The 72,089-nt window shown below is 34.5% G+C and overlaps 2 protein-coding genes across 2 annotated transcripts; one reads left to right on the top strand and one right to left on the bottom strand.

Moving 5' to 3' along the window:
- Positions 1–25,571: 25,571 nt before the first annotated feature.
- Positions 25,572–29,486, top strand: LOC141720966 (uncharacterized). The gene is made up of 4 exons (XM_074523683.1): positions 25,572–26,638; positions 26,733–26,882; positions 28,070–28,255; positions 29,075–29,486. The coding sequence occupies exons 1-4, from the start codon at positions 25,652–25,654 to the stop codon at positions 29,153–29,155; spliced, it is 1,404 nt and encodes a 467-aa protein (XP_074379784.1). The 5' UTR covers positions 25,572–25,651; the 3' UTR covers positions 29,156–29,486.
- Positions 29,487–29,626: 140 nt separating this feature from the next.
- On the bottom strand, positions 29,627–33,429 carry LOC141720965 (organic cation/carnitine transporter 3-like). The gene has a single exon (XM_074523682.1). It carries the CDS (start codon positions 33,008–33,010, stop codon positions 31,463–31,465), a length of 1,548 nt encoding a protein of 515 aa, XP_074379783.1. The 5' UTR covers positions 33,011–33,429; the 3' UTR covers positions 29,627–31,462.
- Between the last annotated feature and the right edge of the window lie 38,660 nt (positions 33,430–72,089).

A 72,089-nucleotide genomic window follows, 5' to 3' on the forward strand; every position in this document is an offset into this window, starting at 1 on the left:
CAGCTTCAGCTGTTGATATAGAAACAGAATTTTGCTTCTTGCTGAACCATGACACAAGCTTGTTCCCTAGAAATTGACAGGTGCCAGTTGTGCTTTTCCTGTCTATTTTACAGCCTACATAATCTGCATCTGAGTAGCCAATTAGATCAAAACCAGACTCTCTAGGGTACCAAATTCCTAGATTTGGAGTCCCTTTGAGATATCTGAAGATTCTTTTAATAGCCACTAAGTGAGATTCTTTAGGGCCAGCTTGAAATCTAGCACAGAGACATGTAGAAAACATTATATCAGGTCTACTAGCAGTTAAATATAAAAGTGAGCCAACCATGCCTCTATAACTTGAAATATCCACAGACTTTTCAGCCTTGTTTAATTCAAGCTTGGTGGCAGTGGTCATGGGAGTTTTTGCAGATGAACAATCCATTAAGTCAAACTTCTTTAAAAGATCATAAATGTATTTAGTTTGACTAATGAAAATTCCACCACTAACTTGTCTAACTTGTAAACCAAGAAAATAAGTTAGCTCTCCCATCATGCTCATTTCATATTTACTTTGCATTAACTTAGCAAACTTTTTACAAAGCTTATCATCTGTAGATCCAAATATAATATCATCTACATAAATTTGAACAAGTATTTTAGAGCCATCAACATTTCTAAAGAAGAGAGTTTTGTCAACAGTACCTCTTGTGAAGTGATTATCTAGAAGGAATTTTGACAAAGTCTCATACCAGGCTCTAGGTGCTTGCTTTAGTCCATAGAGTGCTTTCAACAGATAATACACATAGTCTGGAAAGTTTGGATCTTCAAATCCTAGAGGTTGGCTTACATAAACTTCTTCCTCCAATTCCTCATTTAGAAATGCACTCTTGACATCCATTTGATAGACTTTGAAATTGGCATGGGCTGCATAGGCTAGAAAGATTCTGATGGCCTCAAGTCTGGCAACTGGAGCAAATGTTTCATCAAAATCTATTCCTTCTTGTTGAGAATAGCCTTTAGCAACCAATCTGGCTTTATTTCTTATGACAATGCCATTTTCATCCATCTTGTTTCTGAATACCCATTTTGTGTCAATAGAACTCTTGTTATTTGGCTTGGGTACCAGCTTCCATACTTTGTTCCTTTCAAATTGGTTTAGCTCCTCTTGCATTGCTAAAATCCAATCTGGATCCAATAGAGCTTCTTCCACTCTCTTAGGTTCAACCTGTGATAGAAAGCTACTATACAGACATTCATCTTGAGTAGCCCTTCTAGTTTGCACTTTAGATATAGCATCACCAATGATCAGTTCAAAAGGGTGATTCTTGGTCCATTTCCTTTGAGGTGGTAGATTAGCTCTAGACGAGGTTGCCTCAGTATTGTCATGATGTGAGATAGAATGTTGATTGGTTGAAACTCCCCCTGAGTTGTTGATCCTTTGAAAGGAATTGGGAGCTCTATCAACTGATGAAGTGAATTGATTATCCGTTGACAGACTGTAATCAACGGATGCTTCATTATGAACTTCAACGGATGATGCACTTTTTCTTTCAACGGATGTTGTATTGCTTCTTTCAACAGAAGCTGAATTATGACTTTCAACGGATGCAGCATTCTGTGCATTATCCAAAGGCAGATTCTGAATTCTTCTTGAGATGCCTTCTTCATCATTCTCATCTTCACTATCATCATAATATATCTCAATGTTGTCAAATTTGAGTCCTTCATGATGTCCCTCATCTGTTAGTCCATCAATCTTTTTATCATCAAACACAACATGCACAGATTCCATGACAATGTTGGTTCTTAGATTATAGACCCTATATGATTTTCCAACAGAATAACCAACAAATATTCCTTCATCAGCCTTTGCATCAAACTTTCCTTTATGATCAGATTGATTCCTTAAGATGTAACATTTGCAACCAAAGACATGCAGAAAGTTTAAAGTTGGTTTTCTTCTCTTGAATAATTGATAGGGAGTCATGCCTTTTGCCTGATTGATTAGAGAAATATTCTGAGTGTAACATGCACAGTTAACAGCCTCAACCCAAAAGTAAGTTGGGAGTTTTGACTCTTCAAGCATTGTCCTTGCAGCTTCAATTAGTGATCTGTTCTTCCTTTCCACCACACCATTTTGTTATGGGGTCCTTGGAGCTGAGAACTCATGCATGATCCCATTTTCTTCACAGAACAACTTCATGGTTGAATTTTTAAACTCAGCTCCATTGTCACTCATAATATTCCTTACTTTGAAATCAGGATGATTGTTGACTTGCTTGATATGATTGATAATGATTTCACTGGCTTCATCCTTTGATCCAAGAAAATAAACCCAAGAAAACTTTGAGAAATCATCTACAATCACTAGGCAATATCTTTTTCTTGAAATTGACAATACATTGACTAGTCCAAAGAGATCCATGTGTAGCGGTTGTAATGGTTCATCAATTGCAGATTCAAGCTTCTTACTGAATGATACTTTCTTTTGCTTTCCTTTCTGACAAGCATCACACAGTCCATCCCTTGTGAATTCAACTAGAGGCATTCCTCTAACTAAGTCCTTTTTGACAAGATCATTTATCGTCTTGAAATTCAAATGGGACAGCTTGTTGTGCCATAGCCAACTTTCAACTGCACTTGCTTTGCTGAAAAGACAAGTAATGGATTCTGCATCTGTAGAGTTGAAGTCAGCTAAGTACACATTCCCTTTTCTAACTCCAGTTAGAACCACTTTATTGTCCTTTTTACTTGTGACAATACAGGCTTCAGAATTAAAGGAAACAGTATTCCCTCTGTCACATAGTTGACTGATGCTCAATAAGTTGTGTTTGAGACCATCAACCAATGCAACTTCATCAATGATGACATTTTCTTTTGAAATCAAGCCATATCCCATAGTGAATCCTTTGTTGTCATCTCCAAAGGTTATGCTAGGGCCAGCTCTCTCCTTAAACTCTGTGAGCAGGGTGAAATCTCCTGTCATGTGTCTTGAACAGCCACTGTCCAAGTACCATAGATTCCTTCTTTTTCCCTGCACACAACAAAATCAATCAAGTTGATTTTGGTACCCAAGTTTCCTTGGGTCCAGCCTTGTTTGTCTTTTTCCTAGACTTCATTCCTCCTGCATCTTTTGACTTAGGTAACTTTGCGTCAACCTTGATCTCAGATGTGGTTGGTTGAAGTGTAGGGTTAGTCACAGAATCATTTAGCACATTTGATTGAATTTGATAAGGCATAGATTGTGCAAACATGTTATTCCACATAGGCATATTGTATGGCATTTGAGGCATACTAAATGTAGTAAAATAAGGATTATTAATATATGGCATGTTTGCAAAATGTGCATGGGGATTCTGATGAGACATAACAGGCATGGCATGCAGATGTGACATAGACATGTTAGGCATGGAGGGATTTGAAGGCATGGGAGTATTTTTAACAGATTTGCAATTATCAGATAGGTGATTAACACTTTTACAATGCACACAGCTTTTTCTAGGAGCATACCTATCAGGTATGTAATTGTTATGTTTATTAATCCCTACCTTCCCATTTCTTTTAGATTTTCTTTTAGTTTCCTTCTTATCCTCAACCAACTTAAGCCTATTTTTCAGCTGATCTAAAGTCATGTGTCCTATATTCACCTTACTGGCATCTTTGGATGTGCTGGCTCCTTCTTTGACAAAGTTCTTGAAAGTTGAATCATCCTTCTTATTGAGATTTTTATTTTTAAAATTACTTGCCTGTTTTAATTGATGAGCCTTCAACGGATGCTCTTTTTCTTCCTTCAACGGATAACTTTCATCATCCGTTGATTCCACATCCGTTGACAATCCATCAATTAATTCTAACTCCTTTTTGTTTTTCTTCCAGGCATTCTCACAGAATGATTCAATTCCCCGAACCTTGGCAATCTGAACACTAACATCCCTAGATGTTTTCCAGGCCTTGATTACCTCTTGCTCACTTTCTAACTGTTTAGAAAGAATTTCTACTTTCTTAACAGCTTCTTCTAGTTCACTCTCAACAGTCAAACATTTAAGCTTTATCTTTTCAAGCTCAATTACCTGATCCTCTAACATAGCATTCCTATCACTTAAAAACACATTATTCTCTTTGATCCTAGTGTTTTCTTTAGCTAGTGATTTCAGGGAAACACGCAAATGATATAATTCATTGGACATATCATTTATGGCTTCATTGCATTCATGTTTAGAAAGCTGAGAGAGATTAGTAGTAATTACCAGGTTGCTTGATGAACTAGTTTCATTTTCATCAGAATTAGCCATCAGGGCTAGGTTGACATATTCCATATCATCATCTTCATTTATCCCATCTGCTGCCCAATCATCTTGAGTGAGAAAAGCTCTTTCCTTTTGTTTGAGCAAATCAAAATACTTCTTTTTGTAATCAACTTGCTCAAATTTCTTTTTATCAGAGGTTGGCTTCCTACACTCACTTGCAAAGTGTCCACTCATGCCACAGTTATAACATTTGAACTTGGATTTGTCCACCATGTTTTTGTTTGGCTTAGTGAATTTTGTATTTTTCCTGAACTTCATCTTTGCAAACCTCCTGGACTAGAAAAGCCAGATGTTCATCAATATCATCAGAGTCATCCTGACTGGAATTGTCTTCATCCTCAGCTACTTGCTCTTTACCCTTGCTTGATTCTGATTTGCTTGTGCCAATTTTGAGACTTGGCATTGTCTTTTCCTCATTCCTGGCTTCAACCTTCTCACTGTCAGCTACAAGTGCAACTGATCCTCCTTTTCTCTTTCCCTTTTCCAACAGCTCATCTTGCTCCATCTCAAGTTCATATGTCTTCAAAATTCCATATAATCTTTCAAGTGTGAAGTCCTTATAATCTTGAGAATTTCTTATAGACACAGTCATAGGCTTCCATTCCTTTGGTAGAGACCTTAGAAATTTTAAATTGGAGTCCTTGACTTGGTACACTCTCCCATACAGCTTCAATCCATTCAATAGTTTCTGAAATCTGTTGAAGGTATCATTCAATGATTCTCCTTCTTCAAAGTGAAAATATTCATATTATTGAATGAGAAGCTGCATTTTGTTTTCTCTAACTTGCTCAGTGCCTTCACAGATAAGCTGCACAGTATCCCAAATTTTCTTAGCAGTTTGGCTGTTGATGACATTGTCAAACATATCTTGATCCAGGCCATTAAACAGAATGTTCATGGCTTTCTTGTCCTTGTGGACCTCTTCAATATCTTCAACAGTCCATTCTGCCTTTGGCTTGGGAATAGACTGTCCAACAGCAACTGTTGCAGTAGCAGCTGTGGCCACCTTGTGTGGGATGTGAGGACCATTTTCAATGCAGTTGATGTAGCTTTCATGTTGAGAGAGAAGATGTAAATGCATCTTCACCTTCCAGTGATGATAGTTATCTCTTTCCAGGATTGGAATCTTTACACCAATATCCTTCTTACTCATGATGTTAGCAGAATAGATCTTTAAACTCTTTGTATGTTAAGATCAAGCTCTGATACCAATTGTTATTCCCAGTAGACTAACAATGAGATTTACAGAAGGGGGGTTGAATGTAAATCTCAAAACTTTTTCAAGTTTTGAGCAGTTTCTAAGGCTAAGCGTTTCTGAGAACAAGTGTGTGTGAATTGCTTGAAGCCAATGCAGACAGATATATATTCAAACACAAATGTAAAGAACACAGAAAACTTAAAAACTTTTCTGGTGGATTTGTTGTTCCACCAGAGATGTGTTATTTCAGAAAATCCGTGATTTAAAGAATTAAATCACAGCTGCTTCCTAGTACAAACTAGATGATTTTCTCTCTGAATTTTTCTAAACAGCTCTGGAAAATTCATTTCTAATTACTAGCTGCTACTTGGTTTATATATATCACCAAGTTTACAAGTGAAGACAAAACTGTAAAATACAATTAAAAAGGCTCTTCACATGTTTCTTCTTCATTTCTCTATCCAATGCAATCTAGGATAATCTGTGAATCTTTGAATACTTTCTTGTTTGCACCAGAATGGAAATGCTGCATTTTCTTGATTTCTCCAAGAGGCTTCCACATTCCAGTTTGTCTCTGTCAACCCATGTGCCTCTGTCAGCTTATGAATTGTCACTATCAACTGCTAATGAACTAAGCATCCGTTGAAGCTTTCATCCGTTGATGCCTTATCCGTTGAGGCTTTATCCATTGAAGCTTTATCCGTTGATGCATTATCAGTTAAAGTCTTTATTCGTTGAAGCACTTATCCGTTGATGGATATTATCCGTTGAAGCATTAGAGATATCCGTTGAAGCTTTGTTTCTTATCCGTTGAAGGTCTTCAATATCAGTTGATACTTCTTCACTTATACAAAATTACAAGGCATGAAATATTTACAATTAGCCCTCCTATTTGCATATCCACTAGTAGTCAACATGACTTACTTTCCTACAACATCTAAGAATTACAACTTGAATCCAGAGAATCAAATGTGCTACAATACTAAACTTATTGCTAGGTAAAGCTACTCCTTCAACAGATAGCCAAGATTCCTACTTAAGTGTTTTGTTTAACTTATCATCAAACTAATACACATATTCCTAACAAATAATTCAAGAATTGAACTGAGATATGAATAAAGGAATTAAAGTAATGCAAATATAATAAGAATCTGAAGAGAATATCACTATTCTGGAAAATAGAATAGGGGAGAAACTTGCCTTCTGTGCGACTTACTGCAATTAAATCACTTCCGTCTATCCCCTACTTGACCTACCTTGCTGGCTTAGTTTCTGTTAGCAAAATAGATTGGTTAAGTCATTTTGTACTTCGGTTACACCTTAAATCGACTTCATTTTGTTCCTACTATTTACCCATACGTTTATAACCAACTCGAATATTACATATAAGCAAGTAAGACTCGATTAACCACATAATACACATAAGCACATAAGCACATAATCATTTTTATAGTTAAAATAATTTTTAGAATCGAAATCGACTCGCTGATTGCTCCGTTGATCACCTTCTGCTTCATTTCCCATTTCTCCGGAATTTTTCGAACTCGTCTCGGCATGCATTTCTATTGATAATTAAGCAATCAATAAAATCAACTAATTTCGAGAAGAAATTAGGTCTTCATATTATTTTTAGTGAAAAGAATTCATTTTTCTGAGTCAGCAGTCTTCGTTTCGCTCAATTCGGACTAACGGTTGAATTATTATCAATTAAACACTGATAATTCAATTTATTATTCAATATAAATAATTATTGCTAATTTTTAAATCCCAAAATAATTTTAAATAATTATTTAAGAAAAATCAAAGTCAAAAATAATTTCTCTATAATTTTTGGAGTTAAAATGAAGAAGTTATGATTTATCGAAAATTATGTGATTAATTATCGAAATAATTAATCACTTTTAAAATATTTAATAAATAAATAACTAATAAATAATTAATAGATAATTATTTACTAATTTAAAATAATTAATCCCTAACTATTAGGATTAATCACAATTTATTACAAATATTTACAACTCATCATTATTTATTTGATTAGATTGATTATTTACAAATAATCAATCGATTTAATTAACTGATACGCTATTTATCGAATAACTACGAATTACTCGAATTATAAACCAACTCAACGATTAATCACTCGTATAAATACGAGTTACGCACTATTCTCGAATACTACCGAACTAATATATTATTATTGGAATTTAAATGATTCGCTAATCAATTAATTATCGGTATTTAATTATACGGTACGAAAAATTACTGCAATATTATTCGAATAACTAACGGTCGAATAATAATTCTCATTATCGAATCACTATTCGTAATATTAACTAATTATCGAATTATTAATCATATTATTTAATCCTTATCTATTAATTAATTACCTAATTATTAATTAATTAGATAATTAATAAATAATTAGATAAATAATTTAATAATTAATTAAATAATTACATTCGAATTTATAATTTAATAAAATAATTCAGAAGTTAATAATATTATTTTTCAGAATTTAAATCTAATTTTTAGCTAATTATTAGAATTATTAAAACTAATTTCTAATTTTCAGAAAATAAAATAAATAAATAAAAATCCAGAAACACAAAATAGCAGTCAGGGTTTGGGTTTTTAGGATTAAACCCGGGTCGTTTCCGGGTTGTAAACCGGGTCGAACCCGAGTCGCGAAGAACACTGCTGCCCAGAAGAACTCCGACGCCGGCAGCCCAATTCCGGCGAAATAACGGCGAGCAACACAGTCAAATCGGCCCGTCTTTTCCTTCGTTTTCTATCAAAATCAATCTTGTAATCACCCTGTGATCGATTCCCAGCCGTCCCCTTCGTTCTCCATCGTCCCCGACGCCACAATCACGAAGAACAGCCGCCATCGACGGCGGTTTTCCGGCGAGCACAAACCCGGAACCAACCTCGACAAAACCGGTGCCAATCGACTCACAAAACGACGATCTATACATCTATACTAACAGAATCATCAAACAAACAATCAAAAATGAAACCCGAATTCAAGAAATTAGACCCGAAAAATGAAATTAAAATCCAGAAATCAAACACTAAAATTAATTGCATAATCAGAAACTATGATTCTTGGGCTTCAAAACGAATACTTACATGAACAATTTGGGTTCCGGAATCACCTTCAAATTGGCTTTGATCCGCAAGAACACTCAAGAACCCTAATTACTCTTTCTGAATTTTCTGTTGATTTTGTTGATTTTTAATTAAAATTAATAATTAATTACTGAAAAATCAGCTATTTATACTATATAAAATAATACCCCTAAATAAAATTAAGGGTCTAATTACACCCCTAATAAAAATATTTGGCCCCAATTTTTATAATTTTTGGGTATTAATATTGAATTTTTAAATATTTAATAAATACAAAATAAATACTAAAAAATTCCCAAAAATTGTGAATATTACAAAAATGCTAAGAAAAGTGATATATGATAATTCCATGATCATATAAAAATAAAAATGTGATTTTTGTGGGGTTTTTGGTACCCGAAGGGGCCCGAAAAAGTCATTTTTCGCGAAAAAAGGTCAATTTGTAAAACGTCTAGGGGTTCAGAATAGCGATATGGTATAGGGCATTTTTGGAAAAATAGGGCCAATGATTTTGTTTGAAATACGGGCTTTTAAAACATGGTTTTGAGCTTGGACTCCTAAGGAATGGACCGTCTTAGCGGAACTTCCAGGCCATTTGGGATAATATAATAAGGCTGGGCCGGCGCCACTCGACCACCTACGCCACTCCTAGTTCAGATGAAATCCATGACTCTGAAACGTAAAGCTCGTCCCCCCTTTCCCCAAGTAGAAACTTGTTGATACGGCTCCACCAAAAAGTCGTATCTAGTTGGAAAGGAAAACTCACCGATATTTCCCAGGCGGTGCCTGTTAATGGATTAACTTGTTCCAAGAATTTTACTTCCCGAGTGTTGGGTAAGTAATCAAAAACTCTTTTATCCAAACAGCAACCTTGTTGCAAATATAAAATACACCACAGAGCCGGATCCCTCAGGTTTTGAGCGAGTATTTAAATCCCCTTCGAAAGGTGGATCTTATATATAAAAATGAGTTTTGGGATCCGCCCTAACTTTTAAAATCATTTTGAAGACTCGAAAACATTTTTAAGAATGTCTGGAGTAATGCTGATTTAATGAAATAAATCAGTCCCGATATATTTAGAAAATATCTTAATATTATTATTTAAATAATATTCCCATAAAGGATAATCTTTATAAAAATAATTGAAGTAAAAGTTATAAAACTCATACTTGAAATGAATAAAAATAACCAAAGATATACTTATACGAAAGTACGATCTTTATTTGAATAATCGAAAATAAGTTTGATTATCGAAATATTATTCTTTAATAAAATAAAGAATATTATTTAATAAAATAAGCGGAGTCATAAGTCCTCGAATGAATATTCAAAATAATATTCATTAAGTAAAATAAGCGGAGTCATAAGTCCTCGAATGAATATTCAAAATAATATTCATTTAGTAAAATATAGTTATCGAATAAACCTTATTCGATTAATAGTTTTGAAAACTATTCATATATATATAAATATATATATATATATATATATTATACTCGGGAACATCGACTCCCGGTTTAGAAAATGTTCACCTTTGGGTCCCCTATACTAAGGGTATAGGCAACTACTGCTTATCTCTAGCATAGGTATTATGCAACTTATAAGCATTTGAATCAACAATTAGATATCAAGATTATGAAACAGACATGCATATATACCATATCAGCATGCTCCAATATATCGCAAGATTTGCTAACAACCATCATGCATCTATCACAAAATAATGCATATACATAATCCGGGGTCGGGGATCCGGGTTGTCACGAGTTCTATTTCCCTTAATAACACCCAATCTTAATAAACAATCAACTACTCTGTATTGTGACCCCACAATATACACACACACGCCACAAGTTATAGTCTCAGAGATGAATACCAAAAATAACACAAGTCATTTTATTCCACATTATAAGCCATTACACCTCAAGAGGGTTTCTGAATAAATTTACATTTCTTTACCATTATTACAATTCATATAGATACATAAGTCTGGTACAACAAAAGTTGAAAGCCTAGCCTACTAATAGTTCCTACCTCAGCTACAACGGCATCAACGCCTACAGGAAACTGCGGAACGTTTCCTAATCGCTCACGAATTGGGAGCTTGATCCTGTCCTAAAGAAAATAGAGGAGCTAAGGAGCAATAGAGCCAAAGATGCACTTCCAAAAACTCTGTCTATTCCCTTCACAGGAAAGAGAGTGCATTTGAGGCCTTATTGGCTGATGGAATTCATGGATGATAAGGGAGTTAGAAGATTCTTCAGACTGGATGACCAACTGAGTATCTCTAGCAATGAAACTCTTTTAAAAATGCAAGAAATGTTGGATTTATCTGAAGCTGATGAACTTGAATTCCACAGACAACTCCAGAGTCAAATAGAGGAAAACAACAGGAGGCTTGGGAAGAAATTCAGACAATCAAGGAAATAGATTTATCTGCTCAGACTAGAGGAGCACCTTGAAAATTGATTGTGAGATTTCTTTATATACTTTGTTTTGTTCAATTTTCAGTAAATATTGTAGCACTTATCAGTTTTATCTTCTACTTTTCGATCTGTATCATTAGGGTGTTTTGTTATCATCAAGTTTCTCTTAATTTATGGCTAAATTTTCAGTAGACATAAATTGGGGGAGATTGTTAGGAATATGTTATGAACTTGATGATAAATTAAACAAAACACCTTAGTAGATTTAACTTAGTGAATTTTGTAGCACTCGATGGATGATCAAATATAGTCCCGACGGATGATTTAATATAGTCCTGACGGATGACAACTTGACATCCACCGGGTGAGTAGCTTATGTAACAAATAAGTATTGTAGCACATTTCTGCAAACAACTTTGTGTAGATTCTGTAGGAGTATATGAGTCATGTTGACTACTAGTGGATATGCAGAATAGGTTGATTAATTGTAAATATGAGATGTCTTGTAATTTTGTATAAGTGAAATGGAGTCAAGTAAAAAATAGCTACCCGATATATGATCAACAAAGCTACCCGATGGATGATCAACAAAGCTACCCGACGGATGATAAACATGTACCCGACGGATGATCAAATTCAAATATCTATTGACAGTGACAACACAGTCACATGCGTTGGGTGTTTGCAAAAAAAATGTGGCAGCCTGTTAAGCAGGAATTTGAGAACAAAGAAGCATTACCATTTTCATGTAATTATGAAGATATTCAAAGATGCTGGAATAGAGTAGTGAAGAAGCATGGAGTTAGACTAGATGTGTTTTTTATTATCTTATCTTATTGTCATGTAAACTTGGTGATATATAAACCAAGTATAGCTAGTAGAAGATTCAACTAAGCAAACACATTTTAAAGAGAGATAGAAAAAGTTGTACTTGTCAAGAATTTCTCTGTAGTTTGTTTGTTCTACTTGTAAAGCAGTTGTGAGCCATTTTAAGCTACACAGAGTTCTCAAACTGATATATATATATATATGGATTCATTGAAATCCACCAGAAAGTTTTAAAAACTTGTGTTTTTATTACTTTGTGTCTTGATTTATATAACTCTTTCATTCCGCACTCTGCAAATCAAACACTTATATATATTCAGTTAGAACAGTTTTTAAAACCTTGAAAAAGTAGCCAAAATTACATTCAACCTCCCTTTTGTAATTCTTGTTGTATTGTTAGGGAATAACGGTGGCAAAGGAAAAACAACAAAAAATGAAGATGTTCCAGTTATGCTGAAAAAGGTTGGTTCACCTATGTTCAAGGCATGTGAAGTAGATTTCAGTGAAAAAGAGTTGATCATAAAGTAAGAAATTGATGATGAAGATAATGAGAAGAATAATGCAGAAACAACTCCAACTTCCACAGCTGAGAAGAAGCCCAGGTCAACCAAGATTCCAAGACACCTGTCAAGGAAATGAAAACTGAAAATGCAAGAAAGAAAAAGAAAAATAGAAATGGGAAGATAAGGATAAACAAAAGCAACAAATTTGCTTATGTTGCAGATGTTCCAAGAAAACAATGTCAAAAATGTGGCTCTGTGAATCATCAAACTCACCTTTGTAAAAAGGTTGTTAGCAAGTCAGTAGAAGGAACATACAAGTACAATGAAGCAAATGCAAATGATCCCTACTCATTTTGTGACAAGTTTGATTGCATCCCTTGCAACATGAAAGTGATGAAAAGTTGTCACAAGTTGAGAGTAGATCTCAAAGAAGTTAGTATTAGATCTACAACTACAAGGAAAAATGCACAAATATCTATGAATGCAACTCTTTCTGAGACTTCTAACTCTACTTATGCTAAATCAGTTAACAAGAAGAAAGTACCCAACATTGCTTGGGTTGCTAAACACACTTAATCCTCATTGTATGCAGGGAAAAATGAAGAAAGTCATATGGATCATAGACAGTGGATGCTCCAGGCATATGAAAGGTGATAAGGCCCTACTATCACAACTGAGAAGAAGGTTGGCCCTTTGGTGACCTTTGGAGACAACAACAAAGGATTCACAATGGGATATGGCAAAATTGTTTTAGTAAATGTTGTCATTGATGATGTAACATTGGTAGCTGGTAAGTAAATCTTCTCAATGTCAGCAAGTTTGCAAACAAAGGTTTTAAAGTTCTTTTTGATAAAGAAGAATGTACACTCATCAACAAGAAAACCAATGAAGTTGCTCTGAAAGGAAGCTTGTTTGTTTCAGACTTGGACTCAACAAATGAGGATGGAATTTGTTGCTTCTACACCAAGTCATCTATAGAGCAAAGCAAGTTATGGCATAAGAAACTCTCACATCTGAACTACAAGGCAATCAACACTCTAGTCAAGAAAGAGCTAGTGAGAGACATGCCAAAATTAGAGTTTGCTCAAATTGAAGTTTGTGAAGCTTGTCATAAAGGAAAAATGAAAAGATCAAGTCACAAGTCAAAATTGTGAATTCCATAAGTGCACCTTTACAACTTATTCACATGGACTTATTTGGGCCAGTAAATGTCTTATCAATTTCAAGAAAGAAATATGCACTTGTGATTGTGGATGATTTCTCAAGGTACACTTGGGTAGAATTTATTCTCTCCAAGGATGAGACTCCACACATCATAATTGAGCACATAAAGAAGATAGAAAAATAGGCTGAAGATCAACACTGTGTGAAGAGATTGATAAGTGATAATGGGACAGAATTCAGAAATGCAACATTGAGTGAATTCTGCAGAAATAAAGGCATTGTTCAAGAATTCTCAGCTGCTAGAACACCTCAACAAAATGGGGTAGTTGATAGAAAGAACAGAACATTAGTAGAGGCCGCTAGGACAATGCTGCAAGATGCCAAGTTTCCAACTAGTTTTTGGGAAGAAGCTATTAACACTGCATGCTACACTCAAAATAGATATCTTATTAACAAGATTCATGGAAAATCACCTTACTCAATCATGTCTAAGAGAAACCCTACTGTAAAGCATCTTCATGTGTTTGGAATCAAGTGTTATATTTTAAAAGACAACTCTGAATATGTGGAAAAATTTGACTCAAAGGTTTTTGAAGCAATTTTTCTGGGATATTCATTGGAGAAAACTTCCTACAAGGACTATGTAATTGATCAAAAGAAAATTATGGAAAGCACATATGTGACTTTTGATGATGACAAGTGTCCAGGCTTGGAATGCCTTAATGATAATGAAGCTGAAGCCCTTGTATTTGAAAATCTCAACATTGACAGTGATTCTAATGAAGAGGCTGAAGTTAATGTACAACAGATGATAAATGAAGAGACTGCTGAACAAGAAAATCATGAAAATGGAAGTTCATCTCATACACCTGAATTTGATAGTACAAACTCAGGGGGAGAAAGAGAAGAAGGTTCTACTAGTCATACCAATAATGAGGGAAATGATGAAGGCAACAGTCAACAAACTCACACCAGAAAATGGGACAAGAGTCATAATCCAAATGCAATAATTGGTGATCCCAATGCTGGTGTAAGGACTAGAAGTGCAACTGCTAATGAGTGTCTACATGCATGTTTTTTGTCGTAGAGCCTAAGAAAATTGAAGAAGCTCTAATGGATCCTGATTGGATATCTGCTATGAAAGAAGAGGTTAATCAGTTTGAAAGAAAAAAAGTTTGGGAGTTAGTTCCTGCACCAAGGAACAGAAGCGTAATTGGAAAAAAATGGGTGTTCAGGAACAAGATGGATGAAAATGGTGTAGTTACCAGAAACAAGGCAAGGTTGGTTACAAAGGCTATTCACAGGAAGAAGGAATTGATTATGATGAAACTTTTGCTCCAATTGTAAGACTTGAAGCAATAAGGATTTTTCTAGCATTTGCTACACATTCAAATTTTAAAGCGTATCAAATGGATGTAAAGAGTGCCTTCCTAAATGGTGACTTAGAAGAAGAAGTTTATGTGCAATAGCCACCTGGCTTTGAAGATCCAGAATTTCCAAATTTTGTGTACAAACTACTCAAGGCTCTATATGGACTAAAGCAGGCACCTAGAGTTTGGTATAATACATTATCAGAATTCTTACTTAAACATGATTTTACTAGAGGTATCATAGACAAGACTGTCTTCTACAAGAAGCATGGTGATGATATGATCCTAGTTCAGATCTATGTGGCTGATATTATTTTTGGTTCTACAAATGAAAAGCTTTGCCAAAGATTCTCTAAGCTTATGCAGAGTGAATATGAAATGAGTATGATGGGGGAATTAAGTTACTTTGTTGGACTTCAAGTCCGTCAAAGAAGTGATGGAATCTTCATCAGCCAAACTAAGTATGTTAAAGACTTATTAAATTTTTTTGGCATGGTTGATTGTTCACCTGTATCTACACCTATGTCTACAGCAACAAAGTTGGATGAAGATAACAAGGGCAGGAGTGTAGATATTTCAAGCTATAGAGGAATGATTGGATCATTACTTTACTTAACTGCAAGTAGACCAGACATCATGTTTGCAACATGTCTATGTGCAAGATTTCAAGCCAATCCAAAAGAATCACATTTGATAGCTGTGAAGAGAATTTTTAGATCCTTGAAGGGGTCTCCAAACTTGGGATTATGGTATCCTAAGGGAACTGGTTTTGAAGCTGTTGGATACACAGATGCAGATTTTGTTAGATGCAGATTTTGCTGGATGCAGAGTTGACAGAAAGAGTACTAGTGGAAGCTGTCAGTTTCTAGGACAAAGACTGGTATCCTGGTATAGCAAGAAATAACAATCTGTGTCAAATTCTACAACAGAGGATGAATACATAGCTGCAGGAAGTTGTTTTGCTCAAGTGCTTTGGATTAGAAATCAGCTAATGGATTATGGCCTAGTGTTACACAAGATTCCAATCATGTGTGACAATACTAGTGCTATATCTATAGTGGTTAATCCAGTTAATCATTCTAGAACAACGCACGTTGATGTAAGGTACCATTTTATTAGAGAACATGCTACAAATGGTACCATTGAGATTATTTTTGTTTCAACAAAAAAACAATTAGCTCACTTTTTTATTAAACCTTTGGATGAAGCAACTTTCACTAGACTTGTAGGTGAAATTGGAATGCTTAATTCTTCATCCTAAGGCAAGAACTCAGCTAATGTTTTGCAGCAGATTAATTTCTATTAAATCAAAATTTATTTGATTAAATGGAAATTAACTGAAATATGAACTATAAATATTTCAGAAATCTCTGCATTTTTATTTTTCAAAATTCAGTATTCAGCTTGGAATTTTTCAAAATTCTAAGTAAACTACCTGATTGTTGATTTACATTTTCAATATGTAAAATTAGCACAAGGTAAAATCAAAGTGATCAAAAGTATATAGAGAACTGAGTTCTCGATAAGTCTAATTGACTTATCGACAGGTCATTTTAAGACTTCTCGAGTGAGTTCTCGATAAGTCAATTTACTGACTTCTCGAGTGACTTCTCGATAAGCTTTATTATGACTTATCGATAAGTCATCGTAGAATTCTCTATAAGTGATAATTCACAGAGTTCTCTACAAGTATAATTTTAGACTTATAATTCAGAACTGAAATAATTTAATCCAATAAATTATTTTGGTAAAATACTTTTGGCAAAATTATTCTGATTTTATTTTGATTTATTCAAAAAAATGGAAACAATTCAGTCCATTTTGGACAACTGGGCATTTATTAGACATCTCAATAGGTTTATTTTTAGTTCTCTACAAGAATAAACAAAATAACTTATCGATATGTTTTTAACTTTTTATGACTTCTCGATAGATAAATCCTAAACGTTTGTTTTTGAGTTCTCGACAAGTCATTTTCTTTTACTATAAATACCCAGACATCTCAACATACATATACTTAGGCCTTCGAGAACTCTAATTGACCTAGTTTGTTCAATTCCAAACCGATTTCTCTCTTGTTTCAAACCCTTTCTCACTAATTTCTTTTACCCATTTATCCTCACAATTACAACAATGGCAACAATTATTATTGTACCCTTCATCCCAAAGGAGACCAACTTCCTTGCATTCTTAGATGCAAATCAAGCACCTGAAGCTTTTAAAAGCTTTGTCAAGTTCTTATAGAAACATACTTTATTGGAGCTCTTACAGCTAACCCAGTTCTCTATCTGGATGTATTGGGTGATTTCTGGAACACAGCTGTAGCTAGGACAGTTGTGCATGAAGATCAATCTTCAAGTCTAGTGGTTAATTACCAAATCAAAGGACAACAGGTTAAGATAACTGAAGCTGATATGAACCTGGCCTTGAACATTCCAACTGACATGGTAGTAGGGATTCTAACTCTGGAGGAGCTGTATGAATTCTTGGATTTTATCAACTACTCTAAGAAGATTAACTTGGCTAGCTTGAACAAGAAAAATCTGAGAATGGAGTGGTCCTTTCTGTTTGATTCTGTGATTAGAGCTTTCACTTGCAGGAAATCAGGATTTGACAACATTTCCAGTGTTGTTCACAAGCTGGTCTACTCAGTGGCTCACAACAAACAGATCAATGTAGGACACTACATTCTGGAGGAATTGAGCACCAGGCTCATCATGCCATTCACTTCTAGAGGTAAAGAAATTTTTCTTCCTAGATTTATAATGTCTGCTTTAAATCATAAAGTAAGTGACATACATATGCTTGAGGGTGTAAATAGGTCATTAATAGGCAACTGTAAGTAAGTGTCCAAAATTATATTTGGATCACTTACTACTAAAAATAAGGTACATGCGGGTCTTAAGTTAACACCTTTCGTGATTGAAAGATTTAAGATCTATCCTTATCATATGCCTGACATGAGGGCCAATTTAATTCATTCTAGTGCAACAATGGTTCCTGATCCTGTGAAAGTACAAACACAGGCACACCCACAGGAACCTACCCATGTTGAGCCTACTTCTTCAAAACCAATAGCTGCTAGGAAACCAACCACTTTATCCTCTCAAAAGGGTGAAGTGAGTAAAAAGAAGAGAAAGGAAATAACCCTTACTGTGTTGAATGAGAGTGGTGAGGAACAAACACCAACTGAGTGTCCCTTGGTCAGAAAACCAAAGAAGGCTAAACAAACTGAGTTGACCACTCTAGACACCTCTGGATCCTCTCAAAAGGATGTAGTTATAAACAAGGGACTTGAACAGACTCTAGGTGCATCCTCTCAACAGGGTATCTCTATTAAAAAGAGCATTCTCCCAAATGCACCATGTAAAGAGTCTGCATAACCATCAATTGATCAAATACAAGTGTATGGAAGAAGAAACAATGATGACACACACAAGGAGAGCACATCTCTTGAAACTCCCTCATCCATTCAGGGGGAGCTGCCAACACTCACTACTGACCAATAACTCTTAATCTCTCTCAAATTTCTTCTTCACATACAACACTTGAATCCATTCCTCAAGTGCAAAGTCAATCAAGTGACATGGTTCAAGAAACCTTGCTCACCACCCAGACACCTCATTTAGATGGTGAGAGGCTACTAGCTGGGGTAGACCTTAACGACACCATCAAAACCATGGGGGGGGGGTCATCAGTTTTTACTAAAGACCCCATGGAGGTCACAAATGCACCTTCATGTGCAAATCAGTCTTCACAGACTTCAAGGTTTGAGGGTAGTAATTCTGAGGGGGGGGTTATCTAAATCCTCTCCAATTCAATTGGAGGTTCCCGTTCCAGGAACAACTCCCCTCAAAATCCTAGCTGAAATTGCTCTGACAATTGAAGTTGGGAGTACAATTGCCAATGACCCTGTTATGGGAGAGGCAAGTATAGCACATTTAAGTGACAGTGTGGTGCAAGACACACAAGGGTTTGAGGCTGTTGGAAATGACATTAGCACAGTCAAATCCTCTCCAATTCAATTGGAGGTTCCTACAACTAGTGAGGAACAACACCCTGTCATAAACATAGAGAAATCTGTGAGTCAAACTGTGACTCATGTCACAGGTGGTTCTAATCCTACACATCAACCCTCAAATTCTTAATCTCAACAACCACATCTCATCTCACAATGGCTATATACAACTGACTCTCAACCTACAACTGTGGATGATCTTCTTGTTGAGCAGATTTCAGGATTAGCCAATATCTCACAACATCTACTTACTTCAGATATGAGAAACCAAGACTATCAAGCCATTCTGCTAACATACAATGAAGAAGTTGAAAAATAGAAGGAGAAAATTGTAAATGATGCAGAACAAGACGGGAATGTAGATTCATGGTTGTCTAAAGATTTTTTTGGAAATGGATCAGGTCTTGGCTAGGTTTAAGGATGAATATGTCACTATTCTTGGAAGTAATGCCAAGGTCTTGACTCCACAGGATGTCTATGATGCAGTCACTAGAGTTTACAAAGCTCAACTCAAGGCTTTTCACCTATTTGGTAAAGCTCTAGAACTGAAGCTGACTGGTCATGAAGACAAGATAAGGAAGCCGGTGAAAGAGAAGATGGATGAGATCATACCTTCTCAAGTCAAGATCATCTCAAAGTTTAAACATTTTGCTGACCAAATGTCAAGGCTAAATCTAAATTCTATGGAAAAAGATGTCAAAAATCTCAGAAAATCTTTTATTGCTCTCCATGAAGTGGTTCAACAACAAATCACATGTTCAAATGACACAAAGCTCAAGTTGAACCAGCTTCACCAAAGCATATATGAGCCTTCTGCACTTCTCATGGAGGGTATCAAACAAGTTGTGCAAGACACATTTGGCCCCTCTATTCCTTCAAGCTCTCAACAACCTACCTCTACATCAATTAATCTCCAAATTCAAGCACTTCAAGGTCAAGTCTCTACTCTGCAAACCTCCAATGACCAACTCACAGCTCAAGTACATGCTCTCACTACACTGGTGCAGAGTCAACATGCAGACATTCAAGCATTGGTGGACTCCCACCAGCACTTATAAATGCAAAATTTTGTTGCTTTGGAAGCCATCATGGGCAAGCTCAATATCTTACTACCTGCACTTCCTGAGTCTGCGAGGCCAGAATTACCAACTCCCCGTTCCAAGACTAAGGGGGAGATAAAAGCTAGGATTCAACAATCCAAGGATGCTGGTAAGTCAAAGGAGCCTGGCAAATTAATCACGGGCTCTTCTAAAGCTCAATTCTTAAAAGATGTTGGACAAGACAGACTCCTAAAAGCTGTAGAAGAACCTTGTCAAGATCAGGAACTCAATGAACTTCTGTCAGTTTTAAGGGCATCTCTCCACAACAACTACATCATATACAAGAGGGCTTTGGCCAACAACATTAACTTTGTGAGAGTGGTAATTGTCCAGGTTGATAAATTTCTGGAAAAGAGAATCATAGCTAGTGTGAATGACTGTGGTCTGGACAGATGTCTCCAGGTGTCTCTCTCCAATCTCCAAAGACTGAGAGCATCTGAGTTGGATGTGATAATTGACAAAGTGCATACAATAATTGACAAAGTGATCAACCTCCTTCTGGCTCAAATCCAAGTCAATCCTCAAAAGCAACAGGTGACAAGGGCAAAAAATAAGATGAAAATAAGGGAGATGACAGCAAGAGAGGAGAAGAAGGAAGAAAAAGGAAGATGGATCACAATCACAACAACAACAAACCCTAAAAATCCAAACCAACCAAGCTCAACCTTCAAATCCAACAAACTCAAACACTCAACCATCTCTCACCTCAAAGCCAAAATTTCTATACAATCCAACTGCAAACTCACTTCTCAAAATTCCAATCACTTCCACTCAAACCAGATTGAAGAAAATCACAACTCTACCATCATATAAACCTCCAATAAAGACGCACTTTAAATCTGTTGGAAGAAAAGCAAAGCAACTTCCAGTTACTGAGAGATCATTATGGAATTTCTATGATCAAACTGACTTTCTTCCACTAAATTGGTGCCACACAGATGAAGAATATTTTCAATAACTAGCTGAAGAAATAGTCATAGTATGGGTTATATCATATACAGAAGTCAGAATTTATTATGATGATGGTTCTTTCACTCTACTTGGAAGCAATCTAATGAACACACTTTCAACCACAAAGTTTAAAAAAGTGATCACTCTAATGAAGGATAAAGATACTATTACAAGGTTCTGGAAAGCTGTGTATTGTATATGGGTGAAAGAAAGAGATGAGAAAATTGCAAAAGGAAAAAGCTGAGAAGGAAGAAAGAGATAGTAAATATGCTGAAAAACTGGAAAGAATTGAGAAAATATCAAATGAGCTTAAAGCAAAAGGGTTGAGCAGACTCTCCAAAGATGGACATTTTATGAACATCAAGATTGGCAGATTTTCCAGGTTTATGGATGGTTATTTAAATGGTTATTCATTAGATGAGTGGCTCAAACTTGTGGAAGTTTTAAGAGGAACTGAAATTTTAGAAGAAATGGAAGTGTTAGTGACTCTTATAGATCTCATTAGAAAGGAGTCAGGCTATGAAGATTTCATGTAATGAATGTTCTTGTTAAAATTTCAATGACCATTTAATGTCAAATGTTATATTTCTGTCAATTTGTATGTAAAGTCTAAATTGTTCATTGTAGCTTGGGGTTAGTCTTTTTAACGGGCATGAATTTGTGATAAGCAATCTTCTCACAAATTGGGGGAGATTGTTGTGCAAGACATGCCAGTACCTTAACAAGACTAAGTCAAATTGACAAACCTAAGTAAGTTGTATTGTAATCTAAATTTTTATTTTGTGTTGTAACATTTAAGTCTGTAAAAATATAAAATAGACTAGACTGGAGTATTTTTCTCTAAACAGTCTCATGCCTAATAATAAGCTCTGAAAGAAGATCATAAAGATCATGCCTCAGAGAAAATGTGAAGAAGTTTGGAGTTGAATAAATCTGTTTTGTGAAAAACATTATAAGTCAAGAAGTCTACAAGTCACAGATTAAGTGTTATAGAGAAGTCATTCGAGAACTCCAGAATGACTTATCGAGAAGTCAAGAAAAGCTACTAGAGAACTCTGAGATATCGACAAGTCAAAATATCATTAGAGATATCTGAGATATCGATAAGTCAAAATATCACTAGAGATTTCTGAGATATCGATAAGTCTATTTGTCACTAGAGAACTCAGAGATATCGATAAGCCAAAATGAATACATGAAGATAAGAGATCTCGACAAGCCAAATTCCCTTATAGAGAACTCAAAGACTTCGATAAGTCAAGAATCATTAAAGAACTGTGAGACCTCGGTAAGCCTTTATACTTATCAAGATGTCAGTTCTCTAACAGCTAACTGAAGACCTCTAATGAAACTCAAATGCATAATACAATCAAATTAAATATCCAAGATTATCAATCAACAAATAATCCAATCAGCTGGATTGACAAGTCTACAAAAAACAGCTTGAAGAGTGCAAGATAAAGGGTAAAGATTAACTGACAAAGGAAGATCAAAGTTAACACAATATGGAAAGACATGCTAAGCCAGAAATGGAAAGATTAGTGACATGTTGCTAAAGTGATTAGCACTTCTTATTACATGTTGTGTAAACCAGTGTTTAACTACTCTATAAAGTTAACACTGGTCCTTTGTTAGCAGTAACAATTTCAGATAAGAAAAATATTGTATTCTCTCAAGGAAGAAGCTAAGCTTTTTAACAACAAAGAGCCTAAAAATTTTGTAGCAAAACATTCTTAATTTTAATATAAAATTAAGTGAGTTTTGAAAGATCTGTGTTCATTTTTCTTACTTGTTTAAATTTAGTATTAACACATTTCACCACAAGATTTTAATTTACTTTGTTCACCACCATAAACACTTCAAGAAAAGCATAAAAACACCAAAACATATTCACTTCCCTTCCATGTATGATTCATTACCTAACAATCGCATTAACACATGCGACCATATCATCATGTATTCACATAATTTCACTTGAAAATCAAAGCTCATTTATTTTTCTTAAATCTTCATAAATAATCATTTTTCAGTAAAACGATACACGTACTCATTTACGTGTATTACACGATAACTCGTATCGATCATGTTTTCATTTCGTTGTCATATCTACATCAATACATATACAACTTATAAGCACATCAAATTGAAAAAAAGTAAATCCATGTAATAATTTTTAATCCCACACAAATTCACATTTATTCATAAAATATAATATGCGAATTTCCCGGATATTACATTTGATGTTATCTTCCACTAACAATCATTTCTTCATTTAATTTACTTTCATTCAAATCTCTCTCTCTCTCTCATTCCCATTCTTCCTCATTTTTATATTTTTAAATTAAAAATTTTCAATAATTTCCGTTCCTCCACTAATTTTATCTTATTTAAGATTAATTTTATTTACACAAATATTCCTTATTTTATTTTTTATATTTAATAAAAAGTTAGACTATCAATATTTGTAATTAGGGTAATATTATTTTTTAAGTTTCAATATTTATGATTTTTTATATTCTCATTATTATGTATTAAAAATATTATATTAATATCTATTCAAATTATGCTATTTTAAAATAATTTTTCAGAAATTAATTAAAATATAACTGAGAATCTGCTCGGAAACTAATCTAATTTTTAAATAAGCAAGAATGCATTTGTTTAATGTTTAAAAATGGTCATTTGTTTGACCATTTGAATTAACACACATTGAATACTGTATATCATTTTCAAAAATTATACTCTTATTTCCTACTTATTTTAACAAATTATTAGCATTAAAGGGCTTAAAAAATTTCATTCGAATTCACTTTAATTTATTACGAAATTTTAGTAATTCAATCTGTTCAATTTCTATCTTTTCCTAACATGAAAAAAGGATAATATTTTTAATTTGATTACGGTATGATAACCCACTTAGGTTCAAATAGTAATAAGAGATTGGAATCAAAAATCGGGTTAAAGTGGTATGAGGTTGATGTATTATTTTGATAAATTATGTTTAGTTGAGTGCCGAGATGAATACGTTCATTTTAAAAAATATATATATTTTTAATTATTTTAAATTATTCAATTAATTATAAATTTAATATATTTTTGCTTCATTAATTTATATTTTTATTATATTTTACATGAAATTGTTTAAATATATAATGAAAATAGTGAAAATAAAGTTTGTTACGCCCCTCTTGTACAAATTTTTTCCATTGGGTATGAAAATTTCATACCCTTGGGGTTCGTGGAAAGGGTTTGATATCATATTTTTGTTAACCAAAGACTAGGTATGGAGTTGAAATAAACGAAACTATACCTGATTACAGAATTACCTGATTACAAAATTGCTCGAACTCGAATTAAACGACCCCTGAATTATCATTTAGGGTTGAAAGATCCACTGTATAAGGCTGTAATTGAACAAAACCGTTCGTGAACACAACTCGGAATGGGTTTGTTTAAGTAAACTCGACTCATTTTCTTAAATTAGCTAAGCTTGAACATGAAAATGAGATCAGATGGGTAAACGGGTCGAACTGACCTTTTTGTCTGTTCGGCCCGTTTAGCTCGGACTCAGATCGAACTCGGTAATTCGACTCCGCTCGGATAAAGTTTATATTTATTACAAATAATAAATTATTACTAGACACTTAAATATTTTTATTAGTACATTTTTTTCATCATTTTTAATAATTTAATAATTTTATAATTTTTATTCATTTTTCTAAATATAACACTTAACTTTCGCGTAAAGAAATTGTCAAATATTATTATAATGATATATTTATCTCCAATTCTTCACATTTTCGTAAATACCAGCAAATAACTTGTAATTTACACAAATATAATTTAAAATAAAATATAAAAGGAAAATAAAATTTTAACATCAACTATTTAAAAAGTAATGTATGAATTCTAAAGTTATGAATTTCTTAATAATATAATAATATAAAATTAAACTGAATATCATCCCAACACTCATTATTTTTCTTGCCAATTAATCCCTAATGATATGTTTTCTCTTATAAAAAACTAATTTGTAGTCAAAATTAAGCTTCAAAATTTAATTAGGAGTTACAACTTTTTAAAAAACTATTTTAATGACTTGTACGATGAACTCTATAAACTTAAAGGTCATTGATTTTATTACTATTAAACACCAAATTCACAATAAATAATTATTTTAAAAAAACTGGGTAATATTTTTTTGGGCTTTTTTGAAAAATACCCAAGTTTAAAAATATTTATGCAAAAATACTATCTTATTTTTAAAAAAATTGCAAAAATACCTTTTAATTTACAAAAATACTATTTTTCAATTTTTTTTGCAAAAATACGGTTTTTTGGCACAACCTTTGACGAGTTTTTACAATACAACTACATGCAAACTCAAATTAATCAAAAAAACTTTATTCAACTAGTTGCATATATGGTTGATTCCGTATTTTTGCAAAAAAAATCAGAAGATAGTAAAATCGCAATTTTTTTTAGAAAAGTTAGTATTTTTGGTAAATTCTCTATTTTTTTTGAAGTAAAAAATGTATAATTATATTTAATTAATAATAATATAAATAAATAATACTCAAGTAAAATCAGAGCAGAGACGAGGAAATGAAATGAAATGAAACTCTAAAACCCTACAGATTCAAACGAATACTCTGAGCAACACTGCACAACCATGAGACGCAGCATTACTAGATTCACATCTCCAATCGGCAAAACCGCCGGACTTTTCACTGCTCCTTTCTCCTCCGGCGCCGGCAGAGGTCGTGGCCGCGGTGCCGGCGTCGATCCTCTTTACAATTTCGTCAAATCCGTTCCTGGTAATCCTATTGATGAAAGCCCCGATTTCTCAACTCCCGGACATGGACGCGGCGTCGTAGAATCTAGGGTTCCGGGCGCCGGGGTTGATTATTCGGTTTCGGATCATCCGACCCGACCCGACCCGATAGGGTTTGGGCGGAAAGTGCCGGAGTTTATTCATAGGATAGAGGAGGAAGAGAAGTCTGGTGAGGGAATTGATGAGTTTGTTGTGAATAGAAGGAGAGGAGATCAGGAAGATGTTCGTGTCGGGTTAGTTAATGTATTAGCTGGCACTGGCACGGGGCGGGGGAAGATCGAAGGCGGTGGCGGTGGGAGTAGAATTGGTGTTGAGCAGCAAGAGAATAGGTTTTTTAAGGCTAGGCAGGAGAATTTGGGGAAAAGTGAGAATGTTAATGTGAATGCGAATGTGAGGACTCCGGGGAAGAAGTTTGATAATCCGGAGGATGCGAGGAAACACGCCATGGAGGTTTTGTCGAGAGGTGATGGGAGTGGTGGTGGTGGTGGTGGTGGTGATAGTGTGGGAGGGGATAGAGGGGAGAGGGTGATGGAGAGTGGTGGACGAGGTGGTGGGAGAGGGCGTGGAAGAGGAGGGAGGGGGTTTAGAGGACGCGGTGGGAGAGGAGGCAGAGGAGGGAGGGGGCGGTTTGAGGATGAGGAGGAGGATGATGATGACGATGACGGGTGTTTTATTGGTGATCCGGCTGATGGGGAGAAATTGGCTCAAAGGCTCGGGCCTGAGACTATGAATCAGTTAGTGGAAGGGTTTGAGGAAATGAGTGAGAGTGTTCTGCCGTCGGTTCAACAAGATGCTTTTATTGAAGCAATGCATATTAATTACGCGGTATTGATGTGGTAGTTTTAAGTTTACAAGTTTTTTTTTTGTATTTTGGTAGATTATGTGTTTATAGATGTGTTGGTTTTTTTTTTTTTTGCAGATTGAATGTGAACCAGAGTACTTGTTTGGGGATTTTGAAAGCAATCCTGATATTGATGAGAAGCCTCCTATGACTCTCCGGGAGTGTTTTGATAAGGCGAAGCCTTTTCTAATGGCTTATGAAAATATTCAAAGTCATGAAGAGTGGGAGGTAATATCTTTGCTCTTTTGCAATGTGATCCAACTCTTTGATACTTCCTTATTTTGCTGTCCATATTCAATCCTGTTTCGTAGTTTGTTGCATTTATAAATGAAACTCTAATAATGTAAAAAGAGTTAAAGACAAGATAATGTTATAATGTATTGGAATACAACGATGAAGTGCCTACATGTTTTCTAGATTTGTATAGCTAAAATGTTAGTGTATGTTGCTCTTAGAAATGATTTTTCGGAGTAGAGAATTAAATTGAATTGGTTATGAATAACTCCCTGATTTGACGATGCAATAATAGTAAAACCATGCATTAGAACATGTAAAAGGCGAGAGTACATTATTTTTTATTTAGCAAAAAAAAAAAAAAAAAAAAAGGCGAGAGTACAATATCAAGTGTTTGATGGGAGTCGTAATTTATACCAAGTGTGTGTGCCATTTATTTCGTTAATAATTTGCGACAATCTACATTTCCCTTCATAAGCTGGCATAAACACAGAAAGTAGTTTCTTTCTATGAATATTGAAGTTTGTATTGTATGGGAAGTATTTTGTTTATTTAATACATTAATAATAGACTGACTTAATAAATGGGAAAGAGGTGACTGTGACCTGTCTAGGTTGTCATAGGACATATTTTATGCACCCACAAGTTTTCTTTTTTTACATACATGAAAATTTTGCAATAAGCTTTCTCCAAACAATGTTGTGACCTTCAGTAAAAGTCTTAATCTAGTATACATCATCTATTTTTTTAAAGCTAAACTGCAGATATTAATGCATTGCCTGATGTTACTAAGGTGTGTAGAGCCAAGTTCTGATAAATTACTTTTGTATTTCCTATGCAACTACCTATCAGTCTTGCACTCGACCAGTCCATGATCTCCCCCCCCTACCTTTATGCTGTCATGAGAACGAATAATACTTGAAGTTAAATTGTGGATGTGAACTCCTTTCTTTTCCTACTTATAGTTTCTGATAGAAATTGAACTCTATATCTCTAATTGAGATGATTAGTTTGGGGGAGCTATTGCAATTAAGTAATCATCTAAAAGTGTTACTTAGCTATATATTGGTTCCTATCGTTTCTTGTCCATATTCATAAATAAAAAGTCAATCATGTTGTTCTTTAATTCCCACCTATTTGTTTCTTTTCATTTGTAATATTGTTCTTTTTTACTAATCCAGGAAGCCGTGGAAGAGGCAATGAAGCAAGTCCCCCTTATGAAACAGATTGTTGATTACTACAGTGGACCGGATAGGGTAACTTCTAAGAAACAGATGGAAGAGCTGGAAAGAGTTGCAAAAACTCTTCCTGAGAGTGCACCAGATTCTGTGAAGCGGTTTACAAATCGTGCTGTTCTGTCTCTTCAGGTTGGCCTGCTTGCAAATGATTCTCTTTCTACTACAATCCATTATGCTCGATAATTTAATTAATATAAAGTGATAGCAAAAAGATAAAAGTTTTAACAGTAGCTTATTCGTTCTACGACGTATCTATGTGATTTTCTTCATCTCATGCACTGGATGACTTTTATTACAACAAAAGTAATGTTCTTTGAATAAAGTTTTTGTCTGAAAACAGGAGAAACACGACTTTAAAATGGAAAGGTGCATATTTAAAACATAAAAAATCAGTGAGCAATGCTTAATGGGATCCCGTGTTCATTTAAGATAGTACACTTGCATTCGGATGGAAATATTATGCTACATCCTAAATTAGATTTTTTTTCTCTCTTTTTTTCTCCTCACTCTTCAATAAATCACCCTAGACACATTTAAATAGACAAGATAAATAATGGAAAATTGGCTGGTCAAGAATTAATAAAGGGATACCAAGTCTACTAAATATATGAGGACATAGTTATACATTACAATTCAATTCTGTGCTTGTGTTTGTTAAAGTTCAATAATGTAGAACAATATTTGCAAGAGTGCAAGTATGTTGTACCACCATTATTTACTTCAGTAGTTATAAGGGTAGTTATATAAAATAGTTGAGGTTTCACAAATCAAGATCTTCTGAAAAGTACAACATAATTAGAGCAGAAGGATAATATCTGAAAAATCTTCATTCATCTATATTTCTCTTGTTTTGCATTAGTATTTAGTACTATCAGAAGCCACTGATTTTCCGTTGCTACTGTCATGTATTGTTTAAGCTTTCCTTCACATAGTCAAAATGTTTTGCAGAGCAATCCAGGGTGGGGATTTGATAAAAAATGTCAGTTCATGGATAAGCTGGTATGGGAGGTCTCACAGCAGTACAAATAAGCTTGTCTAATAATTTGAATGAAATGTGCTCATCCTTTTTGTTGGAGTTTTACAAGTAAGATCTGAGGTAAATGAGGTGCTAGGTACAGAGATCATTATTGTGCTCTATTCGCTGATGATTTGTTACATACAGTAACACATTTCGTATTAATTTAAATATATTTTAAATTTGTAATGCTACTGTGTAGAACTTAACTTTACTGCCATAAGTTGCAAACATGTGTTGCTCAAAGAGCTGTTCTCGATGTGTATGATACAAGTTTGCTGAAATTTACTGACCAACATCATTTTGCAAATGGTCAGTTTACTAGTGCTATAACTCATTTACGAATCTTGTGTTGTTTTCATTGCTGCCTGTTGGTCTATTAAGACAGCGGAGTTCTGACACAGTTGCGTTTGTTTATTATTTGTACTAGTGTCTATCCATGTATTTTACTATCCTTGGACATTTTACCTCCATTCAGTATGAGCTACTGACTGTATATTGGAAAAACAATATGCTAGCTTGTTTCAACAATTTATTGCATGATATGCTATGAAAATTTGCTCACTCACAAATTAATCAGTATTTCTACAAGTATTTAACCTAGGAAGAATTTAAGTACCATATTCTGTTCAGATGCCAAAGTTGAGCTCTATAGCAGCAAGCATCTTATCATCAGAAGACTATATTGCTTTACCCAGATTCTCATTGGATGATAAATACATGGTTCCAGCCTTCCAGGTTAGGTTACTGTTTGATAAACATGCCTGAAAACCACTTGAGAGAAAGTCCCAGAGTCTCATTGCTGGTGTAATATTTGTAATTATCTGCCCAAATAGTCTTGGAGATGCGTGGGACACTAAACCGAGAAATGAACTTGTACTGCTACGGGTTATGGCAACTAGAGGATACAACTGATACTTGGATTTTCCCAGCTACACGGTTGCTGGATACTGACACCTTATTTCCATCCTAATTAAAAGAGCCCTGTAAAATTTGAAAATGTGGACAGTGTATTTCTCATAAATTGACATCTTAACTAATTTAGATTGCGCCCTTTCCTCTTCCAGTGGCAAGCAATGGACTAGTTGCACCCCCCAAATATCATCATTTGTCTCACAATAGTTTTAATCTCGTGCTTCCAACGGATTGTCTCCTAGTATGCAATAACAGGCAAAAGAAAGAAAGCCTGCAGTGAACATGAAGATTCCGGCAGTCCCTGTTTTGCCTTTGCACCTTTTGCTCACTCGCTACTATGAGAGCACAAGCAAACAAGTGCAAGTCCCTATGTTTGCCATGCCGATTCCTGATTTTGATTAATCTCCGATTACCCGATTAATCCATGAACGGTGCCTCCACCAATTAAGTCCGATTCTCGCTTTATACAAGAGCATAGTGCTCTTTCAGCCAAAAGAAGAGTCATCTAGTCCTACTAATATAATAAATCCACCTACAAAAGAAGAGCATGACAAGGCGGGCATGCTAGAGATTACTGAGCTAGTACACTCGAGAGAGCACTGTGGATACAACACATGTATTCCTGACAACAGATGTATGTAGATCATGAATTCTTGGGAAGTAGGCAGATATATTTGAGTCACACAAGTTGTTTGGGTTTCCATCGAGTGATGGGACACATGGAAGACAGTACCATGTTGACTGTGCATCAGTGAAGGTGCGAGTCAAAGAACCAGACCAATAATACAATTACAACTTGGAAGAGCTCTAGCTACCTCCAAATCAATAGAATACAATGGATACGAGCATCACCAAAATCATTGTCTTTTCTGTCCTCACTGACTGATGAACCATGATGTTGTCTTCATATCACATTCCGGAAACATGATAACAGCGACAGATACCACACCAATTCATAACAGCTAGTAAGTTTCATCTTTTTCTCTTTTATGTGCAAACATATGTTCTTCACCTCCCAAATTTGATTCTTCTAATATATCCAGTAAAACAATTATTTGCATACCCATGCCCCTATCACTGATCACTTAAAATTGTCCTGATTATGTAATTATTATCGCCTAAATTGACTGATTAGACATCTGCGAAACCTACGTTGTATGTATTCAGGATGCGTCACGTAACTTGGAACTTAAAAGTAAGATTATCGTTTGTAATACTCATGTTATCTTTTATTTTCTATTTAATGTTTGATTTGTGTTTCAATTTAATATCCAAGTACATAATACATGATTCAGTACAAGTTGCACACAACAATACTATATCAAACAAATATTGTTCTTACCAGTATTTAGTTTTTTTTGACATGTCCAGTTTTTGTAAGTAATCCAAACTAATTAATCAGTCTCTCAGGCTAAAACATCCTGATTATCTGGTAATGTAGATGCTCTTTTGGATTCCTTTCTTTCCTCCTCATCCAGTGTGTCACAACTTGTCTCACCTCTAGTCTCTGGTAACCACATTACAAACACCCCACAAATCCCTATTGTCAATCCAAACACTAAATACGAAACTAAGCCCTTTCCTCTTCCTACCAACACTGGACTAGCGGCACCACCAGCAACCATCATTTGTCTCACTATCGTTACACCCGAGTTTCTGATACAAGTCGGAAACAGCTCTAGTGTGTAGATCATTAGCACATCAAATGCTGTACATACACTAAAGAAGGACACTAGTTCCATCACAACTTGAACTCCTTTCCATCTACTTGAAGCTGTAATCACACAGATCAAGCTACAGATGCAGCATAACGTAGTTAAAATGAATACTGCATTTCGTCTTTTTGCTTTTCCTATAAGCAAATAAGTGACCAATGTAGCAGGAAACTCAGACAATGCATTAAGGACTGTGCTCAAATAAATGTTGAAATTCAAGTTTTCAACAACTAATGGCAAGCCATAGTATACTAGTCCAATTCCAAACCCAACGACCATAGCTGCAAATAATCTTCGTGTCGCCCATTTTCTCTCATACAACATCTTAATGGAAGAGTAGATATTCACCGTCTCAGATTTTTGGTCGACTGCTGAAATATTTGAAATGGCAGCTAAAGTTAGGATATTACCTTTATTTTTAGGAGCAATACTTTGTAGAGTTCTTAGAAAATCTTCCTTTCGTCCTTGAATAAAAAGCCACCTGGGAGACTCGTGAACAAAGAGATATACGAGAAAGCAGTAGAGCAACCCGGGAGTGCAAGTCCATAAATATATTGTTCTCCACGAAGATCCTTTGTTCAAATATGCTATAGCTGGCAAAGATAAAAACCCGAGTGTGAAAAAAAAGAAGCCAATGGTTCCAATCTGGCCTCTATATTTTCTCCCAACAAGTTCGGAAGATAGCACAAGTGAGCAAGTACCCATTGTTGCCTTGCCAAAACCTGAAATAAACCTTAAGACTGAGTATATCCAAATGTTGGTGGAGAGAGTGGTGAGTATTCCAGAAATCGACATGACCATGCATGATAAAAGCATGGTGTTTTTGCGACCAAAAGATGAATCAGCTAATGATACCAGAAGAAAGCCACCTACAAGGGTGCCCAAGTAGAAAGATGAAGTTGGGAGACCAGTGATGAGTGAGCTATCACATTCATGGGACCATTCTGATACAATAGATGACCGCATTGGCTTGTCCCAAGACCAAGAATTCTTCGGAAGAAAACAGATATTTGAGCTGCAGGAATAGCCTGGAAGACAGTGCCATGTTGGTTGTGCATCGGTGAAGATGGTGATGAATGTTTGTTGTGAATCAAATGTCCAGACAAAAGATACAAGCACAACATGGAGAAACTGAATCCATCCGAAATCGCCTATGCATTCTTCAATTGTCTCTTCTAGTGATGAGTCCTGCTCAGCTGCCTTTGAAACTAGTGGAGTTGCACAATTTTTATCATCCATATTTGTATCACTTGAGAAAAATTATTTGCTTCTTGCTAATGTTGTTAGAAGGGGATTGAAATGGAGGAGGGGACGTACTTATATTAAACTTCGACTGAGTTCACTGTTATCATCTCCGGATACAGCTGTACACAATATCAATAGGGAGACATGAAAGCGTGAGTATTTAGATTTTTTATTGCGGTAAAGTCCCTTTGATTTTTACTAGAGACGTGAGTGCAGGAATATTTGGATCCTGTTGTCATCTTTTTGAAAGGGGTGTAGTCAAGTGAGAATCGGTTGCCCCCGGAGACAGTCCACTTGCACAGTTTATGATTGTGAATATTGTCTGCCGTATCAAAATGACATCATTCCCATATATGTACACTTATTTTAACTGCGCTATATAAAAAAAAACAAAGGTTCTTAAAATTTGCAACTAACCTACGTAGAGCGTCCACTGATCGAGTCTGCATCCTGAGAACGACCATTACTTCTCATCTGCTGTACAACTTGATCATTTACTGCCCGTTTGGCTAAACATTTTCCCAACTAAAATGCATGAAAATAAGCGTTCTACGTTTGGGTATTCTGCTTAATGAACTACATTGTGACTTAAATGATGACAAATTGAAAGTTAGCTATGTGCTTATGTTATACTTTCCTGGTTTTACTTATTGTATTCATCAGCTTTATTTTTATTAAATAAATAGTTAGATTAATTACCGTAAGTATTATATAATAATTTATATTTTAATATTTCAATTCTAAATTTTGTATTTCAAATAATATATTCATGTATATTAAAATTTTGATTTTTTTAATAAAAAATATAACTTATAAGTTATGAGTTACCAAGCATATTAGCAACTTATACCTAACTTATACCTAAAATTATTCAAATATCTAAATAACTTTTAAATATCTAAATAACTTCTAACTTGTGAACTTTTTATCACTTATATATTTACATGACACAATTTTAAGTCATCACTCTGGCCAGTGTATTGAACAGATCGGCAGGGCTAGAGCCTAGAGATGCCGGAATTTGGGCTCCATTTGTTTTGTGATAAAACTGAACACAAGCAGCAAAAAGGGAGAGAAGAGTTCGTTTAGCAAAAATGGGGAACAAGTGACATAAAACGTGATAACAAGACCTACTTCTTATTTTGGTGAAGTGCCAAATTATGTCTATTCATCTTGATAGCTCCTGGTTGGGCTACTCCTTCGACGCCGTACGTGAAACCTTCGTCGCCGTACGTGAAACCTTCGTCGTTGTGGAAGTGTAGCTGTGGTGGGGCTCCTACAAAACAATACCGGAAGGGAGGTTTGAGTCACGTGGCGCCTCCGGTGTGAGAGTAAGGACTCGCTTTTGGGGAAAATTAGATAGATATGAATGAAGGGTGGATGTGTGTGTATACGAGTGTCAGAGAGTGATTAATCCCAAAATCTTACCTTTTTGGGCTATTTATAGCCCATGGATAGGGTTTTGTATCACTTGAGAAATATTATTTGCTTCTTGCTAATGTTGTTAGAAGGGGATTGAAATGGAGGAGGGGACATACTTATATTAATCTTCGACTGAGTTTCCAGTTATCATCTCTGAATCCAGTTGTACGCAATATCAGTAAGGAGACATGAATGCGTGAGTAATTAGATAATTTTATTGCGGTAAAGTCCCGTTAATTTTTACTAGAGATGTGGTTACAGGAATATTTGGATTCTATTGTCATCGCAACTCGCAAGTCATCGCGTTTTTGAAAGGGGAGTAGTCAAGTAAGAATCTGTTGCCCCCGACAGTCCACTTACACAATTTGCCATGATATGTTTGTGAAATGTGATATGTTTGTGAAATGTGAATATCGTCTGCCGTATCAAAATTACATCATTCCCATATATGTATTTTAACTCCGTTGTATAAAAAACAAAGGTTCTTAAAATTTGGAGTAAATGGCGGTAAGTTGTACCTGAAGTTTGCAAAAGTTGCACTTTGTGTATCTGTATTTTAATATCTAACAAAAAGCATGCTAGAATTCTTAAAATTGTGCAAAATGTGTATATCTGTGAAGTCAAGTTAACTCTGTAAGGGTATTTCTAGTATTTTTGTCAAATTAAGTGGACAATGGCTATTTGCCGAATTTTACGTATTAATCCCAGAATTACATATTGCAAACGGGTCATAAACGGGTCATAAACGGTTTCTAACCCCATGATTCAAAAACCTAAATTGTTAATCAACTTCTATCTTTGCAATTGATAGATGAGTATTGTATAGGTCGTTCATTTATTGTAGAACCGACAACTTGAACTAAAAAATCGTGATCATGTTGTTATACTTGGATTGCTTAGAAGAATCTAGACGAACGAAAAGAAATTGAAAAAACGAATGTTGCTGCCGTAAAAAGAAAAGAAGATGAGCAAAGCTGTGATTAGGCCTTCTTTTGTTTTCAACATTATTTTTGTAATTGTTCTTGTTGTTGTTGACTTTGGTCGTTATGAAAAATCTGATGTCTTGTCATATATGAGTTAATTGCAGCTATTGTACCTGAAGTTTGCTAAATTTACACTTTGTGTACCTATGGTTTACTATCTAGTAAAAAACATGCTAGAGTTACAATAACGTTACAATTACTATACTTCTGTCAACTTCGTGTTGACGCCGTTTGTGAGCTGTAAAAAATATGCCAAATGATAGGGGCAATCCAGCTATTATCTAAGATGTACATAACATTTTGGTCTCGGATTAATATTAGGGGTGAGCAGAAAACCGTACAAATCGCAAAAACCGCCCGCACCGCACCAATTCGCACCGCAAAACACGGTTTTTAATTTTCGTGGTGCAGTTGCGGATTGGGTTTGAAATTTTAATAAACCGCACGGTGCAGTGCGGGTTATAGTTTTAAATTTCTGAAATACGGTTCAAACCATACCGCAATATTTAATATGTTATAAATAGTGAACTCATTTAATAGAATTTAAGAGCTACCATAGACTTAAGGTATTTTTCTCCCTTTGGTGACTTGCTCTCGTACAGGTAGATCGGTGGCTTGGAAAAATGACTACTCTGTTGCATTAGCTACCAAAAATATAAAACGCAATTAACCACTATTGTCCATTAGTTATTGTTTCAGCTACTAACACTTCAGGAACAAGTATAACTCAAGAACAAGATACCAAAGCAACTCAAGAACAAGATGACATATCAGCTGACATCAACATAGTGAAAGGTGGCTGACTGTGGTCCAGCCTCCTGTGATCCAGCCTGTGGTCCAGCCTGTGTGTTTTCCAGCTCAGCAGTTAGTTAGAGAATGTGATAGCTTAGTCTGTAGTCTAGAAATATATATAATTCAGTAGGAGCATTGTAACAGAATTAAGATGATTACATACATTTTATCTAGTGATTTTCTATTTCTTACTTCTTAAGTCATCTTCATCTCTTTCTCTAGCTTACATTCTTTACTCTATTAATGGAGCTTCATTTACAAAACTGACATGGTATCAGAGCCAGGTTTCTCTTGATATGTTCATTTTTACTCACATATGCGATCTTACGCTTCCGCACTACGATCTAATAATCAAAATCAAGCCACAATGACGAACAACACTGTAATAGACTTTAATCATCCATATTACCTAAGTTCTGCTGATCATCCAGGTCTTTCGCTTGTCACAGAATTACTCAACAATCAAAACTATCATCATTGGGGCAGATCGATTACAATCGCATTATCTGCAAAGCTGAAATTAGGTTTCATTGATGGAACTCAGGTCATTCCAGCTGCTAATTCACCTAAATTAATTTTATGGATGTTAGATATATTTGATAATGTCATGGCTAATATGTTTTATGTTTAGCTTTCAGATCTTACGTGAACAGGATAAATCAGTACTTAACTGTTGATCAGTACTTATACTGGAAGTCAGGACTTAAGGATATCAGTACTTATATTATCAGGAGATAATCATCAGAAGATAGATATCAGAACTTAAGTGCTGAAGGACAATCAGATAAGGACAGTAGCTGATTAAAGGAAATAAGATCGAGATAAACATAAGAAGAGATATGCATGAAGAAGGAATTCCGTGAAGAATGGAATACTTGGAAGAAAAGATATCTGATTGATATATTTTAGGAAGCAGAATTATATTCCATATCAATTAGCGATTATCTTGTAACTGTGTAGTATATAAACACAGACATAGGGTTTACACTATAAGTGTTATCATTATTAGAAAAGATTATTCATTGTAATCCTAGCAGCTCTCGTGATATTTGTTCATCACTGAGAGGTAACAGTTCCATACTGTAACAGAGTTTATTGTTTCAATAAAGTTTGTTTTCTGTTACTTAAGTTCTTAAAGTTCGATTTGAGTGTACTATACACTGTATTCACCCCCTCTACAGTGTGTGTGTGTGTGTGTGTGACCTAACAATTGGTATCAGAGCCTATCTGTTAACTTACATACAGTTAAAGATCCAAACACAATCATGTCGGACATAGAAACTCCAACTAAGCCTACCACAACTGAGGAACCACCAAATACACTAATTCAGAGTCGGTATGAGACCATCAGAGTCCCCATACTGAGACCATCTGAATATCCCATATGGAAGGTAAGGATGACCATGTTCCTGGAAGCAACAGATCCAGAATACCTGGATAGAATCAAGGAAGGTCCTCACAAACCAACCAAACTCGCTGTTACAGTTGCAGGTGAAGCAGCAATGACCGTACCAAAGGAGAAGAGTGATTATACTGCTGAGGACATAGCATCAATTGCTAAGGATGCTAAGGTACGACACTTACTGCATAGTGCCATTGATAATGTAATGTCAAACAGGGTAATCAACTGCAAGACTGCTAAGGAGATATGGGATGCTCTGGAAACAAGGTGTCAGGGAACTGACACAATTAAGAAGAACAGGAAGACAATACTCACTCAAGAGTATGAACACTTTGACTCAAAGACTAATGAGTCATTGAATGATTTATATGATAGATTTGTCAAACTTTTGAATGATTTGTCATTGGTTGATAAAGAGTATGATCTTGAAGATTCAAACCTTAAGTTCCTGTTAGCTCATCCTGAATGCTGGGATTTGAAGGCAACGACAATAAGAGACAACTACAATCTTGATGAAACAACTCTTGACGAAATCTATGGAATGTTCAAGACTCATGAGCTGGAGATGGAACAAAGAAGCAAGAGGAAAGGAGGAAAGTCAAGGACAGTTGCTCTTAAGGATGAAGAAGAATTCCCCAAGGCAGCTTCCTCAAAGAAAGACAAGGGTAAAGCTCTTTTCATAAAGTCTGATACTGAGTCATCAAATTCTGAGAGTGATGATGACTCAGATTCTGAAAGCTTGCCTGAGACTGCTGATGAGGAGATGATGAAGCTGTGTGCTCTTATGGTGAAAGGAATCACCAAGATTGCATACAGGAAGTTCAGGAAGGGAAAGAAGTTTTCCAGAAAAAGCATAAGTTCTGATAAGAAGAATTTCAGAAGATCTGAAGGCAGAGGAGGAAAGTCTGACAGAGGAGATTACACCAATGTTAAATGCTATAAATGTGGTGAGAAAGGCCACATATCTCCTGACTACAAGAAGGTAAAGGGTGACAGAGGCAAGGCTCTTGTCACAAAGCAGAAAAGCTGGACAGACACTTTAGACTCTGAAAGTGAGGAGAACTATGCATTGATGGCAAATGCTGATAAAGAAAGTGCTGAGAGCAGTTCTGAAGCTGCTGAAACAAAGGTACCTCAGACTACTTATGCTTTTCATACTGATGATATTAATGAGTTAAGAAGATATCTTAAAACCATGTTTGTTAGTTATAGAGATCAAACCTTAACATGTGAAAGATTAACTTCTGAAAATCTTGCTTTTAAGAAAAGAAATGATTTCTTAGAAAAAGAGTTAGTTATATTCCATCAAACTCAGAAGGATAGAGATGATGCTTTTTATGTTAGGGATGAAGTGCTAAAAATGAATGAATCTCTAAAAACTGAGTTAGAAAAGGAAAGAGAGATAATCAGGACTTGGACTAACTCTGGCAGAACAACTCAAAATTTGCTAAGTAGTGAAAATTGGAAAGAGGACTTAGGTTATGGAGAGAATAAGAATGATAAAGGAACTGAAGAAATTAAGCCTGTTGTTAAGCAAAAGCCAATGTTAAAACCTGTTAAGTTTGTAACTGTAAAGTCTGATAATGAGAAATCAGAAGTTAAAGAGGAATTAACTTCTGACAAACTGAAACAGGAAAAGACAGCTGAAGTAAACATAGGCTTAATGACAAAGAAGCAGCTTAAGCATAAGCTGAAAGATGTCAAGAATGCAAACAAGGTAAAATCACCTAGGAAAAATAGGAATGGAAAGGAAGGTGTAAATAAAAGTAATGATTATAAACCTGTTCCTGATGCTCCTAGAAAAACATGTCATAACTGTGGAAGTTCTAACCATCTGGCTTCTTTTTGCAGGAAAAATAAGAATATTAACTCCTTACCTTCAAAATCAGGAGTTAAGAGTCAGTCTGTTAGATACAAACCACAAAATCCTTGTTTTCATTGTGGTAGTTTATGGCATTCCATTTATACTTGTAAGGAATATCATAGTTTGTACTATGATTATTATCAAATAAAACCTTCTTTGAAGAAAGTCTCCATTGTTCCTTCTAGTGTAAATTCTGATTCAAAGTCTGATAATGTAAATTCTGATAAGAAAAATGTTAACATAAACTCTGATGCTAAATCCGCTGCAAATGTTAACAAACTTAATAAGGCCAAAGGATCCAAGCAAGTCTGGGTCCTTAAAACTAATAATTAGTGGTCTTTGTGATTGCAGGGCAACAGGAAAAATATTCTAGTTCTGGACAGTGGATGTTCAGGACATATGACTGGAAATAAGGCCCTGCTATCAGACTTTGTGGAGAAAGCTGGCCCAAGTGTTTCTTATGGAGATGGCAACATTGGGATATGGCAATATCAATCTTGGGAATGTCATCATTAAAGAAGTAGCTCTGGTCTCAGGACTTAAACACAACCTACTGAGTATAAGTCAAATCTGTGACAGAGGTTATCATGTTGATTTCTTTGAAGAACACTGTGAAGTTGTGAGTAAATCTAAAGGCAAAGTTGTTCTGAAAGGATACAGACGTGGTAACATTTATGAAGCTAAGCTTTCAACAAGTACTGATGGCTCTGCAATCTGTCTGTTAAGTATAGCATCAATTGAAGAAAGCTGGAATTGGCATAAGAAACTCTCTCATTTAAATTTCAACAATATAAATGAACTGGTCAAGAAAGATCTTGTGAGAGGATTGCCAAACACAGTATTTGCTCCTGATGGTCTTTGTGATTCATGTCAGAAAGCCAAACAAAGAAAATCTTCATTCAAGAGCAAGACTGAATCATCAATTCTTGAGCCTTATCATCTTATACATGTTGATCTATTTGGTCCAGTAAATGTCATGTCTATTGCAAAGAAGAAGTATTCGTTGGTCATAGTGGATGAGTTCACCAGATACACATGGGTGTATTTCTTGCACACAAAAAGTGAAACTGCATCTATCTTGATTGATCATGTCAAACAGCTGGATAAAATGGTCAAAGATTCTGTGAAAATTTTAAGGAGTGATAATGGCACTGAGTTCAAGAATTTGATAATGGAAGAGTTCTGCAAAAGCCATGGAATAAAGCAGGAATTTTCTGCTCCTGGAACTCCACAGCAAAATGGAGTTGTTGAAAGGAAGAATAGAACTCTCATCGAAGTTGCACATACAATGCTTGAAGAAGCAAAGCTTCCAACCTATTTCTGGGCTGAAGCTGTGCAGACTGCTTGTTTTACTCAAAATGCAACACTCATTAACAAGCATGGAAAAACACCATATGAGATGGTGAAGAAAAAGAAGCCAAATCTGAAATATTTTCATGTATTTGGATGCAAGTGTTTTGTTCTCAAGACTCATCCTGAACAGCTATCAAAGTTTGATCTAAAAGCTGATGAAGGAATCTTTGTTGGATATCCACTTTCCACAAAAGCCTTCAGAGTCTATAATTTGAGAACAAAAGTGGTCATTGAATCTATCAATGTCTCTTTTGATGACAAGAAGATCACTGGTCTTAAAGATTTTGTTGACCATGATCAGCTGAGATTTGAAAATGAAGACTCATATTCTGATACTGAAAATCCTGACAGTCTAAGTCCTGATACTGCAAACTCTGATGGATTAAACTCTGATGTTATTGAAACTGTGGTGACTACGTTAAATGAAGATGCCCCTATGCAGGGGAAGCATACTCAAAATCCTACCACATCTCAAGAAACATCCGAACATGCATTTGGCTCTTCAAGTTCTGATTCGTCAAGTTCTGATAAGTCAAGTTCTGATAGTACTGAAAATCTAAATACTGAAGAATCCAACTCAGAGAGCATAGTTTCAGGGGGAGCATCAGAAAATGAAAATGAAGATAGCATGGATCATGGGGGAGCATCCAGTTCTAGAGAAAACCTTCCATCTGCAAGGAAGTGGACAAAATCACATACACCTGATTTGATAATTGGAAATCCTGATGCAGGTGTCAGAACTAGAACAGGTACTTCAAATGAGTGTCTTTACAATTCTTTTCTCTCTCAGACTGAGCCAAAGAAAGTGGAAGAAGCTCTTCAAGATGCTGATTGGGTGCAAGCAATGCAGGAAGAGTTGAATGAATTTGAAAGAAACAAAGTCTGGACCCTAGTACCAAGACCAAAGTATAGATCTGTTGTTGGTACAAAGTGGGTATTCAGAAACAAAACTGACAGTGATGGCATAATTACAAGGAATAAGGCAAGGCTGGTTGCAAAAGGATATTCTCAACAGGAGGGAATTGATTATGATGAAACATTTGCACCAGTTGCTAGGTTAGAAGTCATAAGGATATTTTTGGCTTATGCTGCTCACAAAAAGTTTACTGTCTTTCAAATGGATGTGAAAAGTGCTTTTCTCAATGGAGAATTGGAGGAAGAGGTATATGTTGAACAACCTCCAGGTTTTGTAGATACCAAACATCCAGATTATGTCTACAGACTTGACAAAGCACTTTATGGACTTAAGCAAGCTCTTAGAGCATGGTATGAGACTTTAGCTCAGTTTCTTCTGGAAAGTGGATTCAACAGAGGGACAATAGACAAAACACTGTTCTACCTCAACCATGGAAAGGACTTACTTCTGGTCCAGATTTATGTTGATGATATCATTTTTGGATCTACAAATGACAAACTTTGCAAGAAGTTTGCCAAACTTATGCAGTCAAGATATCAGATGAGTATGATGGGGGAACTTAGTTATTTTCTGGGCCTTCAAGTCAAGCAGAATGAGGAAGACACTTTTATTTGTCAAACCAAGTACACCAGAAACTTGCTAAAGAAATTTGGAATACAAGATTGTTCAAGTGCATCCACTCCAATGGCCACTGCAACAAAACTGGATAAGGATACCGGTAAATCAGTAGATATTACTGACTACAGAGGTATGATTGGCTCTCTACTATATCTAACTGCTAGTAGACCTGATATCATGTATGCTACCTGTCTTTGTGCAAGATTTCAAGCAAATCCAAGAGAACCTCACTTAACAGCTGTAAAAAGAATCTTTAAGTATCTTAAAGGAACAGCTACTCTGGGATTATGGTATCCTAGAGAATCAGATTTTAAACTAATAGGTTACTCAGATGCAGATTTTGCAGGTTGCAAAATTGACAGGAAAAGCACAAGTGGAAGCTGCCAATTTCTTGGAGGCAGATTGGTTTCTTGGTACAGCAAGAAACAAAAGTCAATTTCCACATCAACTGCAGAAGCAGAGTATATTGCTGCAGGAAGCTGTTGTGCACAAATTCTTTGGATGAAGAATCAGTTACTGGATTATGGGTTAACATATTTCAAAATCCCTATTTACTGTGATAATCAAAGTGTTATTGCTATGACAGGTAATCCAGTTCAACACTCAATGACAAAGCACATCAGCATCAGGTACCACTTCATCAGGGAACATGTGGATGAAGGTACAGTGGAATTGCCTTTTGTTCCCACAGATCAACAGTTGGCAGATATCTTCACAAAACCATTATGTGAAGCTACTTTTACAAGATTGGTAAATGAACTTGGAATGGTTTCAGGTTCCTTCTCTAAATCTGCTTAGACTTGTTCTGTGTTATCAGACTTTATGCTCAGTATTTACAGAATTAATCTCATTGTGTATTCTGTGCTTAATTGATAAATGTCTTTAAGTACTGACTGTTGTCTGATATATGTTTCTAAACTCTGATAAATGATATGTCTGTTCTAGTACCTATTCAATCCTATGAGGATAACTGTGCTAGATACTGACCTAGTAGTCTTCAATAAACAAATGATTCCATAGAAGAAGTACTTATTTCAGTGGAAATCTTATGACACTAGCAAATTCTGATAACTGAGCTTAGTTAAGTTCACTTTGTATCTCTTATTACTAAGTCACAAATTAGAATAATGCTACTCATCTGTTAAGTTCTGATACTAGTAAAACTGCTGAATGTACTAAGTGCTGATAGACCTCTCTTATCAAAAGCAAAAGCAAAAAGATCAAAGATTAAAATCAGGTACTCCTTTGAGATCTAGAGTAAAAATGTGGAAGGGACGACCCAAGTGTATTGCTGGTATTAAGTAAATATGCATCAGAAAAGCAAAATATTTTCTTGGTGATTTTCACACTCTATGATTACTGGAGAAATACTCTGAAAATAGCATAAATTCTGATAAACAGTCGTGACCCACTTACACTGAGAAGCCACTGTAAAATAGAATTTCAAAAGATGCATAAAATTAGCACAAAACAGTTGAGGTGGACTCAAGCATAAACTCATTCTTCAGTAGGTTTCAGGACAATGACAGATCTTTAGCAAAATTTTAGTTATGCCTTATTTCTAAGATGTACTGCAGTGAATCAGACTTTACTCTTTGTCTATTTTTAGCTTAATGCACACACTAATCACTCCATCTGAATGATGAAAATTTCTGTGGTGGTCTATGTTATTTTAGATAAAACAGTCAATGTGTCATTATTGCACAAATTCTGAGGACAAGTTCTAAGTTACACGTTCTGATGATTAAGTTCTGACGTCCATAACTCAGAACTTGTATGAGTATTTACTAAGATAGGCATTCCTTTTTCGAGTTAAGAAATTATGTTCTGATGACTGTTAAGTTCTGGTATAGGTCTAAATTCTGATTTCTCAGTCTAATCCTTTACTTGGCTTATCTTTGAATAAAATTTGATAACAGTCTCAGTTTGTACTCGAATATGTTGAAGTGGAAGATTAATAGTCACTGTGATTAGGATTAATGGTATTTGTACTTGAACAGTCCGTTGTTTCTTGTGTTTTGTGCGGTCTAGACCATGCTTCCTCTTTCCAATGACTGTTATTCTTTTTCAAAGTCTAGGGAGACGAGGTAGAATTAATTCTACCTGTCAGCATTAAATATCTTTGCGTCTCTTGGCATTCTCTTGCCTATATAAGCAACCACTTCACATCAGTCTTTCCATCATATTCTTCTCACACACTTATCATCCTTCTTCTATCAAAAACACAATGGTTCGATACAACATGTTTTTGAACAACCAAACCTTCACAATGGAGCTAAGTTGTGCCGACTGGCAGCAGTAGTGGCATGTAACAGCCATTCCTGAGGAGATCTGGGATTCTGTCCCACAGGAGGTGCTAACTCACCTCCTATTCTTCTATATGGATTACCATCGCCATCTGGAGTGATTGGAGGAGGAAAGGCGGGAAGCTATCCGTCAGCAAGAGCGAATCATATGACTCGCCATCTTGTTCGTCGAAGATAGGAAGAGGAAGATGACTTAATCTCGTCTTCTTCCTGTTCTTCTTCATCATCAGCTTTGTCAGGCTTCTTAGCTAGGACTAAAGCTGTTGACGTTAGGATTAGAAGCTTAGGGAAAATCTTGTATAAGTATTGATGTAATTTCCATTTCATAAATGTATTGACTTGATATATTAATGAAAATTGTTTTTACTTCAAGATTTTGTCTCTGAGTTATTTTATCTTATGTTGATAAATCCTGATTGATATTCTGATGACCATTTAAATTGTTTTTTTTTATTTAAGTTCTGATTCTCTGTCAGCACTTATTCATCGAAATTATCTCGGTCATTTTTAACATGATTTATTTTCAAAATATTAATGTTGCAGTGAAAAATAATTCAATCAGTGCTAACGGTTTAAATTTTGAATTAAAACTGTTTCTCTTGATTAATGGAACAGTTTTTCCTTGAAACAAGGCAACTGGGTAAGTAATCATTCCTGTTTTCTCGAGCCCAGTAACTATCCGTTATTACTGCATGTCTGACAGGTGTCCAACGGTAATATTTTTTTGTATAAGTACAGCAGAGAGAAGATTTCTGTAATCTTTTTAATTTCTTCATCTTTTATCTCTCTTCTTACTTTTACTCTCCTTCACTTTACTTTTTCCGTTGTTTTCATACAGACATTATATCAAACAACTATCAGGCATTCTTAATTCTCAATTTTTTTTCACATGGCACCAAAGGATTTAATCATTGATGGAGCAAAGTTTATTCTAAACAACTATGCTGCAATTCTTGATCATGCTGAAGCTCCATTTGAATTGCACTTTGTGCAAGATCTTCTTGCACATAGTGAGGTTGGGTACGCCTTAACTCAGCCTGAATTATTTTCAAGTCAACAAGTTCTGAGGTTCTGGAGGACTGGCGTTTTTGATGATGGTGGTAACCGTGGAACTCCCAGTATTATCTTCCAAGTGGGTGATTCATCGTTTGTAGTCACTCCTGGTACAATACGCAGGGCTTTACATCTTCCAGAGGATTGTACTTTCTCAGTTCCAGAGGACTCAGCCCTTCGGGAGTTAATGGCTGAATTGGGATATGAAAAGAGTCTGACGAAACTTGGACAGTTGAAACGGGCTAATATCAGAAGAGAATGGAGTTTCTTCTTTGATTGCATCACCAAAGCTTTTGCGAACAAATGTTCAATTTTGATGCTATCCCAATTCTGAGTCAGCACATAGGGTATGCTATTATCCATCACACTCATTTTGATTTTGCAACTGGAATAATTGGTTTTATTGGGGATAGGATGACATAGGATCGAGATGTTGTTTATTTTGCTAGATTCTGTCAACTTATTTACACTTACTGTACTGATGAACCTCATTTAGTCAACACTCAAACCCCACCTTTTAAGGTTGTAAAAAGGTACTTTAATGACCTGGTAAATGCTGATACTAAGAAGAAAATGGTTAGACCATTACAGATTCCTAAGTCTGTAAAACAGATCCTGGTAAATGTTGATCCTGATACCTATAGATCTGTTTACTCTGATGTCCAACCACCTCCAACCACCCAAAATCCATCAACCTCAGTACCTACCTCTCATTCTACTCAACCTACCCTCAGAACTTATCTCAAATCCTATCTCTCCACTTCACAGACTGCTCAACCTTCTTCTTCAGCACCTACTGTGAAGCCTACATCCTCTAAGCCAAAGAGAACAAAGACTGTTCCTCAAACACCTCAAAAGAGGAGGAGATTTACTTTGAGAGATGAATCAGATTCTGAGGAACAGATTCCTTCTTCAGAACCTGTGGTGGTTGAAGCTGAGAAAGCAACTTCTCAGAAGGATTCTGAAAATGGGGGTTCTAGGCTTCTCAAGAGGCTTAGACGCATGATAGTTCCTGAAACTCCCAAGGAATCCAAATCAACAAGGAAGTACAAGAAACAGAGGGCACAAAGGCCAGTTTCAGATGATGAGGAGGAAGCAGCTAAGGAAGGGGATCAGGAATCTCTGATCTCACAAGACAAGGAATTTGCTCTAGTCACTTCTTCTCCATCAACTCCATCTCAGGAAGCTGTATCTGACAAGGCTAACTCACCATCTGTGTCTCTTGTTGATCCAGGCACAAGTGCTGAAATTGATATTCAGAACTTGGTTGTGCCTGCAATACTTTTCTTAGAAGCTCCAACAGCAAATAATCCTTCCACAACACCTGTTACTGATGCTGTTCAAACTCCAGAGTTATCAACAACACCTTCTCTGCATCAAGATGCTGATGATCAGATTTTAGGTGAGCATCAGGATATGGCTGTTGATCAGAACTTAGTATCAGATCAGCAATTAGAGGATGCTGAAGCCTCCATTGCTACTCACACTGTTATCTTATCAGAAGATACTGATTCTTTAAGTTCTGATACTGCAAATGTTGGAGATACTGGTGAAGCTGCTACAACTGTAGATGCTGATGAAGCAGGTCCTTCAGGACATACTCCTCCACCGACTCTTCCTAAGTCTGAACTGGTAAAGGAGTTTGTTATCAGGGATGCACCAGTACCTTGGAGTGAAACTCCTGCAGGTCAGGAGTGGACTAAGGAATGGAACTCAGTTTCATGTGTTCCAAATGCTTTACATCTTGCTGAGCACTTGACTAAAGCTGATGAAATGTTCAATTCTGATGATTTTAAAACCCAGCTTAGAGTCACTGCATTGAGTACTAAACATCTACAAGGTCTTCATTCCAATACTCATGCAGAGCTACACAAGATTCAGGAGAACTTTATCAAACAGGAACAAGTTTGGAAAATTGATAAGAAAAAGTTCTTCCAACCTACCATTGACAGGGTTGCTTATATTGAGAAAACTCAAGAAAAACAACAAGCTCAGATTGATCAAATTCTGACAAATCAAGCTTCTCAGCAATCGCAACTTACTGAAATCCAGACCTCAGTGGAACTACTTATCTCTCTTTTATTACCTGCTGATGCCAAAAAGGGGGAGAAGGTAATTAAGTCCAAATGCAAAACCAACAAGACACTGCAAGGAAAGGATGATGGAAAAGATGACCAAGGAACCTCTAGAATGGGTAGTGGTCATAGTCAAGGTAGAAGGTTTACATCAAGACAAGCTAGTCACAGAACAAGTTCTGATACTGGGAAAAGAATAAGTTCTGCTGCTGGTAAAAGGATAAGTTCTGATGAACTTCTAGATCTTGATGAGGAAATGTCAAGACAGTTATTTCTTCAAGAAAATCCAGGGATGGACTTGGAAAGTTTAAAGGAAGAAGAAGCCAGACTTAAATCAGAGAAAGTCACATCTAAATCTGAAGCTTCTGGTAAAGAGTTACTTCCAAAACCTAAAGGCATTGTGATCAAAGAAAGGATACATACTGAAGCAACTTTGGCTAGATCACAACCACAGATATATCCAAGATCCAAGGGTAAAGAAAAGGTTGGTGAACCTATCAAGCCTTATGTACCTCCTGAGGAAGAAGAAATTACTGATGGAAAAGATGATCTTGCTCTGACTACAAGAAAAGTTCTTAAAACAACCTCTGACATGGCTCAAGTTGTTCAGAGTCAAGAAATTGTAAGTTCTGATATTCAGAAGAAGCAAGTAACCTCTGACAGTGCTCAAGTTAACTTGATATCAGAAAATAGATCAAAAACACTCCTACCAGGATTCACTAAAGCAAAACAGACTCAATCTTTGAAGACTACTGCAAGTGGTTTTGAAGCAAGAGTAGTTACTGGAAAGGAAGCTAGAGATAAAACTGGATTGGGAAGTGCTGATGAAAGAAGAGTACACAACACTACCAATGATCCAACTTCCTTGAGTGAACCAGGTATTGGAGCAACTCCTGAGAGATTGAATCAACTGGAATCTGTACAGATGGTTTACCATACCTACTTGAAAGAATACATCATATTGTATTTCATGACAGATGGTAGGGTTTATCATATAAGACAAAATGCCATTCCTTTGAAGTAGTTTGAAGAATTGGAGCATGTACTTTTCTTACTTCAAGTGGATGACAGAATAACAGAGACTGCTGCAAACTACTTAAAAAAACAGATTCAGAGACAGAAAAGGCTTTATTCTGTTAAGTCTGACAGCATATATGTTCCAAAGTACAGAGTTCACAATGGTGATATTGTTGATATGAAGCCTAATACTGCACAGATCAGAACGTATCTTGGTATTAAGGGACTTGAATTCAATCTTGCATCTGACAAAGCTTATGTCATAAGACTAGATCAGGAGTTGAGAAAAGAAAAGATTAATGATCTCAGAGCTGCAATCTTTCAAACTGGTGAAGATACTGCAGAGCTTAAAGGTGTTAAAAGGAGAATGATTGATGAACTAAGATAAGCTGAGAAATGTTTGTTGAAGAACTATCTCAGAACAACTCCTGACATCAGAGAGATCAGAAAATGAAGAAGAACCTTTCAAACTTGGCTTTCTTGGCAATCCTAATATGATTCAAGTTGCTCTATGGAGTTCTTGGATTTCGAAACGTGAAGTTGCTACGCCAAGTCGAAGATCTACAACTGCTTAAATTCTGATATTTATACAGATTGAAGTTGTTATCAGAAGTTAAAATTGGTAAAACTTTAAGGACTGTAAGTTGTAGTTATCTAGTCTATTTCTCATGCATTTGTACTTAATGTTTTTGACATCATCAAATATCTGTTAAACTTGTATATTTTGTTAATTTACAAGTTGGGGGAGATTGTTAGATATATTTGATAATGTCATGGCTAATATGTTTTATGTTTAGCTTTCAGATCTTACGTGAACAGGATAAATCAGTACTTAACTGTTGATCAGTACTTATACTGGAAGTCAGGACTTAAGGATATCAGTACTTATATTATCAGGAGATAATCATCAGAAGATAGATATCATAACTTAAGTGCTGAAGGACAATCAGATAAGGACAGTAGCTGATTAAAGGAAAGAAGATCGAGATAAACATAAGAAGAGATATGCATGAAGAAGGAATTCCGTGAAGAATGGAATACTTGGAAGAAAAGATATCTGATTGATATATTTTAGGAAGCAGAATTATATTCCATATCAATTAGCGATTATCTTGTAACTGTGTAGTATATAAACACAGACATAGGGTTTACACTATAAGTGTTATCATTATTAGAAAAGATTATTCATTGTAACCCTAGCAGCTCTCGTGATATTTGTTCATCACTGAGAGGTAACAGTTCCATACTGTAACATAGTTTATTGTTTCAATAAAGTTTGTTTTCTGTTACTTAAGTTCTTAAAGTTCGATTTGAGTGTACTATACACTGTATTCACCCCCTCTACAGTGTGTGTGTGTGACCTAACAATGGAAGAGGAGTAATGATCTTGTAATCTCCTGGATGTTGAACTCTGTCTCTTCAGAAATATGCAAAAGTGTTGTATATCTCACAACGGCGAAGCAGATCTGGATTGATATTGCTGCCAGATATTCTCAGAGCAAGGTTCCGAGACTATTTCAACTCAAGAAAGACTTAGCATCTCTCAGTCAAGGTACTAAGTCGATTACTGCTTATTTCACTATGTTTCGAAGCATGATTGATGAATTGGATAATCTATCACCAATACCTAGATGTGTTTGTGCTAACTATAATTGTGCCTGTGGCAATTCTTAAAAACTTGATTCATATGAGAAATTGTCAAAGTTAAGTCAGTTCCTGATGGGACTTAACGATCAATTTATGAGTGTGAGATGACAGATTTTACTCATGAATCCGTTACCTGATATCAGTCAAGCATATTCAATGCTTCTCCAGGAAGAGAATCAGAGAGAATTCTCTAATTTCTCTAGTTTTGTAACTGAAAATGCTGTATGAATGTTAAAGTCAGTTTCTCTCACAATACTGGTACAAACATCAAGCCACAGTCTATCAAAAAGGTACCAGATCCAAACATAGTGTGTGAATATTACAAAATGACTGGACATATTAAGGAGAAATGCTTTGTACTTCATGGCTATCCTGATTGGCACAGACTTTACGGTCAGCCAAAACCTAAAGTGAAGAATATGCAGAGAAAATTCAATGTCAATTCTGCTGTTAATACTGACAATCAGTTCTCTGAGACTAATACAACTGCATCTACAAGCAAAGAAAGTGTGTTCACTGGTTTTACTGAAAGTCAGTGTCAACAACTACTAAGTCTATTACATCAAACTCAGAATAAGACCAATGATGTATCAAATGCAACCTGGATAAGTTCAACTATCAACTCTGATGCACATTGTGCAATTGCTAACAATGTTCATATTAGTAATTCCACTTCTACATGGATCATAGATTCTGGAGCAACTCATCAAATAAATCCTTATATGCAACTACTAGTTAATGTTCAATTCACTTGTTCTGAACTTTTGTTACCAAATGGACACAAAACTTGTGTTACTCACATAGGGGATGTTGTCCTCACTTATGATATTACTCTGAAATAGGTCTTATATGTGCCAGATTTTCAGTGCAATCTAATTTATGTGCCTAAACTAACCACAGATAATATTTGCCATATCTTCTTTTCTGCCTCTAAATGTATTTTTCAGGACCATGTTATGCAGAAGAGGATAGAGATTGGTGAACTGGATGCTGGCCTCTATAAACTCCAAGCTCAAAATGTCAATCTTCCTACTGTGTGTGCTGTTTCTCAATCTCAATATCATCTTTGGCATAGCAGATGAGGTCACCCATCTTTATCTGTTCTTAAGAAAATACTGAGTTAGTTGTTTCAAATACCTTACCTACTACTTGTGATGTTTGTCAATTTTCTAAACAATCTAGAATTCCATTTCCTATAAAAGAGTCTAGTAGCAATGCTTGTGTTGATATTGTCCACTGTGATGTCTGGGGACCATACAGAAATGTAACTCATGGCAAATGTAACTATTTTCTTACAGTAGTGGATGATCATTTAAAATGCACTTGGATATATTTACTTTCTGATAAAACACAAGTGCCAAACTTAATTCAATACTTCCTGAAATATGTTGTCAATCAGTTCAACAAATCTGTCAAAGTGCTAAGATCAGACAATGGAACGGAATTTTTAAATGTTGATCTTAACAAAATCTTACAAACACTTGGTATTATTCATCAAACATCTTGTCCATACACTCCTCAGCAAAATGGCACTGCTGAAAGAAAGCATCGGCATCTTCTCTCTGTTGCTAGAGCCTTAAAATTCCAGTCCAGTGTCCTTATCTCTCTCTGGGGAGATTGTGTTTTGACTGTTGCTCGTCTTATTAATATTCTTCCTTCTGCTCAGCTTCACTATAAATCACCTTATGAGATTCTCTATCAAAAACCACCTATATATACTTATCTCAGAAATTTTGGTTGTTTGTGTTACATTAGTAATTTTCATACTAATGGTGATAAATTTGCATTCAGAGCTATTAAATGTATTTTTATTAGCTATCCTTTTAATACAAAAGGATACAGGGTGGTTGACCTTTATACTAAGAAGTGTTATACAACTAGAGACATTATTTTCAAAGAAGATATTTTTCCTTTTCATACCATTGATAGTTCCACATATATTCACAATCCAAACACTAGTAAACTGTTTCCTGATTCACCTCTTCATCTTTATACTAATCATACTCCTGAGATTACTGTGACTAATCTCACACCTACACACACTTCTGATAATTTAATCAATCATGAACATACAACTTCTATTGCAACTCATCATTCTATTAGACCAGTAAGACAGAGAACCTTGCCTGCTAAACTTAGAGATTTTGCTGGTATTCCTAATCATCTGGTTCCCATATCTGTCCCTTCTGCTAATCAGGTATCACCTTATGCCCTCTCATGCCCTTACCCTATTGAAAATTATCTCTCTTATGCCAATGTGTCTTCTTCATACTCTAAGTATTTAGCTGCCACAGTTTAATCATCCATTCCATATACTTACAGTCAGGCTGCTACCAACTTTAATTGGCTCCAAGCTATGCAACTAGAGATCAGTGCTCTAGAAAATAATCATACATGGGAAATTGTGTCAAAACCACCTAATCAGCATATAGTTGACTGTAAGTGGTTGTTTAAAATTAAGTATAGACCAGATGGAAGTGTTGACAAATATAAAGCCAGGTTAGTGGCAAAGGGATTTACTCAAACTTATGGTCTTGATTATTTTGAGACTTATGACCCTGTTGCTAAGATGACCACTGTCAGGTTACTTATTGCTATTGATGCTTCGCAATATTGGCCTATTTCTCAACTTGATATTACCAATGCATTCTTGCATGGTGATTTGAATGAGATAGTTTACATGAGACTCCCTCCTGGCTATTGGCAACTTTCTACCTATTTTGATCTGTCTGGCATTACTGATCCCAATACTGTTGTCTGCAAATTAAAAAAAATCTTTATATGGTCTTAAACAAGCTCCCAGATGCTAGTTACCCAAATTCTCAAATGCTCTGCTGGATTATGTGTAACGCCCCCAAATCCGGGGTCAAGGGATTTGGTCGTCACGATAAAACCTCAATCCAAAATAACCTGTTAAATCAATGAATAAATGCCAGCGGAAGATATTTAGCATCTATGACCCCAATTAATCTAAGATCTTTTAAGGTTATAGTTCTAGAAACAAGATATCCAAATTCCACCAATAAATTTCTCACTTTCTTTTAAAAACTCTTTTCAATAATTTACAAACTCAAAACTAAACCCGCTAGTATAACTTCGAAAAGAAGTATACTAGGCCCCACTATAAAATACACAACTATAATATAATATAATATAAACAACTTTATACAATAAAACTTACACTAGTCTGCAAACTCTGGACCAACCACCTTCTAAAAACTTCTTTTTTGCTTCCTCGAATTACGCGGCTAAACAGCGCAAGTTAATCCTCACTGGAGGTTAAATTTGAAAACAGACAAGTATGAGCGAAATATATGCTCAGCAAGATCATTATAATATATATATATGGTCGTTTTGATATAAAACCGACATCTGCAATAGCGCAGAATATTTTAAAATCATAATTGCTGAAATAGAAAATTTATTAAAGAATCGGATAATTGTTTCTCACTGCATTCAAAACTCTTTTTGACATTTTTGAGCGAAATGCTTCAGCAGTACTTTGAATCTTGACGAGAATAAAACTCGTAAAACCGTGTTTACGGAAATATCGTAAACAACAATAACAAGAAGTAATGATTATGGAATGAATCATAAACTTTATTCAAAATCGAACTCTTGATATTAATACCCATTCTGTTGTCATATCAAATTAGATATCAATATGAACTTTGATGCTCACAACATCTCATACTGAAGTCAACATCAATCATTTATACTAATACCCCTTTGATATTTAACAACAAAGTAAGTATCAGCATAAATCAGAAACTGAATCAAAATTGCATCTCATCTTTTATTCAAAACCAAAACAGTTGATAAATCATTTATTTTATGATTATCAAAACAATATAATAATTTAGATTGGAATCCTCAAACGACGGTGTGTTGCCGCCGGTGATCAGCCGCGGAGCAACACCGGTATGTAATAATATCCCGCCTTTCGAGAATACGGGTTTTATTGATTTATCAAAACGTTCATCGTATCAAAAATTTTGCGCCGGACGCGTACTGGTCAAACCGTAATCCGGATTAAAAAGTTTAAAACCCGGAAAATGTTTAGAATAACCAGATTATGTTAGGAAGGAGTTTTCCGAAGAGTTTCGGGTTGTAAAAACGTAAAAACGGTTAAGGTTGGATGATTCCCGGTTTTATAAAATAATTTTATAATTACTCAGAAAATAATTAATAAATCTATAAATCATTATAAAATCATATAACAGTCCAAAAATTACTAGAAAAATATCACAATTATCTCTATTTTATTATGGACATATAAAAATTAGAATACTCAAAGAATATCATATATAAACATCCAAAACATCAACTCCAATTACCAGATAATTCACTAAAATTCACATAAAAATCACATAAATAACTTCAAATAATAATAATAATAATATCTGAAAATATAGGATATTACATTATGGCTGCACTCAGTCTCAATCTGATAATAGTCTATTTACCCTTAGCACCAACAATCAATTTGTTGTTGTATTGGTTTATGTTGATGACATTCTTGTCACAGGTTCTGATAAGATGCTACTTAAATTTGTTATTGCCTTCTTGTATACAAAATTCAAAGTTAAAGATTTAGGCTCCCGCGAATATTTTTTGGGTATTGAAGTTGCCAGATCCACATATGGCATTTATTTTCATCAAAGTAAATATACTCTGGATATTTTGAAAGACACAGGATTCTTGGCTTCCAAACCCTCAAAGATTCCTATGGAACAAAATCACAATCTTCAGGATAATTCAAGTCCTTTGATGCCCTCCTCCAGTGCCTCTCAGTATAGAAGTATTGTTGGTCGTCTTCTATATCTTGCTGTCACTGGACCTGACATTTGCTACTCAAATCAGGTATTATCTCAGTTCTTGGCTACTCCCAGATCTGATCATCTGCAAGCTGCTCATAAAGTCATCAGGTATCTCAAAACAGCTCCTGGCCAGGGCATTCTTATGTCAGGTCATAACAATCCTCACACTTTACCTGCATATTGTGACTCAGATTGGGCTGGTGATCGTCAATCACGACACTCTCTTACCGGATATTGTGTCAAATTTGGTTCTTCTCTAATTTCCTGGAAATGTAAAAAACAACACACTATCTCCAGATCTTCTGCAGAGGCTGAACATAGGAACATGGCTGACACTTGTTGCGAGGTTACTTGGCTTCTCAATTTGTTCAAGACTTTTGAAATATCAACTCTTACTCCTGTTACTCTTTTCTGTGACAACAAGTCTGTCATATACATTGCTTCTAATGCTGTTTTCTATGAACGTACAAAGCATATTGAACTAGATTGTCATTTGGTTCACGAAAAAATTAAATTGGGAATAATCAGGCCTGCTCATATTAACACTACAATGCAACCAGCTGATATCTTTAATAAAGTTTTACCATCTGCTCTTCTTCTTCAGTTCAACTCCAAGTTAGGATTGTGCAATCTATTTTCCCCACCTAACTTGAGGGGGGATATTATAGCTACTAACACTTCAGGAACAAGTATAACTCAAGAATAAGATGCCAAAGTAACTCAAGAACAAGATGACATATCAGCTGACATCAACATAGTGAAAGGTGGTTGACTGTGGTCCAGCCTCCTGTGATTCAGCCTGTGTGTTTGCCAGCTTAGCAGTTAGTTAGAGAATGTGATAGCTTAGTCTGTAGTCTAGCAATATATATAATTCAGTAGGAGCATTGTAACAGACTTAAGATGATTACATACAGTATCTAGTGATTTTCTATTTCTTACTTCTTAAGTCATCTTCATCTCTTTCTCTAGCTTACATTCTTTACTCGATTAATGGAGCTTCATTTACAAAACTGACAGTTATTTTTAATCATAACTTAGATTTTTTATTAGAATAATTATAACTTATAATTTATAAGTTATTTTTATTTTGTAATTGAATTCCTAAAAAAGTTAAACTTTTCGGTGTGTAATTTCTAATTTGTATTATTGAATAATATTGGCGACTTTGTGTTATATTAGTCGGAAATTTGATTAGATTAAATTTTGTATTTTATTTAAACTTTTCAAACTTGTAAAGTGTAAACTGCAGTGAACCTCACCACACCGCACCGCATTTTCGTGGTGTGATTTATGCGGTTTTTGAGGGTATGCGGTGCAGATGCGATTTGGAAATTTGATCAAACCACATGCGCGGTTTGAAGAAAAAACCGTGGTGCGAGATTTGCGGTTTGAGAAAAAAACCGCACCGCCCGCACCGAGCTCACCCTTAATTAATATCTTTATCAGCGGTCCTCATCATTATATCAACTTTGCCTAATACGTTTCTAGAAGTTTGATAGTCGGAATCTTTATTCTATTTTTTGCCCTCATCTTCATCTATTAAATCGTGTTATTGTTTTATAATTTTATACCCGCATCGCCACAATTTCAAATATAAAATCACAACGCGTCACTAGACTTGACAATTGACATGTAATTATAGTACGAAATGACACGAATAATGATTGTTTGGATTTAAAAAATTAATACACAAACATGAAAATACACGAACACGAAAAAACACAAATATAATTAGTGTCGAGTTTGATTTTCCGAAATAGGTAAACGATACGGAACGAAAGTACACGGAAAAATAAATAAATAATAATTTTTTTATAAAATTAATAATTATAATATAATTTATATATCTTGTTCTCAAACTAAATAATAAATATGAATATTCTATTTCTAAAATTTAAGTATTCAAAATTTAGTTGTTTACTATCCAGTTTAATTATCTAGTGTATTTTCTATTGATTGATTTTTTCATCTATAATTACTGTACTTTTTTGTACCAAATGGATATACACGAATTTATTAATTATGAATTAGTGTCAATCAAATGGTATAAAAATATAAACTCTGATCGTGTTCAAATTTATGATTTTAATAAAAAAACACGAAAATACACCTAACGAATGTACATACACGACTCATTTTCGGGTCTACTCGTCACCCTTGCTTTTATCTTTGGATTGCATCAGGCTAACGTTGTAAATTGTCTCTCAAAATTGTATGATGTCTTCATGCGTGTGAATGGCAATAGAAAAATATTGAAAATTAATTAATTTGTTCCATCAAATAATTTTGGTAAAAACTAATAGATTTTTGATAAAATTCTAATACATCCATTTTCAATATTTCTATGATCCAATCTGTTAATATTTAACAGTTGTTTAATTTTTAAAATTAATACATCCTTAATATTATTTTAAAATTTAAATTTTTGGAAAGGGAATAGGAAGTATTATATAATTTTTTTTCTCATATTAGTATATTAGTTATATATATAATTTTTGAACTAAAACTATAAATATTTCATACTTAAAATATTATAAAATCATATTGATCTATTTATCTTTGTACCTTGGTGTTCGATAAAACAACTTGCGTACTACTGTGTACTTCTTTAATCTTCTAATATCACTCATTTGAAAAACAAGAACAAATTGAAATTCTGGGCAAAACGAGATCAAAGAATTTGCACCAAGAACAAACATACTCTTTTACCCTCACGTACAAGACTTACAACAACAATCTATGACGAGTAAATAACAGTAAGTGTACCTGAAGTTTATAGAAGTTGCACTTTGTGTACCTGTATTTTACTATCTAGCAAAAAGCATGTCAGGCTTCTTAAAATTGTGCAAAACGTTTACATGTGTGAAGTCAAGTTAACTCCATAAGGGTAGGGGTGAGCAGAAAAAACTGAAACCAAAACCGAAAAATTAACCGAAAAAACCCGATAAACCAAACCGAAAAAAATCAAACCGCTAAAAAACCCGAAGAAAACCGAACCGACAAGAACTGAATTAGTAGTTTGGTTTCAGTTACGGTTTTCAATCAAAACTGAACCGAAATTAACCGCACCGCTATATTATATATATATAATATTATGTATAGATACATGTATATATTATCATAACTCAGTTCTAATATTTCGTTAATTAAATATTTACTTAACATTAGTATGATAAGTTGTATAATATAATACCATAAATTAATTAAGATTAATATGTAAATACTCTTAAATCATAATTTTTTTTAATATGTATATAATCAATTTTATCATATATTTTGATATGTACTCTTTTTTTTCATTGTTGTGATCATATATTTTTTTTAACATATTTCGTATTTATTATTTAAATAATATGATTTATACATTCAAAAAATAACTTTATAAAATATATAAATTTAATTTAACGAATTCTAAAGTGACACATTTTTGGTGATTAATGTAATATTATCATTTAACTTGCTGTTATTTTTTTATCCAACACATTACCAACAAAAAATCATACAAATAAAAAATATATAAAAAAACCGAATAAAAACTGAAACCGATGAATGGTTAACCGAAACCGAAAAACCGCTTTAAGCGGTTTGGTGGCGGTTAATAGCAATTAACCGAACCGAACCGCATGTATTGGTTTGGCTACGGTTAATGCTAAAAACTGCACCAAACCGCACCATGCACACCCCTACATAAGGGTATTTCTAGTATTTATGTCAAATTAAGTAAACAATGGTTATTTACTGAATTTTTATGTATTAATCCCAGAATTATATATTGCAAACGGGTCATAAACAGTTTCTAACCCCAAAATTCAAAAACCTAAATTTTTAAATTTGACTTATATCATATAGATAACTATTGTGTAGGTCATTTATTTATTGTAGAATAGACAACTTGAACAAAAAAATCGTGATCATGTTGTTATACTTGGATTGCTCAGAAGAATCTAGAGGAACGAAAAATAATTGAAAAAATGGATGTTGTTGCTATAAAAAGAAAAGAAGATGGGAAAAGCTGTGATTAGGCTTCTTTTGTTTTCAACATTATTTTTGTAATTGTTCTTGTTGACAGGAAGTATGCTAATTGTAACATTATTATAACTCATGTTACTTGCTAAATACTAAAACACGGGAACACAAAACGCAGATTTAGCAAATTAAAGGTACACTGGCTGCAATTAACTCTAAAATTTGCAACTAACCTACGCAGAGCGTCCACTGTCGAGTCATATACGTCCTCACTCCTCAGTCCTCTGGCATGTATGGGCCGTATCCCGTATGTATTTATTGTAAAAAATGATTGAATGAGTGAAATATTGCCTTCGCCAAGAAAGATTGAAACTCTAGCAGCTGTTCTGCATTCTGAGAACGACCATTACTTCTCATCTGCTATACAACTTGATTATTTACTGTCTGTTTGGCTAACCATTTTACTAACTTGAATGCATGAAAATAAACGTTTGACTATTCATGCACCCGTTTGGGTATTCTGCTTAATGGACTACATTGTAACTTAAATGATGAAAAATTGGAAGTCAGCTGTGTTGTGCTTTTCTCATTTTGCTTATTGTATTCATTAGCCTTATTCTACTATAAATATCATCTTATTAAATAGATAGTTAGATTAATTACCGTAAGTATGATATAATAATTTGTATTTTAATATTTCAATTTTAAGTTTTGTATTTCAAATATTATATTCATGTATTAAATTATTATATTAAATTTTTGATTATTTTAAGAAAAATTATAACTTATAAGTTATGATTTACCAAACGCATTAGCAACTTAACTAATTTATACGTAAAATTATCCAAATACTTAAATAACTTTTAAATTATGATAGTCATATCATTTAAAAGACATTTTTCAATTTTAAATCATAAATTATATATCTTAAAAAATGGGTTAATTTTATTGAACAGATCGGCAGGGCTAGAGCCTAGAGATGTCGGAATTTGGGCTTCATTTATTTTTTTTGGTAAAACTGAACACAAATAGCAAAAATGAGATAGAAGAGTTCGTTTAGCAAAAATGGTGAACAAGTGACATAAAACTTGATAACAAGACCTACTTCTTATTTGGGTGAAGTGCCAAATTATTTAGAGAGCCTTGCAAAACCTGTAATATGATATTTTGTCCATTCTTCTCATCATAAAATTTCATTCTTCAACGTGGGATTGAAGCATCTATACTATACTATAATAATCGGAATGTGTTATAATTTATAGTTTGATTAACCCCTCATTTTGGTTATCCCTTTCCATCTTGACCGTGGGATCTTCCTCATCAAATAATCAGAACCGTTAGATCCAAAAACTAAAAAAATGTATTATACAAGTTTTCAGGTTCGAATCCCGTCAACAACAAATATTTATATTATTTATAAAAATAAATATAAGTTCTCAGGTTCGAATCCCGTTAACAAAAAAAAATTATATTATTATTTATAAAAATACATATAAGTTTTTAGGTTTGAATTTCACTAACAACAAACATTTACATAGATATCATCAATCATATACTATTTATATTATTTGAACTTAACTTGAAATTATACACAATCAAAGTATAATTATTTAATCATTATTTAGTATTTAATTATTTATATAGAATTTTAATAAAATTATATAAAATAGAAATAAAAATATATAAATATTTAACCAAGACCCGTGAATCCCACAGGCCGTAAGCTGTTAGGCACAAAACACGCGCTAATAATTCACGCAAGTATACGCGTTCGCAAGTAATATAGAATAAATTCTAGTTCGTTCCCACAGAGACTCAGACTAATTATGTTCAATTAACACTTACTCACCAATGTATGATTACTTCTCAATGTCAAGACAATAACACTTAGATTTGATTAACCAATTATTAACTACAATTAACTACGAGAATTAATCAATTAATTGACACTTGTATTAACAATATTAAACACACATGAGATCATAACTTCATTACTACTTCCTTCAATAGTTATCATTATTATCCTTAGCATGTAACGGTGATGACATTAATCGAACAACACGAAACTGATAAAAACCAACTTTCATTGTACTAAGACCATTCTACCAAAGATCCACAATTAAGATAGAAGTTGAATATGCATCAATTATGTTGAGACCCTATATGTCTACAAAATTTGACAACATAACGATTTAAGCACAAGTTATTATTTATGATTACACAGGGCAAGTAAAACGGTTAGAGTTACCCACTAATCATGCATACACATACATGAACATATGCTAGAATGGCAAGTTCTAAACCTCGAGATCCATCGTCGCTTCACAGGAAATTAACAGACTATCTTATATGTTCGTGACGCACATAAGACGAATAAGCACAACCTATGCTAGATATCATACAATCATCACATACTAAGGTATTAAACAACTAACTAAAGACATCCATAGTAAATCCGTTATGACCCCATGATCACGATTAGCGCATGATAAAACTCATCGTCACCATAGGTTCATATGAAAACATGATAATACACACAATATAAACTAATAAAAATACTTAATAAAATCAGAATACGTCACAAGAGTAATAAGGTTCAAAGTAAAGAAAACTAGCATCCACTGATACAATGAATAAAAGAATCACAAGAAAATGTATGCTTCCTCTTCTTCGTTGTGATGTGCTAAAACGGTCTTCTTCCTTCTCTCCTTGCTCCTTGCTTGATACCACCCTCTCGTGAAACGTCTCTGTGAACTACTTATATAGAAGCCCACAAGAACCAACCGTCTCAGAAGTCCATCAGAATAAGGATTTATAAAAATCAAAATTAATTTTCTCGCCCCTGAGCGGCCGCCCCAGATTCCTGAGCGGGCGCCCAAGCTCCTGAGCGTCCGCCCCAGCATCCTGAGCAGGCGCCCAAGCACCTTCTGGAAAATTCTGAATTCTGCTCATGATTTTGCTGCGTTCTGCATGCCACTTATCATAAGCTAGTATATCCATGAACCATTATCAATCGATATTCTCTTAAAACCTTGGCAAAATCATAGACTTCTGACATTCCTTTTTGTAAAAAAAATATTTTTAATACGTAAAATGATTGTTTTAACTTTATTTTATGTTCGCATAGCAATTACGTAATAAAGAATAATATATTTTTTTTTAAATTTGATTACATCTTATAAATTTAAATAAATAAAAATGTGATGACATAAAATTCATCACTAAATTATCTTACTTCTTTTTCTTTTCATATATACTGTTAAAGTTTGATTAAATAATTCAAGTGGTGAGGATTTATTTTTTATAGTAGGGTTCGATTATCGCTCACCACGTAAATTTTGAGATTTAATACTTATTATAAGGTATATAAATTAATTACTAAACAAATCAAAATTATGTTATTATAACAAAAATATTTGAAATTTGTTTGTAGTGATATGCATTGGGTCACTTCGGGGTTGGAAAGTGTTATCACCACCCCAAAATCCTGAACATGGATTTTTTTTTTGCTCTCCGATCCCTGTCCGAATGGGAATTCCCACGGGATTCAGGAAATAATTAAATATAATAATCTTGTAATTTTAATAAGTTTTTATGATTAAAAATAATCTACAAATTTTTATTACATAAAAACATTAATAATATTTTAATTTTTTAACATCAAATCATATTAAAATTGATTTCTAATATAAAGAAACTACACATTAAAAATTAAAAATATATATTATACTACATTGTAAAAATTGGTTAAGAAAAGTATAGATTATTTTAAAAATATACTAATAATATAAATCCTATTATATATATATACACACACATCGGGGTCGGGCAGACACTAATTTTAGACTCCGCCTAGATCCATGGAATATTTATAAAACTTTTCTCGTTATCCGGCCCCTAAGAATTCCCTGAATCCACGACCTAAACAGGGCGTGGATCGTACCGGTGTCAGGCGGGGCGAGATTAGTGGACATCCTTATTTATTTGGTCGAGACTAAAAATGAATTGTAAAAAAAGCGAGCATATTCATTACTAATTCGTGTCACTCCTAAATTCTTAACATTTAGGTTGACTAATTGATTTTATACATGCGAGGTGAGTGAAATAAATTGGAAAATTATTGGGTAAATTAATAAGAGTGCATACATATTAAAATTAAAAAAAAATGACATGCTCTCTTTAATTATAATAACAAATGAATTACATTTAGAAAAGTATCACGATAAAAAATTAAATTGGCCAATATGAGGGTGTAAATTATTGTCTAATTTAATAAAACTTTTAATACTAATTTTCTTGTTTTAGAAATATACTTAATAACAAATAATAAAATGTATTATATTTAATATAATATTTATATTAGATTAAATTTTAATATTTTATTTTCTTGAGTCACTGTCAGACTAATCCAAATCATTATTCAAAAACTCGACCGTGTTAGCTAATATATCGACCGAGTACACATACTCAAACTTATTTACGAGCTGATTTTTCATTAGTCAAATAAAATCCGCTTTTGGGTCTAGCTCGAATCAAACTCGGTCCTACTCGGATTAAAAATTCAAATACCTAAAAATCAATAATATGTTAGATATATTTGATAATGTCATGGCTAATGTGATTTATGTTTAGTTTTCAGATCTTACTTAAACAGGATAAATCAGTACTTACTGGAAGTCAGGACTTAAGGATATCAGTACTTATATTATCAGGAGATAATTATCAGAAGATGGATATCAGAACTTAAGTACTGAAGGATGTTCAGATAAGGAAGGTAGCTGGTTAAAGAAAAGAAGACCGAGACAAACATAAGAAGAGATATGCATGAAGAAGGAATTCTATGAAGAATAGAATACTTGGAAGAAAAGATATCTGATTGATATATTTTAGGAAGTAGAATTATATTCCATATCAATTAGCGATTATCTTGTAACTGTGTAGTATATAAACACAGACATAGGGTTTACACTATAAGTGTTATCACAATCGAGAAGATTATTCATTGTAACCCTAGCAGCTCTCGTGATATTTGTTCATCACTGAGAGAGAACAGTTCCATACTGTAACAGAGTTTATTGTTTCAATAAAGTTTGTTTTCTGTTACTTGAGTTATTAAAGTTCGATTTGATTGTATTATACACTGTATTCACCCCCTCTACAGTGTGTGTGTGACCTAACAAGTGGTATCAGAGCCTATCTGTTAACGCACAAACAGTTTAAGATCCAAACACAATCATGTCTGAAACAGAAACTCCAATTAAGCCCACCAAAACTGAAGAACCTCCAAAGACACAAATTCAAAACCGATATGAGACTATCAGAGTTCCCATATTGAGACCATCTGAATATCCCATATGGAAGGTGAGGATGACCATGTTCCTGGAAGCGACAGATCCAGAATATCTTGATAAAATCAAGGAAGGGCCTCATAAACCAACCAAACTCGCTGTTGCAGTTGCAGGTGAAGCAGCAAAGACTGTACCAAAGGAGAAGAGTGATTACACTGCTGAAGATATCGCATCAATTGCTAAGGATGCTAAGGTACGACACTTACTGCATAGTGCCATTGATAATGTAATGTCAAACAGGGTAATAAACTGCAAGACTGCAAAGGAGATATAGGATGCCCTGGAAATAAGGTGTCAGGGAACTGATACGATTAAGAAGAACAGGAAGACAATACTCACTCAAGAGTATGAACACTTTGACTCAAAGGCTAATGAGTCATTGACTGATTTATATGATAGATTTGTCAAACTCTTGAATGATCTGTCACTGGTTGATAGGGAGTATGATCTTGAAGATTCAAACCTTAAATTCCTGTTAGCTCTTCCTGAATGCTGGGATTTGAAGGCAACAACAATAAGAGACAACTATAATCTTGATGAAACAACTCTTGATGAAATTTATGGAATGCTCAAGACTCATGAACTTGAGATGGAACAAAGAAGCAAGAGAAAAGGAGGAAAGTCAAGGACAGTTGCTCTTAAGGCTGAAGAAGAATTCCCCAAGGCAGCTACCTCAAGGAAAGACAAGGGCAAAGCTTTCTTCACAAAGTCTGATACTGAGTCATCAAGTTCTGAAAGTGATGATGACTCAAAATCTGAAAGCTTGCCTGAGACGGATGCTGATGAGGAGATGATGAAGCGGTGTGCTCTTATGGTGAAAGGGATCACAAAGATTGCATACAGGAAATTCAGGAAGGGAAAGAAGTTTTCCAGGAAAGGCACAAGTTCTGATAAGAAGAATTTCAGAAAATCTGAGGGCAGAGGAGGAAAGTCTGACAGAGGAGATTATACAAATGTCAAATGCTACAACTGTGGTGAGAAAGGCCACATATCTCCTGATTGCAAGAAAGTGAAGAGTGACAAAGGCAAGGCTCTTGTCACAAAGAAGAAAAGCTGGACAGACACCTTAGATACTGAAAGTGAGGAGAATTATGCCTTGATGGCAAATGTTGATAAAGCAAGTGCTGAAAGCAGTTCTAAAGCTGCTGAATCAAAGGTACCTCAAACTACTTATGTTGTGAATATGTTGTGTACTTGATGATTAACTAAACAAAACATCTAAGTAGATTTTACTTAGTGAAATAATGTAGCACTCGACGGATAAGAATTTATAGTCCCGACGGATAACTCATTATAGTCCCGACGGAAAAAAACTTATTATCCATCGAGTGAGTAGCTTATGTATAGTAAGTTTGTAGCACAGTGATGTATGCACCTTTGTATAGAATCTGTAGTAGCATATAAGTCATGTTGACTTTAACTAGATATGCACAATAAGTTGATTAATTGTACATAAGTAATGTCTTGTAATTCTGTATAAGTGAAATGAAGTCAAGTGCCAAAGTAGCTACCGACGGATGATTAACAAAGCCTTCGACGGATGATCAAATGACTATCAACGGATGTTTAACATAGCAGTCGACGGATGATCAATTAAGTCATCGACGAATGATCTAAAAGTCGACGGATGATCATATCAAGAATTCAAACATCAGTTGAACAGTGAAAGCTGACACACAGCCGTCGAGTTGGATACAAACACATTGTGGAAGCCCATTAACTGGGTAATAGAGGACGAAAAGTAGCAAAGATTAAGACTGGTAGATTTTATATTTGTTCAGTCTTTTTGACTTTGTAATCTTGGTATTATATAAACCAAGTGAGTAGCAAATAGTAAAAAAAAACTGAGATAGCTGAGAAACACAAAAACAGAGAAATCTTTGTAAGTATAATCTTTAGCATTTCCTGTATTCTTAGTAGTTCCATTTTGTAAGCAGCTGTGAGCATTTCTGTACACAGAGTCCTCTCGATATATTATATATATATCTCTGGTAGAATTGTTTAAATCCACCAGAAAGTTTTTAAAGACTCTTGTTTTTAATTACTTATGTTTTGATTCATTTAAGTTTACATTCCGCATTGTGCTAATCAAAACAAATATATCTATAATCGAGTTGAACATTTTTATTTCAAGAAAAAGGTTCAAGAATTCCATTCAACCCCCCTTCTGTAATTCTTGCTATATTGTTAAGGGACTAACAATTTATGCTTTTCATACTGATGATATTAATGAGTTGAGAAAATATCTTAAAACCATGTTTATTAGTTATAGAGATCAAACTTTAACATGTGAAAGTTTAACTTCTGAAAATCTTGCTTGTAAAAAGAGGAATGATTATTTAGAAAAGGAATTAGTCATGTTCCATCAAACTCAGAAAGATAGAGATGATGCCTTCTATGTTAGAGATGAAGTACTTAAAATGAATGAATCTCTAAAAGCTGAGTTAGAAAAGGAAAGAGAGATTATCAGGACTTGGACTAACTCTGGCAGAACAACTCAGAATCTATTAAGTAGTGAAAACTGGAAAGAGGGCTTAGGTTATGGAGAGGATAAGAGTGATAAAGGAACTGTAGATATTAAGCCTGTAGTTGTTAAACAAAAGCCAAAGATAAAACCTCTTAAGTTTGTAGTTGTAAAGTCTGATAATGAGAAATCAGAAGTTAAAAAGGAATTAACTTCTGACAAACTAAAACAGGAAAAGACAACTGAAGTAAACGTAGGCTTAATGACGAAGAAGCAGCTTAAGCATAAGCTGAAAGATGTTAAGAATGAAGGTAAAATCACCTAGGAAAAATAGGAATGGAAAGGAAGGTGTGAATAAAAGTAACGATTATAAGCCTGTTCCTAATGCTCCTAGGAAAACATGTCATAACTGTGGAAGTTCTAACCATCTGGCTTCTTTTTGCAGGAAGAATAAGAACATAAACTCCTTACCTTCAAAGTCAGGAGTTAAGAGTCAGTTTGTTAGATATAAGCCACAAAATCCTTGTTTTCATTGTGGTAGTTTATGGCATTCCATTTATACTTGTAAGGAATATCATAGTTTGTACTATGATTATTATCAAATAAAACCTTCTTTAATGAAAGTTACCATTGTTCATTCTAGTTTAAACTCTGATTCAAAGTCTGATAGTGTAAATTCTGATAAGAAAACTGTTAACATAAACTCTGATGCTAAATCCGCTGCATATGTTAACAGACTTAATAAGGCCAAAGGATCCAAGCATGTCTAGGTCCTTAAAACTAATCATTAGTGGTCTTTGTGATTGCAGGGCAACAGGAAAAACATCCTAGTTCTGGACAGTGGATGTTGAGGACATATGACTGGAAATAAAGCCCTGCTATTAGACTTTGTGGAGAAGGCTGGCCCAAGTGTTTCTTATGGAGATGGAAACATTGGAAAAATATTGGGATATGGCAATATCAATCTTGGGAATGTCATCATTAAAGAAGTAGCTCTGGTCTCAGGACTTAAACACAATCTGCTGAGTGTTAGTCAAATTTGTGACAGAGGTTATCATGTGGATTTCTTTGAAGAACACTGTGAAGTTGTAAGTAAATCTATAGGCAAAGTTGTTCTGAAAGGATACCACATCTATGAAGCCAAGCTTTCAACAAGTACTGATGGTTCTGCAATCTGTCTGATGAGTAGAGCATCAATTGAAGAAAGCTGGAATTGGCACAAGAAACTCTCTCATTTAAATTTCAACAATATAAATGAGTTAGTCAAGAAAGATCTTGTGAGAGGACTGCCAAAGTCAGTATTTGCTCCTGATGGCCTTTGTGATTCTTGTCAGAAGGCCAAACAAAGGAAATCTTGATTCAAGAGCAAGACTGAATCATCAATTCTTGAGCCTTATCACCTACTACATGTTGATCTATTTGGTCCAGTAAATGTCATGTCTATTGCAAAGAAGAAATATGCTATGGTCATAGTGGATGAGTTCACCAGATACACATGGGTGTATTTCTTGCACACTAAAAGTGAAACTGCATCTATCTTGATTGATCATGTCAGGCAACTGGATAAATTGGTCAAAGATTCTGTAAAAATAATAAGGAGTGATAATGGTACTGAGTTCAAGAATTTGATGATGGAAGAGTTCTGCAAAAACCATGGAATCAAGCAGGAATTTTCTGCTCCTGGAACTCCACAGCAAAATGGAGTTGTTGAAAGAAAGAATAAAACTCTCATTGAAGCTGCACGTACAATGCTTGATGAAGCAAAACTTCCAACCTATTTCTGGGCTGAAGCTGTGCAGACTGCTTGTTTTACTCAGAATGCAACACTCATCAACAAGCAAGGAAAGACACCATATGAGATGGTGAAGAAAAAGAAGCCAAATCTGAAGTATTTTCATGTATTTGGATGCAAGTGTTTTGTTCTTAAGACTCATCCTGAACAGCTATCCAAATTTGATCTAAAAGTTGATGAAGGAATCTTTGTTGGATATCCACTTTCCACAAAAGCCTTCAGAGTCTATAACTTGAGAACAAGAGTGGTCATGGAATCTATCAATGTCTCTTTTGATGATAAGAAGATTACTGGACTTGAAGATTTTATTGATCATGAACAGCTAAGATTTGAAAATGAAGACTCAAATTCTGATACTGAAAATCCTGACAATCTAAATCCTGATACTGCAAACTCTGATGGATTAAACTCTGATGTTATTGAAACTGTGGTGACTACGCCAAATGAAGATGCACCTATGCAGGGGGAGCATACTAAAGATATAACCACATCTCAAGAAGCATCAGAACATACATCTGGCTCTTTAATTTATGATTCGTCAAGTTCTGATAAGCCAAGTTCTGATAGTTCTGAAAATCTAAATTCTGAAGAATCCACCATAGTTTCAGGGGGAGCATAAGAAAATGTTAATGAAGACAGCATGGATCATGGGGGAGCATCCAGTTCTAGAGAAAACCTTCAATTTGCAAGGAAGTGGACTAAATCACATACACCTGATTTGATAATTGGAAATCCTGATGCAGGTGTCAGAACTAGAACAACTACTTCAACTGAATGTCTTTACAATACTTTTCTTTCTCAGACTGAGCCAAAGAAAGTGGAAGAATCTCTTCAAGATGCTGATTGGGTGCAAGCAATGCAGGAAGAGTTTATGTTTAGTTTATGTTTAGTTTTCAGATCTTACTTAAACAGGATAAATCAGTACTTACTGGAAGTCAGGACTTAAGGATATCAGTACTTATATTATCAGGAGATAATTATCAGAAGATGGATATCAGAACTTAAGTACTGAAGGATGTTCAAATAAGGAAGGTAGCTGGTTAAAGGAAAGAAGATCGAGACAAACATAAGAAGAGATATGCATGAAGAAGGAATTCTATGAAGAATAGAATACTTGGAAGAAAAGATATCTGATTGATATATTTTAGGAAGCAGAATTATATTCCATATCAATTAGCGATTATCTTGTAACTGTGTAGTATATAAACACAGACATAGGGTTTACACTATAAGTGTTATCACAATCGAGAAGATTATTCATTGTAACCCTAGCAGCTCTCGTGATATTTGTTCATCACTGAGAGAGAACAGTTCCATACTGTAACAGAGTTTATTATTTCAATAAAGTTTGTTTTCTGTTACTTGAGTTATTAAAGTTCGATTTGATTGTATTATACACTGTATTCACCCCCTCTACAGTGTGTGTGTGACCGAACATAATAAAATAATATTGAACCAATATACTTATTTAATTATTTAAGAGTATTACAAAACTTACCTTATTGTGAAGAACAATAGGATATATCGTACAAGCTTGAATTTGATAATGTTCTTTTTAATTAGTACTAATATGTTTTAAAGTGAGAGTAGAAGGCCTCTTTGATACAGTCTGGGCCGGATATCCAAATCTTTGTCTACCCAAATACCATGAATGAGATTCTCCCGTCTTCTGAACTGGAAAAAATTTATGATTTTTTTTTTTGAATTTGTGTCCCTAGCTCCAATTTAGGGGCAGGTTTCCATAAACGCTATTCTAAATTAAAATTTAAGGTAAATGAGTTAAAAAAAGTTTCAACAATATTTTAAATTACTTGAGCATTCCTCATTTGTCCTATTTTTAAGGCTATTCTAGTTTCTCCTTATTTTTCTTTTTTTTAATAATAATATGTTATTGTTCCCTTCTTTTCACACACTTCTTTTTCCTTTTCTTCAAAATTACATTTCAAATATATTATAGTTTTAATTATAAGACATGAAATATAAATATAAGGCTTGTCGAAAATTTGAGGGGAAACCATTTCTTTGCCTTGATCAAGTAAAACTTTGTCTTGAGTCATAGTTATATTGGGCTTGTTTTGCTACGCATAATAAGTTACTTATTCGCTTATAAGTCAATAAGTATTTATCGACGAATATTTGTCGATTCAGTTTATAAGTGGAATTTACAATTTATAAGTTGATAAGTTAAATGTTAGCAATGACGTACTTTTTTTCAACATATTTTGATTTTTCGTTTTTTTATTAACTTTTGTTCTAAAATTTATGTTTTTACATGTCTTTCTAATTTAAAATTTACGAATTAAGATAATTATATTTAAAATTTATTTATTTTAACTCAATTAAGTAAAAAAATATTTTGACATTTAACCAAACACTTATTTAACTTATAAGTATTTATCTACTTATCACTTATAAATCTCTTATTAATTTTAAATTATAAATTACTTATTTTAAAATTTATCAAAATCGGCACATTCTAGTTTAGAGTTGCTGCGGAGCAAGGAAAGATGTCGTCTTGGCACACAAACTTGATCTGTATGAATTAAAGGTAAAATTTGTTACTCCCCTCTCTTAGTTTTAGTCCCAATTATTTTGATTTTTGGGATAAATTAACCAAAATTTGGCAGAAAATTAAAAATAATCATATAATTGAAAAATTAAAAGAATTATACTAGCATTTCTGATTTATTTTAATACATTTATTTCAGTTTTAAAATTAAAAAAATAATCAAATTCCGATCAATTTGATCACAAAATAAAATAAAAATGTATATATTAAGACACGGCATTATTTTTAAAGAAATTAAGTAGTTACTATGATATTTAGGATAGAATATAGGTAGAGGATAATGTTTGATCATTTACAGCAGAGGGCACAAACTGATGAGTGATGACCGATGTACCAACTACTTTCAACACCAACAAAAAATTACACTCGACCAACTCTGCATTTGTTTTATCTGAACTACAAGTCAAGTATATTCCAATAGCCAATTCGGGACAGCTTTCATATTTGACTCCACAACTTATCATATTTTACTCTACGTCTCTCATCAACTACAAATCTAACGCAATTAATACGTGAATATGCAATTTTCTGAACATATTTTTTATTTTCACAGCAAACAAAATATAAAAAGACTAAACTGCCCCATGCATACACAATAACAGTATAAAAAGAAATTAATAAAACAAAATTTTCATTTTTTCATGTTTTTTCGGCTTTGAAAATAAA

This window comes from Apium graveolens, chromosome 4 (assembly GCF_009905375.1).
Source record: "Apium graveolens cultivar Ventura chromosome 4, ASM990537v1, whole genome shotgun sequence".
NCBI lineage: Eukaryota > Viridiplantae > Streptophyta > Magnoliopsida > Apiales > Apiaceae > Apium > Apium graveolens.

What these genes read in the sequence shown, in the direction of transcription:
- LOC141720965 (XM_074523682.1), bottom strand. Translation starts at nt 33,010, where the DNA reads ATGGATGATAAAAATTGTGCAACTCCACTAGTTTCAAAGGCAGCTGAG.
- LOC141720966 (XM_074523683.1), top strand. Translation starts at nt 25,652, where the DNA reads ATGAGACGCAGCATTACTAGATTCACATCTCCAATCGGCAAAACCGCC. An exon ending in CAATGCATATTAATTACGCG is followed by an intron (nt 26,639 to 26,732) that starts GTATTGATGTGG and finishes TTTTTTTTGCAG; the next exon opens with ATTGAATGTGAACCAGAGTA. An exon ending in GTGCTGTTCTGTCTCTTCAG is followed by an intron (nt 28,256 to 29,074) that starts GTTGGCCTGCTT and finishes AATGTTTTGCAG; the next exon opens with AGCAATCCAGGGTGGGGATT.